The 72,089-nt window shown below is 48.1% G+C and overlaps 1 protein-coding gene across 1 annotated transcript; it reads left to right on the top strand.

Annotated features, from left to right (window-relative positions):
* The first annotated feature begins 16,570 nt into the window (after positions 1 to 16,570).
* LOC139255542 (spondin-2-like) lies at positions 16,571 to 66,049 on the top strand. Its single transcript, XM_070873949.1, has 5 exons — positions 16,571 to 16,754; positions 20,293 to 20,507; positions 50,755 to 51,244; positions 60,892 to 61,308; positions 65,877 to 66,049. Exons 1-5 carry the CDS (start codon positions 16,571 to 16,573, stop codon positions 66,047 to 66,049), a joined length of 1,479 nt encoding a protein of 492 aa, XP_070730050.1.
* Positions 66,050 to 72,089: the final 6,040 nt, after the last annotated feature.

Here is a 72,089-nt window from a genome sequence, read left to right as displayed (position 1 = left end):
GGTCACCTTAACAGGCCAGTAGAATCATAGAATGTTTACAGCATAGAAGGAGGCCATTCGGCCCGTCGAGCCGGTGCCAACTCTCTGCAAGAGCATTTCAGCTAGACCCACTCCCCCACCCTTTCCCTGTAGCCCTGAAAATTGTTTTTCTTCAGGTACTAATCCAATTCCTTTTAAAAACCACGATTGAATCTGCCTCCACCACTCTCTCAGGCAGTGCATTGCAGATCCCAACCATCTGCTGCATAGAAAACTTTTTCCTCATGTCGCCTTTGGTTCTTCTGCCAATCACCTTAAATCTGTGTCCTTTGGTTCTCGACCCAGCTTCTCCAGTCCATCCATGTAACTGAAGTCCCTCATCCTTGGAACCATGCTTGTAAATCTTATCTGTACCTTCTCTAAGGCCTTCAAATCCATCCGAAAGTGCGGTGTGTAATTGTGTGATAAAAGTATATATGATAAATTCATTGGGTCACTTAGTGAACCATTTCATAATCTGTATTGTTCTCGATGTTGTCCCTCTTTCTTTTAACCCTTTCTTGTCCCCGATGTATCTTCTTCATCAAGAGGATATCTTGCCCAGGCCTCTCTCTGTACCACGGCACACACTGAGGTCACAGAAGAACATAAGAAATAGGAACAGGAGTAGGCCATATGGCCCCTCGAGCCTGCTCCGCCATTCAATAAGATCATGGCTGATCTGATCATGGACTCAGCTTCACTTCCCCCCCCCGCACCCCATAACTCCTTATCACCTTATCTTTTAAGAAACTGTCTATTTCTGTCTTAAATTTATTCAATGTGCCAGCTTCTCTGAGGCAGCGAATTCCACAGATTTACAACCCTCTGAGAGAATAAATTTCTCCTCATCACTGTTTTAAATGGGCGGCCCCTTATTCTAAGATCATGGCCTCTAGTTCTAGTCCCCCCCCATCCATGGAAACATCTTCTCTGCATCCACCTTGTCAAGCCCCCTCATAATCATAATTTCGATAAGATCACCTCTCATTCTTAATTTCCCTTGTTAGCCACGGTTGAGCCACCTTCCCCGTTTTACTTTTACTCCAGACAGGGATGTACAATTGTTGAAGTTCATCCATGTGATCTTTGAATGTTTGCCATTGCCTATCCACCGTCAACCCTTTAAGTATCACTCGCCAGTCTATTCTAGCCAATTCACGTCTCATACCATCGAAGTTACCTTTCCTTAAGTTCAGGACCCTAGTCTCTGAATTAACTGTGTCACTCTCCATCTTAATAAAGAATTCTACCATATTATGGTCACTCTTCCACAAGGGGCCTCACACAACAAGATTGCTAATTAGTCCCTTCTCATTACACATCACCCAGTCTAGGATGGCCAGCCCTCTAGTTGGTTCCTCGACATATTGGTCTAGAAAACCATCCTTAATACACTCCAGGAAATCCTCTTCCTCCACATTGCTGCCAGTTTGGTTAGCCCAATCAATATGTAGATTAAAGTCGCCCATGATAACTGCTGTACCTTTATTGCACGCATCGCCAATTTCTTGTTTGATGCTGTCCCCAACCTCACTACTACTGTTTGGTGATCTGTGCACAACTCCCACTAGCGTTTTCTGCCCTTTGGTATTCTGTAGCTCCACCCATACCGATTCCACATCATCCAAGCAAATGTCCTTCCTTACTATTGCATTAATTTCCTCTTTAACCGGCAACGCCACCCCACCACCTTTTCCTTTCTGTCTATCCTTCCTGAATGTTGAATACCCCTGGATGTAGAGTTCCCAGCCTTGGTCACCCTGGAGCCATGTCTCCATGATGCCAATTACATCATATCCGTTTATTGCTATCTGCGCAGTTAATTCTTCCACCTTATTACGAATACTCCTCGCATTGAGGCACAGAGCCTTCAGGCTTGTCTTTTTAACACACTTTGTTTCTTTAGAATTTTGTTGTAATGTGGCCCCATTTGCTTTTTGCCTTGGGTTTCTCTGCCCTCCACTTTTACTTTTCTTCTTTCTATCTTTTGCTTCTGCCCCCATTCTACTTCCCTCTGTCTCCTTGCATAGATTCCCATTCCTCTGCCATATTAGTTTAAATTAAGGATAGCATTAAATCCAAGGAAGAGGCATATAAATTTGCCTGAAAAGCAGTAAACCTGAGGACAGGGAGAATTTTATAATACAGCAGAGGAGGATAAAGGGTTTAATTAGGAGGGGGAAAATAGAGTACAAGAGGAAGCTTGCTGGGAACATAAAAATGGACTGCAAAAGCTTCTATAGCTATGTGAAGAGAAAAAGATTAGTGAAAACAAACGTAGGTCCCTTGCAGTCAGATTCAGGTGAATTTATAATGGTGAGCAAGAAAATGGCGGACCAGTTAAACAAATACTTTGGTTCTGTCTTCACGAAGGAAGACACAAATAACCTTCCGGAAATATTAGGGGACCGAGGGTCTAGTGAGAAGGAGGAACTGAAGGAAATTATTAGGCGGGAAATTGTGTTAGGGAAATTGATGGGATTGAAGGCAAATACATCCCCGGGGCCTGATAGTCTGCATCCCAGAGTACTTAAGGAAGTAGCCCAAGAAATAGTGGATGCATTGGTGATCATTTCCCAACAGTCTATCGACTCTGGATCAGTTCCTATGGACTGGAGGGTAGCTAATGTAACACCACTTTTTAAGAAAGGAGGGAAAGAGAAAATGGGTAATAATAGACCGGTTAGCCTGACATCAATAGTGGGGAAAATGTTGGAATCAATTATTAAAGATGAAATAGAGCGCATTTGGAAAGCAGTGACAGGATCGGTCCAAGTCAGCATGGATTTATGAAAGGGAAATGCTGCTCGACAAATCTTCTAGAATTTTTTGAGGATGTAACTGGTAGAGTGGACAAGGGAGAACCAGTGGATGTGCTGTATTTGAACTTTCAAACGGCTTTTGACAAGGTCCCACATAGAGATTGGTGTGCAAAATTAAAGCACATGGTATTGGAGATAATGTACTGACGTGGATAGAGAACTGGTTGGCAGACAGGAAGCAGAGGGTCGGGATAAACGGGTCCTTTTCAGAATGGCAGGCAGTGACTAGCGGGGTGCCGCAGGGCTCAGTGCTGGGACCCCAGCTATTTACAATATATATTCATGATTTAGATGATGGAATTGAGTGTAATATCTCCAAGTTTGCTGATGACACTAAACTGGGTGGCAGTGTGAGCTGTGAGGAGGACGCTAAGAGGCTGCAGGGTGACTTGGACAGGTTAGGTGAGTGGGCAAATACATGGCAGATGCAGTATAATGTGGATAAATGTGAGCAGCAACAGAAAGCTATATTTTGTTTCTGCACACGGCCACCTCGCCTTTAATTTTGGTCTGATACACGTCCCCTAAAGCTGTCGTTGTTATCGCCCGGAGTAGTAGCTGCAGGGGTCGACATCCAATTTCAGGGCTCGGGTGCTAGCGGGGCGATGCGCGCAACGATGACATCCTGATCTCCGGGCGCAAGAGATCGGGGTGCAACGCTGTAGTGCCGCCGCTAAACCCCCGCCCAATATGGCAGGAGTTGTTGCCAGTGTCGCGCCCGGGTAGTAAGGCAGTTATGTCCCATTAGCACCCCCTGGGAGCGCCAATGGGAGGTACAATTACACCAAATTTCTAGCCCTATACAGTACTGGAGAAATTAATCAGACTAAGTGCTGACAAATCCCCTGGACCTGATGACCTGTATCCTAGGGTCTTAAAAAAGGTAGCTACAGAGATAGTGGATGCACTGGTATTAACCTTCCAGAATTCCCTAGATTCTAGAACAGTCCCCAAGGATTGGAAGTTAGCAAACATAACCCCGCTATTTATGACAGGAGGAAGAGAAAGAACAGAGAACTATAGTCCAGTTAGCCTGACATCAGTAGTCAGCAAAATGCCAGAATCTATTATTAGGGATGTGTTAACAGGGCATAATATAATTAGGCAGAGTCAACATGGTTTTATGAAAGGGAAATAGTGTTTGACAAATCTGTTGGAGTTTTTCGAAGATGCAACTAGTAGGATGGGTTAGGGGGAACCAGTGGATGTAGTGTATTTGGATTTTCAAAAAGCATTTGATAAGGTGCCATACAAGAGGTTATTACACAAAATTAGAACTCATGGTATTGGGGATAATATATTAGCATGGATTGAGGATTGGATAATGGACAGAAAATATGAATAGATGGGACTTTTTCAGATTGGCAGGCTGTAACTAGTGGGGTACTGCAAGGATCAGTGCTTGGGCCTCAGCTATTTACGATCTATATTAATGACTTAGATGAAAGGTCTGAGTGTAACGTATCCAAGTTTGCTGATGAAACAAAGTTAGATGGGACAGTAAGCTGTGAGGAGGAAGCAAAGAGGCTGCAGAGAGTTATAGACAGGTTGACTGAGTGGACAAGAACATGGCAAATTGAGTACAATATGGGGAAGTGTGAAATTATATACTTTGGTAGGAAAAACAAAAATGCAGAATATTTTTTGGATGGTGAGAGACTGGAAAATGTGTGCACTCAGAGGGACCCGGGTGTCCTTGTACATGAATCACAGAATGTTAATATGCAGGTATAGCAAGCAATTCGGAAAGCAAATACTATGTTAGCTTTCGTTACAAAGGGATTAGAGTATAAGAGTAAAGAAGTCTTACTACAATTATACAGGGCATTGGTGAGGCCACAACTGGAGTACTGTGTATAGTTCTGGTCTCCTTACCTAAGGAAAGACATACTTGCCTTAGAGGGAGTGCAGCGAAGGTTCACTAGACTGGTTCATGCATTGAGGGAATTGCCCCATGAGGAGAGATTAAGTAGAACTGGCTCATATTCCTTCGAGTTTAGAAGAATGAGAGGTGATCTAATTGAAACATAATTTTTTAAAGGACTTGCAGGGTTAATGCTGGAAAAATGTTTCTCCTGGCTGGAGAATCTCGAACATGCGGTCACAGTCACAGAATAAGTGGTCGGCCATTTAGGACTGAGATGAGGAGGAATTTCTTCACTCAAAGGGTTGTGAGTCTTTGGAATTCTCTATCCCAGAGAGCTGTAGATGCTCAGTCATTGAGTATATTCAAGACAGAGATCGATAGATTTTTGGGAACAAAGGGAATTAAGGGATATGGGGAAAGTGTGGGAAGGTGGAGTAGAGGTTGAAGATCAGCCATGGCGGAGCAGGCTCAAAGGGCCAAATGGCCTTCTCCAGCTCTTGTGCTCTTATGTGCTTAAATCTCATGGCTCACAGAAAGATCTCAAAGCATTTTTGCATACAATGAGCTACTTTGAAATGCACTGAGTGTTGTTATGTAAATAGGTGCGGCAGCCATTTGCACACAGCAAGATCCCACAAACTAGCTGCCTTTCAGTGCATCGTCCAACTAACTGTTCTTCATATGTAATAAAACTAACTTACACCGCATCCAAAAGTGCTTTAGAGCCAAAGAAGTATTTTTGAAGTGTAGTCACTGTTGTAATGTAGCCCAACACAGCAGCCAATTTGCACACAGCAAGCTCCCACCAACAGTAAATGTGATAAGTGAGCAGACAATCTGCTTTTATTGTTGTTGGTTGAGGGATAAATGTTGGGCAGTGTATGCACCTGTGAGGATGCTCACAGGTTTGTAGAGCTGTTGAGTCTGGAAGAGTCCGTGTTCCATGTCTTTGTTGAATGTGCGAGGTTGCAGCCCTTCTTCCAATATTTAAAGAGACTGCTGCTCAAATTCTGGTTACACTTCAGTCCCACACTCCTGATCTTTGGGCACCCTGTGCGGAGGGTAGAGGGCAGGTCGGAAAGCCTCCTCGTAGGACTGCTCCTGGGCATGGCCAAGGAAGCCATCAGCCGGTTCAGGCAGCAGGCGGTCGAGGGTGTCGTTCAGCCCGACTGCCTGCCTCTCTTCCGTGGTTATATCCGAGCCAGGGTGTCCCTGGAGATGGAGCACGCGGTGTCCACCGGCACGCTTGCGGCCTTCCGTGAGAGGTAGGCGCCGGAGGAACTGGAGTGCATCATCCGGCAACCAAATTTTACTTTGAATCACGTCCAAAGTTTAATTTGTCTATGTTTGTCGGTTTTAGTGCCCCTCCCTTTTAGCCAGGGGGCACTTGTATAATTTGTGTTTTTGTGCCCTCAAAAAAAAAAACAAGGGGGCACTTGAAAAGTTTTTGGAGTGTGCTCACCCCCCCCCCCCTTTAATCAGGGGGCACTTGATTAAAGTGCACAATTTAAAATAGTTGTAGAGCTGTTGAGTTGGGAGTGGCTTAGCCAGTCACGTGATGTTCACAAGACTCAATAAAACCCCAGCCAGTTGGTGCAGTGTTGAGGGAATGCTGCACTGTCGGAGGTGCTGCCTTTCAGATGAGATGTGAAACCTAGGCCCCGTCTGCTCTCTCTGGTGGACGTAAATGATCACACGGCACTATTTCGAAAAAGAGCAGGGGAGTTATCCCTCGTATCCTGGCCAATATTTATCCCTCAACCAACATTAATTAAACAGGTTATCTGGTCATTGCTGTTTGTGGGAGCTTGCTGTGTGCAAATTGGCTGCCGCATTTCCTACATTACAACAGTGACTACACTTAAAAAAAAAGTACTTCATTGGCTGTAAAGCACTTTGGGATAACCTGAGGTCATGCAAGATGCTCTATAAATGCAAGTCTTTCTTTTCTTTCTATACAAGTACTTTCTTTTAAGTACTGAACTGGCGCTTGAACCCATACATTTCTGGCATCAGCAGTGAGATGGTAATTTTCCCATTGAGCAGCAACCTTTTCAATTTTCATTGAGAAAAAAACACAGCAAGTGACTCAGTCTTTTTATTTTCTAACCAGCGACAGACTTGCAATACCAGATATTTCAACATTACCATGGCCCGTCAAAGTCACACAATGCCCCTTTCAAAACAAAACTAGCCATGCAGAATATTCACTGAGGTTCTCATTTTGGGACTGACTGTTTTCCCTCTCTTTTTCCTTTTCATTTTACAGTAGGTGCACATGTAGTCACATCACCCTCAAAGAGTGAAATTGTAAACCTTTTACTGTCTCTGCATCAATTATGACATTCTTGTGCCGACCTGCCCAGTCAGGCTATAATTATAATGTATTCACTTTGGTAAGCACCATTTAAAGAGTTGACATGTTCTCCTGCCCTGCTGCATTAATCCCTGTAATCCACTTTTGAAAAGTTTTTGAAGAGTTCTTTAAATTATATTTCTGTAATCTCTTCACTTGCTTTTTGTTAAAAAAAGTATAACTATATACACACACATACATAATGATGTATTAATTAACAGGAATCAGCTGTTGCTCACTGCTCGATGGTGAGTGCATCAACTGCAGTGTGGTCAGAATAACTTCCTCTGGCCAAATCGAAAATTGAGGTGCTGGTAGAGAGCTTAACTTTATGTTCAATTATCTCCCCATCTCTACTGAAGGTGCTGACTTTTGCATGGGGTTTAAAAGTCCCTTTTGGCCCCTCACGCAAGTTGCTGTCCTTCGTCTGCAAACCTAGCCTAGTGAGTGGCGGCAAGCTATTTGACTGCAGGGAGCATCACAGTCATGTCTAATCCTTCTAATATCAAGAAACGTTGAGCAGGTTGGACATATACTCATTGGAGTTTAGAAGAATGAAAGGTGATCTTATTGAAATGTATAAGATTCTGAGGGGGCTTGACAGGATAGATGCAGAGAGGATGTTTCCCCTCATGAGGGATTCTAGAACTAGGGGGCATAATTTCAGAATAAGGGGTCACCTATTTAAAACGGAAATGAGAAGGAATTTCTTCTCTCAGAGGGTCGTGAATCTTTGGAATTCTCTACCCTAGAGAGCTGTGGACCAATAGAGATACATCATGCCAAATGCTACAATGTATATTCAAGGTTGAGATAGACAGATTCTTGAACTGTAGGAGAGTCTAGGGTTATGGGGAACAGGTAAGGAAAGTAGAGTTGAGGCCAAGATCAGATCAGCTATGATCTTATTGAATGGCGGAGCAGGCTCGAGGGTCCAAATGGCCTACTCTTGCTCCTATTTCTTATGTTCTTATTATGCATTCACCTACTAAGCCCATTGAACTGCTTTGAATCGCTCGTCCTGTTGGAAAGTGCGGATGTGAGTCAAAGACCAGATAAATGGGTTCCATGGTCAAATAACGCTTAGCTTCACACGTGAAGAGTGGACATTGGGATGAGGTACGGATAGAGGAGGCGCCAGGACCTCTGATTCAATACCTCAGTATCTTCAACGGAGGGGAGAGGAGGAGAAAAAGGACTGATCCACAGTGATGGCTTTACACACCCCTTTTATTGGTGGAAATAGATTCCGGATCCAACAGTTAGCTGCGGCACACCCTCCATTTTTATGTCTGTTATCCACGAACTTGGCATGTTTAGCAGCAATTCACAAACAAACATTTAACATAGTGCTCTCCTTTGTTGGAGGATTATCTGGAGGCTCGATATAAAACTAATCTTTTGTTTGGAACTAAACCATGACCGACAGAGATACATCGTGCCAAATGCTACAATGTTGACTTTCAGCGAGATCTAGAATTAAGGGCTCTATGGTGCATTTAATTATCACGTTTAGATTACACCAGCATTTGCACAAATATTGCAACTTGTTAAGAAACAAGATTGTCTGCACAGGCCCTGTTTCAAAACAAGAAGTCATTTAAAAAGGTAAGAAAAAATGTGGAAAAACTTATCAGGTATATCTTGTTGAAACTTGATAGAAAAGAAACAGAAAGGTTGAACAAGAATTACATAAGGTGTTGAGCTGGGAAGAAACCTCGAGTCTGAGGCTCCAGTTGTATCTGACCCCGACGCTATCACAATTTGTTGTTGTACCCTCACCTCTGCTTCACACAATAGGCTCTCGAAATCAACTGCTTCCTTGAAAAGAAGTTTGTTTTGCTCCATCCCTGTATAGGGACACAGATAGAACTTGCATTTACATGGCGCATTTCACCTCCGCAGGACGTCCCAAAGCGCTTTACAGCCAATGAAGTACTTTTTGAAACGTAGTCACTGTTGTAATGTGGGAAACGCGGCAGCCAATTTGCACACAGCAAACTCCCACCAACAGCAATGTGATAATGACCAGATAATCAGTTTTTTTTATTAGTTACATTGGTTTGGGGGATGAATATTGGCCAGGAAACCGGGGAGAACTCTCCTGCCCTTCTAGTGCCATGAGATCTTTTGCATTCACCTGAGAGAGCAGACAAGGCCTCGGTTTAACGTCTCCTCCGAAAGACGGCACTCACTCAGTACTGCACTGGGAGTGTCAGCCTAGATTTTGTGCTCAAGTCTCTGGAGCGGGACTGGAACCTCACAAACCTTCTGACTCAGAGACGAGGGTGCTACCCACTGAGCCACGGCTGACAGAGAGATGCTTCATTTCACCCTGAGCAACACTGGTCACTGGGGACCCAGAGCACTCAGCTGCACTGCTGAAAGTAACACAGCATTTAAAATATTTTTGATTGGCCTCCCAGAGCCCCTGGCGATCCCACTATCGCTGTGGTGAACTGCCATGGCAAAATTCCTCCCTCATGTCACTAGGAAGAGGGTGGGCTGGAGGCCCTGCTTGGGTCAGAATGGCCCAAACCATTTAACCAACCCTGATGCCATTTCCAGCGGTGTCACAGTCGTAGGCAGAGTTACCAACCCGCCAAGATTGACTTGGAGTCTCCTGGAATTAATGATCAACTACACACTGCTACGAGCAACTTACGAACATAAGAAATCGGAGCAGGAGTAGGCCATGCAGCCCCTCGAGCTTGATTCACTATTCAATAAGATCATGGCTGATCATCGACCTTGTAACGTATGCTCCTGTGAGTAGTCTCACAGGTTTGTAGAGCTGTTGCCATCTGAGCCAGGGTGTCCTTGGAGATGGAGCACATGGTGTCCACCGGTACGCTCGCGGCCTTCCGCGAGAGGTGGGCACCGGACGGACTGGAGTGCATCATCATCCCCGGCAACCAAATTGTAATTTGATTTAAGCTTACTGTCAAAAGTTCAATTTGTTTAATGTGTCGGTTTTAGTGCCCTCCCGCCCCCTTTAATCAGAGGGCACTTGATTTATGGTTTCAACTAAAATAGTTGTAGAGCTGTTGAGTTGGGAGTGGCTTACCTGGTCACATGATACTCACAAGACTCAATAAAACCCCAGCCAGTTAGGTTCGGGGGATCCATGATGAGGCAGGTGGTTGTGAGCCTGGTGGATGAACTGGTAATGTATAGTGTGATTGTTGAACCTTTTGCTAATAAACCAACTGTTATGTCTGTAAACTTTATAATAGTATAAGACTTGCCACCAGAGGGTGCACATGTTGGAGACCCAAGGGTCACCTGCACACCTCGTGCAAGCAAGTATAAAAAGTTGTCTGCCATGCTGATTCTTCACTCTGGAGTTTGATTAAAGAGACTAAGGTCACATCAGTTTGAGCTTACAGCATACAGTCTTGTGGAGTTATTCTGAACAGAACAATTGGTGACGAGTAACAGATCACGAACTTTCACGCGGTTATGGCTGCCATTGGTATTCTTGAGAGATTTGTTGAGGGTGATGATTGGGAAGCCTTCGTTGAGCATCTTGACCAGTACTTCGTGGGCAACGAGCTGAATACAGACAATAATGCGGCCAAGCGCAGGGCGATTCTCCTCACCCTTTGTGGGTCCACGATATATGGCCTCATCAAAAATCTGCTAGCACGACGAAACCAACGGACAAGACATATGTAGAGTTGTGCACGCTGGTTCGGGAACACCTCAAGCCGAAGGAGAGCATCTAAGGTACCGCTTTTATACACACCATCGCTCCGAGGGCCAGGACGTGGCGAGCTATGTCGCCGACCTAAGACGCCTTGCAGGACCGTGCGAAATTGCCGGATTTTTGGGGGAAATGTTGCGGGACTTTTTTGTGCTTGGAATCGGCCACGAGGTCATTCTTCGCAAACTGCTGTCTGCCGAATCCCTCGATCTGAGCAAGGCCATCACGATAGCCCAGGTTTTCATGTCCACAAACGATAACACTAAGCAGATATCTTTTCAACATTGAAGCTCACCGGCAAGTACTGTGCATAAAATAATGCCTTCAGCAGGCAGAACTGTACATGGCAGGGCCTACACGCCTGCAGGGGCCAGACCTAGGATGACTCAGAGTCCACCGTGGGGCGTGAATGCGAATCCATTAACACCATGTTAGCGCTGCGAGGGTAATCATAGAGCCCATCAATATCGATTCATGCACTACGTGTGCAAAGGCTGCGGAACAATGGGGAACCTCCAGCGAATGTGCCAATGTGCTACGACTCACCACGTGGCAGTGTTGGCAGAAGATGACCGATCTGGCGCGGATCACGCTGAACGAATAAGAGAGGCAACTCAACCCGAGGAAGTGTATGGGCTACACACCTTCACCACCAAAAGCCCTCCGATAATGTTGAAAGTCAAATTAAACGGCATTCCAGTTTCCATGGAATTGGACACAGGAGCAAGTTAGTCAATTATGAGCCAGAAGGCTTTTGAGAAACTGGTGCAACAAGGCACAGAGGCCAAAACTAAGCCCGATTCATACAAAGCTGCGCACTTACACCAAAGAGCTCATACCAATCATTAGCAGTACAGCAGTGAAGGTATCGTACGATGGAGCTGTGCATGGTTTATCATTATGGATTGTACCAGGCAACGCTGTTCGGCAGAAACTGGCTAGGAAAGATCCGATGGAACTGCGACAACATCAGAACACTGTCTTCGGTGGATGACGCCTCGTGAGCGCAAGTGTTAAATAAATTTCCGTTGCTATTTGAGCCAGGCATCGGCAACTTCACATCCATCTTGTGCAGATCCATCTAGTCCCTGATGCATGGCCCGTTCATCACAAGGTCCGAGCGGTTCCATATATGATGCGGGAGAAAGTCGAGATCAAACTGGACAGACTTCAACGAGCAGAAATTATATCGCCAGTTGAGTTTAACGAGTGGGCCAGTCCAATTGTTCCAGTGTTGAAAAGCGATGGCACGGTCAGAATCTACGGAGACTACAAAGTAATGATCAACCGAATCTCGTTACAGGACCAGTACCCAGTACCCAAAGCGGAGGACCTGTTCGCAACCTTAGGAGGGGGGAAGTCATTCACAATACTGGATCTAACCTCTGCCTACATGACACAGGAGCTGGCTGAACCTTCGAAAAGATTGACATGCATCAACACGCATATACCACAGATGTCCTTTTGGGATTCGCTTGGCTGCTGCCATCTTCCGGAGGAACATGGAGAGTCTGTTGAAATCAGTTCCGCGCATTGTTGTGTTCCAAGATGACATCCTTATCACTGGTCGTGACACTTGCACACGTAAACTTGCACAACCTGGAAGAGGTTCTAAAGCGACTGGACAGAGTGGGACTCAGGCTGAAATGCTCCAAGTGTGTTTTCCTGGCGCCAGAAATTGAATTTTTGGGGAGAAAGATTGCGGCAGACGGCATCAGACCCACGGACTCTAAGACGGAGGCCATCAAGAATGCACCCAGACCACAGAATGTGACGGAGTTGCGTTCGTTCTGGGACTCCTCAACTATTTTGGTAACTTTCTACTGGGGTTGAGCACTTTGCTGGAACCTTTGTATTTATTGCTACGCAAGGGTGACGACTGGGTTTGGGGTAAATCTCAAAAGACAGCCTGTGAGAAGGCCAGAAACCTGCTATGTTCGAACAAGTTACTTGTATTATATGACCCGTTTAAACGTTTAGTATTAGCTTGTGATGCATCTTCGTACGGGGTCGGTTGTGTGTTACAGCAAACCAATGTGTCAGGCAAACTGCAACTGGTTGCATATGCGTCCAGAAGTTTATCTAAGGCTGAAAGAGCCTACAGTATGGTTGAGAAAGAAGCATTAGCATGCCTATACGGGGTTAAGAAAATGCACCAATACCTATTTGGACTCCGGTTCGAGCTTGAAACCGACCACAAACCGCTCACTTCGTTATTTTCAGAAAGCAAAGGTATTAACACCAATGCTTTGTCCTGCATCCAAAGATGGGCACTAACACTATCTGCGTATGACTATGTAATCCGCCACAGACCAGGCACTGAGAACTGTGCTGATGCCCTCAGTCGGCTACCATTGCCCACCACCCCCGGGGGTGGAAGTGGCGCAACCCGCAGACTTGCTTCTTGTAATGGATGCTTTTGAGAGCGCGGGGTCACCCGTCACAGCTCGCCAGATCAGGACCTGCACTAGCCAGGACCCTGTGCTAGCATTAGTAAAAAACTATGTCCTTAATGGGAGCTGGTCGACTGTTCCCGGGGAAATGCAAGATGAAATTAAGCCCTTTTACCGATGCAAGGTTGAAATGTCCATCCAATCAGATTGTCTCCTATGGGGGAATCACGTGGTTTTGCCAAAAAAAGGCCACAAAACATTTATACGCGACCTACGCAGTACCCACCCAGGCATAGTCATGATGAAGGCTATCGCCAGGCCGCACATTTGATGGCCCGGCATTGACTCGGAATTGGAGTCACGCGCACACCAATGTATCACTTGCTCACAATTGAGCAATGCACCAAGGGAGGCCCCACTGAGTCTGTGGTCATGGCCCTCCAAACCGTGGTCCAGGGTTCATGTTGATTTCGTTGGCCCCTTTCTAGGAAAGATGTTCCTAGTAGCAGTGGACGCTTACTCTAAATGGATTGAATGTGTAATAATGTCATCATGTACATCCACTGCCACTATTGAAAGCCTCTGGGCCATGTTCACCACCCATGGTTTGCCCGACGTCCTTGTTAGTGACAATGGACCATGTTTCACCAGCTCGGAATTCAATGAGTTCATGACCCGCAATGGCATCAAACATGTCAGGTCTGCCCCGCTTAAGCCCACATGCAATGGTCAAGCGGAACGGGCAGTCCAAACTATCAAGCAGAGCTTCAAACGCATGACGGACGGTTCCCTGCAGACCTGGCTATCTCGGGTTCTGCTCAGCTACCGGACGTGACCCCACTCGCTTACCGGGGTTTTCCCGGCAGAATTGTTAATGAAGAGAGCACTCAAAACCAGGCTCTCCTTAGTCCACCCAGATCTTAATGATCATGTAGAAACCCAGCGTCACCGGCATAACATGTACCACGATCGCGTGGCTGTATCGTGCGACATTGAGGTTAATGACCCTATATTTGTTCCAAATGGGTTGCTGGCACTGTTTTAGCCAAGGAGGGGAATAGAATGTTTGTTGTCAAACTTCTGAATGGACAAATGTGCAGAAAGCATTTGGATCAGACCAAACTGCGATTTACTGACAACCAAGAACAGTTTGAAGAGGACATTACCATCATTGATTCACCAACACACACCCAACCAGCAATTGAACTCGCTGTCAATCACGAAGATGAACCCACCATGCCCGACAGTCCGATCAGACCAGCCGCGCGCAGTGCAGCAATGATCCGACCAACTCACCCATGCCAGGACTTCAACTCAGGCGATCGACCCGGGAACATAGAGCCTCGGATCGCCTCAACTTGTAAATAACTTGTATCTAAGACTTTGGGGGGAGTGATGTTATGTATGTAAACTTTATAATAGTGTAAGACTTGCCACCAGGGGGAGCACCTGTTGGCGATCCAAGGGTCACCTGCATACCTCGTGCAAACAAGTAGAAAAGGTTGTGTGCCATGCTGATTCTTCACTCTGGAGTTTGATTAAAGAGACTAAGGTCACATCAGTTTGCGCTTACAGCACACAGTCTTGTGGAGTTATTCTGAACATAACACCAAGTAGTGATCCAATGTGTTACTCTGAATTCTTAAGCAAAGAACCCACGAAGCAAATACATTACAGACCTCAACTCCACTTTCCCGCCCGATCTCCATATCGCTTGATTCCCCTAGAGTCCAAAAATCTAGCTATCTCAAGCTGGGAGAAAAATTATAGACACATTTTAAAAAAAAAATTATGTGAGATTTTTTTTCATTTTCTTTGAATGTTTATTGGTTATAAAAATATTGCAGTCGGGACAAAAAGACTGACGGCCATATATTATCCAAGCTTGTAAGGGAGAGTCTGTTTGCTATCCAATCGGCTGTGGGCAAGCGGAGCGCTGCAAGGATGGACATGTCGGGCAACCAATGGCGGGAGTGTGAGGGAGCGGTGCAGTTGGAGGCAGGAGGTCATGTGATGAAACCTCCAGGAATATGTCCAATCAGAGCCAGCCGACCCTCGCCATAGGCGAGGAGTGGACAGAGGTTCCTCTCTGTCCCAGATCCGTTCCACGTCCACCCTCCCAGGGCCTTTCCAGGAACTCTGGAATTCAAGGGAAACAATTGGAAAAGTACAGGCCCTGAATCCCGGTCAGGGTAATGTCTACATCGCCAAGTATATCCCAGCATCAAAGCCTGAATATTGTCTCAAACTAAACACCAAATATTTTGCCCCATTACTCAGTGAAGAACTTTAGGTCAGTCCTACTCAACCATTTAAGAGATTTATATACAACAACAAGTATTTATGTAGTGTCTTTAAAATTGTGAAACGTCCCAAGGTTCTTCACAGGAGTATTATGCAACACAAATTCGACACCAAGCCGCATAAGGAGAAATTAGAGCAGGTGAAAGAGGTAGGTTTTAAGGAGTGTCACGGGAGGAAAGAGAGGTAGAGAGGCGGAGAGGTTTAGGCAGGGAGTTCCAGAGCTTGGGGCCCAGGCAACACAAGGCATGGCTCCCAACAGTTAAGCGACTATAATCAGGGATGCTAAAGAGGGCAGAATAAGACAGGGGTCTTAGAATCGTACAGCACAGAAGGAGGCCTTTTGGCCTATTGTGCCTGTGCCAGCCCTTTGACGGAACTACCCAATTAGTCCCACTCCCCCTGCCCTTTCCCCATATCTATGCAAATGTTTCCTTTTCAGGTATATATTCAATTCCCTTTTGAAAGTTACTATTGAACCTGCTTCCACCACTAGTGCATTCCAGATCATAACAACTCAATGTGTAAAAAAATATTCTTCTCATCCTCCCCTGGATTGTTTGACAATTACCTTAAATCTGTGTCCTCAGGTTGCCGACCCTCCTGCCACAGTTTCTCCCGACCTACTCTATCGAAACTCTTCATGATTTTGAACACCTCTATCAAATCTCCACTTAACCTTTCGGCTCTGAGGAGAAACAATCCCCGTTTCTCCAGTCTCTCCACATTAACTGAATTTCCTCATCCCCGGTAGCATTCCCATAAATCTCCCTTGCGCCTTCTCTAAGGCCTTGACATCGTTCCTAAAGTGAGGAGTCCAGAATTGGATGCAATACTCCAGCTGAGGCCTAACTGAAGCCCCTCAGTCCAGAGATCATTACTGACTTGTACCTTCCAAAGTGCAGACAATTGGAGGCAGGAGAGGATTTATTTTGCAAGAGATCGATTTAAATATTAACCGGAGCAGAGATTTCCATGTCCTTCCCCCAGGAGGTCGAAGTGTTTGTTTACTCAGAGATCTGCATGTTCCGGGGCTCCATCCCGCTATGTGGAATTCACTCTGCAGCGACCTCCTTTAACTTCCATAACTTGAACACTATTATTATGAATCCTCTTCTTCTCGTCTGGCCCTTCCTCATCTCCCAGGTCGTCGCCGGCAACGGGATCCACTGCCAAGCCAGGAAGCCGGCAAGCTATTCCCTCAGCTTCCTGGCAGAGTGGAACAGCCTTTCCTTCCCAAAGCAATATCCGACACACCGACCTCCGGCCCAGTGGTCTATGCTTTTTGGTAAGTCTCCTGGCGCTTGGTTGTTTTCCTGATCTAGACTGGCTCACAATCTGCGCAGATAAACCTTGTTGCAAAAAACAGACAGGTTGAGTCAATCCAGCCGGTAAACTATAAACGAAAAACAATTCAAAGAGGGAGCCAGCTTCGATGGCAATAGCAAGATATTCGATGGCATCATGCCCATTTCTCAGGCCTACAAAACGTATGCTGAAGCCTCCATATAGCGGTCGTGCGTTCTCATTACATGGTGTAAGCATGCTGCCCACCATATTGGTAAAGGCCGAGAGACAGGTGTCCAAGGCCCTGCCCTGAAGCAGGCATTAGGGTCTTTGCCTATCTCTGACGCCCCTATTTGAGGCCCCTTCGCAAAACTGGGCTTCCTAGAGTGATGGCTGCATTCAGGTAAACATGGTCTGCATGCAATCCAACCATCCATCTCGAGAGGCAGCCACCAAAAAAGGTAAGTATTTAAAAAATAATCTTGCCTGAATTCAGAGCGGGGAAGTGCAGGAGTGCTCCTCCCAGGTTCACTTCTGTGCCGAAGTCTGTTGTGGGCCCCTGTGCACCCACTCCCGATCGCTTCCCCCCTGTCCTGATCACCCCCTCTTACTCCTGATCACTTCCCCCAGCTCCGGATCGCTTCTCCCCCCTCTCTGGATCATCTCCTACCTTCCGATTGTTTCCTCAAGCTCCCGATCGCCCACTACCTCCCGATTGCTTCCCCACTTTCCCAATTGTCCCTTAGCTCCCGATCATTACCCCCCTCTCCCCTTCACCTGCCTATCTTCTGATCGCTTGCCCCTTCTCCCGATCGCCCCTCCACCTCCGGATTTCTTCCCCTTCCCCATTACTGGCAACGCAGCGGGCCAAAATAAACCCCACCCCCCCCTTCGCCCCGGGGTAGGCCAGTGGGCGTCTGCATCTGGCCAGCCTCACAGAAACCAGGCCTGATGTCCAATATCGGGTGTGCCTCTGGCCCACCTGTGGTGCTGCTGCATATCAGCAAATATTAAAGGACTGCAGCGATGCTGCCATGTTGACACTGCTTCACCCCGTGACGAGACTGAAAGGACAGTGTAAATACACAGCTCACCCTGCTTTGGTTTGACTCTGCTTGGGGTAGAACTCTTAAAGCACCTTCAAACTGCTCAGGGGGGGCACACAGGAGCATTAGGACATTGTGGAAACTACAGCCAATTTTTTGTTGTTATTGCTGTGTTTAAAGCCAGCAGGCAGTCTAGTTCATACTCTCAAAACAATTAAAATTTACCAGCGGGATTTGGGTATTAGTTCCCACGCACCAAGCTGCCTCCTAGCTCTGAGAGTTCAATTCAGAGCCTAGTGGTATAATTCTGATCCTGACAGGCTGCTATCAATTATCTAACTGCTCGTTTCAGGCTGGTAAATACGGTAGAAAGCCACGGGTATGGTAGTGTTTTTTTAAAAATTGTTCGCCAGCAAGGCCGGCATTTATTGCCCATCTCTAATTGCCCTTGAGAAGGTGGTGGTGAGCTGCCTTCTTGAACCGTTGCAGTCCATGTGGTGAAGGTGCTCCCATAGTGCTGTTAGGGAGGGAGTTCCAGGATTTTGACCCAGCGACGATGAAGGAACAGCGAAATATTTCCAAGTCAGGATGGTGTGTGAGTTGGAGGGGGAACTTGCAGATGATGGTGCTCCCATGTGCCTGCTGCCCTTGTCTTTCTAGGTGGTAGAGGTTGCGGGTTTGGGAGGTGCTGCTGAAGAAGCCTTGGCAAATTGCTGCAGTGCATCTTGTAGATGGTACACACTGCAGCCATGGTGCGCCGGTGGTAGAGGGAGTGAATGTTTAAGGTGGTGCCAATCAAGCGGGCTGTTTTGTCCTGGATGGTGTTGAGCTGCACTCATCCAGGCAAGTGGAGAGTATTCCATCACACTCCTGACTTGTGCCTGGTAGATGGAGGAAAGGCTTTGGGGAGTCGGGAGGTGAGACACTCGCCACACAATATGCAGCCTCTGACCTGCTCTTGCAGCCACTGTATTTATGTAACTGGTCCAGTTAAGTTTCTGGTCAATGGTGAGCCCCCAGGATGTTGATGGTGGGGGTTTCGTTTACGGTAGTTCCGTTGAATGTCAAGGGGCAGCAGTTGGGCTCTCACTTGTTGGAGATAGTCATTGCCTGACACTTGTGTGCTGCGAATGTTACTTGCCACTTGTCAGCCCAAACCTGAATGTCGTCCGGGTCTTGCTGCATGTGAGCACGGGCTGCTTCACTGTAATGGTTATGTAACTAGACTAGTAATCCAGAGACCTGTATTAATAATCCTCAGCAGAATGTACGTTCAAATCCCACCAAACTAGTTTGTAAATTTGAATTCAGTGAAAATTAATCTAGGAAATAAAAAGCTGGTTTCAACAAAAGTGACCATGAAGCTGTCAGATTGTTGTAAAAACCCAACTGGTTCACTAATGCCCTGTGGGGAAGGAAATCTGCTGTCCTTACCCGGTCTGGCCTTTATGTGACTCCAGACCCACAGCAATATGCTTGAATCTTAACTGCTCTGTGAAATGGCCTAATAAGCCGCTCAGATATCAATGGTTGAAGAAGGAGTCCCAACACCACCACCTTCTCATGGGCAACAAGGTGTGGCCAATAAAATACTGGCCTTTCCAGTGACACCCACATTCTGAGAATTAATATATACATATTTTTTAATTCGATTGTGTTTAAAAAGCACAAAATACAATTATGTAAATTCCATTGAAATGTGTCATAGCAAAACATGTTGTGATTCTGCAAGGTAATGTCAACTTTAATTTAGTAACTGCAGATGTAAATTGCTCTTAGTTAGAACCATATTTCATCATTATTCCATCATTGTTTGGAGTGTGTGTGTCCCACGATGCTCCCAACCTACTGCAGTTCAGAAAATTAAATAACTCAATCAATCAGTTTATATTTTTGGAAACTGTACCATGAAAACTTTTTTTTTAATCGGAAATTGTGCTGCAGAAAATATTTTAATTATCCTCTACTCTGAATTGTTGCTAAATGGTCCAGTCAAATAGAGGAATTAGTTGTATAGGCGAGATTCGTAAAGTGACAGCTCCATATGGGTTTGAATCCCATCCTCGTCGCCAATGTGATATATTCTTATGACATCACAAACAAATACACTCCACAACATGGCTCCATCAGAAACTGTCAGCATGTGACTTTTTCATGTGGCCCTTTTATTGTATTTACACCAGTAGTTGCATTGCCGCAGTAGTCCACTAGGTGGAGCAGTAGTCCACTAGGGGGAGCTCTATTACAGTGACACTGATCTCAGGATCGGATTACACCAAGCAATGCTGACAAATTGTTTTGGTTACATATTCGTGGCGGCAATTTTTGGTGCTGATGCCAGCTACCAGTGCATCCGGTGCCAATAGGCCATTTGCACCGAATGACCGCGATGTGATTTTCCTGAAAGTCACTGAGAGGTCATTCGAACGGACGTATCCATAATCCAAAAAAATTGTACCACGTCGCTTCATTCTCGGCCCTTTGCCCTCGCAGGTTGTGTCCACAACTACAACTTCACCCTGTGGGCTGATGGGGCCATGGCCTCTTCGGGCGTTAGGATGTTTGTGGAGGAAGGAAAACACAAAGCCCTATTGGAAGAGATGAATGCTACAATGGGAGCCGTGGAGAGCTGGTTCCACACTCACCCCATCGTGGCAGGGGAAGGGAATTCCAGCACTGTATTCACCGTCACTCCTACATACCCTCTCGTAAGTAAAAAGAACCAAAAAACTTCTTTAACTCAACACGTATTTTATAAGTCTTCAGGGTGCTGATGTACATTTTGTCCCCGGTCCACTTTCAGACTTCTCGCCTCCTGTCCTCAAGGCAGTGACTCATGCTGCTGTATGGCCTATGAGTGCAGTACCATTACCCGTAGCTAGCAGCCGCTCCCCATCCATGAGGCCTCAATATATTGGCAACTTGGGTGGCAATGCAGAACACCACAGCCAAGGTCAAAGGTATGTTCTTAATCGATTTTTGAAGGATAAGGGTGTCAAGGGTTATGGGGTGCAGGTGGGGAAGTGGAGCTGAGCCCAAGATCAGATCAGCCCTGATCTTTTTGAATGGCGGAGCAGGCTCGAGGGACCAGGTGGCCTACTCCTGCTCCTAAATCTTATGTATCATCCTTGCCTGTTCTCACACAGACGCACGTACATGAACACATGCACACACATGCACACACTTTCCAGCAAGAGTTCGCTGGATGCCGATATAATGACCACCTAAAACAGATGATCTGGTCATTACCTCATTGCTGTTTGTGGGAGCTTTCTGTGTGAAAATTGACGGCCGCGTTTCCCTACATTACAACAGTGGCTACAACTTCAAAAGTACTTAATTGGCTGTAAAGCGCTTTGGGATATCCTGAGGTTGTGAAAGGTGCGATATAAATGCAAGGCTTTCTTTTTTTCTTTCTTTCAATCAGAATCAGAAATACTTGCTGATATGCTTCCCCCTTCCTTAGCTCAGGGACACTGAGGCCAATTGTTTTGTTGTGGTCAACCCAGTGCCTGACACACGCAGAAGCCCATCACCATGTTTGAGACCCCAGGCCAAACAACTGAGAATCCTCAATAAATATAGTTTTTGTTTGCTTGATATGAAGGCACACCCCCTATCTGTGGGATACACCTCACTTATCTAAACCCAGAAAACTTGGGTGCAGGTTGGCAAGGGCCAAGGTTTAGGCTCATCCAAAACTCTTCTGCCCGGGTCCTAACTCGCACCAAGTCCCATCCATCCATCACCCCTGTGCCACTGACTCCCGGTCTGGCAATGTCGTGGTAAAAATGTTCATCTTTGCTTTCAAATCCCTCCATGGCTTTGCCCCTCCCTATCTCTGTAACCTACAAATCCCCTGGGAGGACAGACACACCAACATTAGCATCCTCGACCAGGCCAACATCCCCATCATTGAAGCACTGACCACACTTGATCAGCTCCGCTGGGCAGGCCACATTGTTCGCATGCCAGACACGAGACTCCCAAAGCAAGCGCTCTACTCGGAACTCCTTCACGGCAAATGAGCCAAGGTGGGCAGCGGAAATGTTACAAGGACACCTTCAAAGCCTCCCTGAAAAAGTGAAACATCCCCACTGACACCTGGGAGTCTCTGGCCAAAGATCGCCCGAAGTGGAGGAAGTGCATCTGGGAGGGCGCTGAGCACCTCGCGTCTCATCGGCGAGAGCATGCAGAAATCAAGTGCAGGCAGCGGAAAGAGCGTGTGGCAAACCTGTCCCACCCACCTCTTCCCTCAACGACTATCTGTCTCACCTGTGACGGGGACTGTGGTTCTCGTATTGGACTGTTCAGCCACCTAAGCACTTATTTTAAGAGTGGAAGCAAGTCTTCCTCGATTCTGTGGGACTGCCTATGATGATGATGAACCTCCTCCAGTCCCACAACACTCTCAGATATCTGCACACATCCAGTTCTGTCCTCTTGTGCATCCCCAATTTTCATCGTTCCACGATTGGCAGCGGCCATGAGATAGAATAATTATTTCTTGTTTTTTCTGACTTTGATAACCTGGCCTCTCTCCAAGGACAGGAATTGGATATTTACAAGCAGCTGCCAATCTACAGAAACTTCCATCTGCAGTTGGCCTCTGAATGACCTTCGGATATCCCAGTTTAGACCATTTCCCCACAGGAATTACCGTAGCCAGGGCCAGAAGAGGAGAGGCCAGATTAAACCAGATTTGTATCTTAGCCGCTAAACATCACAATTATGCTCCAGACTCCAAACTACTAACAAGTAAAGCCACAGGAGGTCAGTTAGGTCAATGAAGGGTGTTGGTATTAAACCATCCCAGGTTAGTAACAGCTCAGGCTAAATAAGGACTTGACTTTATACCCTCACAATAAAGATGCTTGCGTTTTAATTGATAGACAATCACAGAATCCAATTGTTTTAGACAGCCATCTTAAGTGAGGCAGGAGCTGTAATTTTAATGTCTGTGGCATGTGTGTCAGCCATGTTGAGTGTGGCAGTGGTTGTTTTAGGCTTTCGACAAACAAGGAGATAAAATGAGAGAATGAACTAACAAAGATAATTTTCTTTTTTTGTTGGCATGCTTGAAATGTGAGAAAAATGCGACAATTTATCAAAAGTCTTAAGACAATGAACTCCACAGAAACACTGTGCCTGCATTTTCTCACAGACCTGCTGTGGAGTTAAGAAGGATATTTTATGGGATGAATGACCTGGTTCAAAGGTTACAGTTTTATCATATGATTGAGGTGAGGTCACATAACTCACAAGTACTTACCACAAACATCATCTGATAAGGAGCTTCAAGTCAACTGTGGTTTTGTTTTTTTCCTTGATATTTTTCTGCTCATCAAGGTGAGTCTTGTCAGTGTTTTGAAGGGAGACACTTTGTGCATTTTGCAACTATCAAGCACAGTTTTTTTGCCGCATATACTGTTTTCTGATCAGTGGTGTTCCGGGACAAACACGTGAAGGTAATTTCTGTCAGGCCTCACGCCACTGACGGCCCCACGTGCAGACTGGGAAGTCGAGGGAAGTGTGTGAGGCCCAGCTGGCAGCTTCGGGCCTTGATAAATTTACCCGTTAATGTGGTTATTCTAAGTTTTTCGGTATCCATGGTTACTGCCTGCGATTAAAATAAACAAAACAACTTGTATTTATATAGCACCTTTAACATAGTGAAACATCCCAAGGCGCTTCATAGGTGTATTATGAGCTAAAAAAAATTTGACACCGAGCCAAGTAAGTAGAAATTAGCACAGGTGACCAAAGAGGTAGGTTTTAAGGAGTGTCGCAGGAGGAAAGAGAGGTAGAGAGGCGGAGAGGTTTAGGGAGGGAGTTCCAGAGTTTGGGGCCCAGGCAACGGAAGGCACGGCCACCAATGGTTGAGCAATTATAATCAGGGATGCTCAGGAGGGCAGAATTAGAGGAGTGGAGACATCTTGTGGGTTGTGGGGCTGGAGGAGATTACAGAAATAGGAGGGGCAAGGCCATGGAAAGATTTGAAAATACACAGAAACTCAGCAAGTTCCCCTGCCACATTCACCGCCCTTGCTTATCATGGACAGCCAGCTATATCGGGCAAACTGCACTATCCATGTACCATGATTGTAGATGCCACTCAAACCGGATTCAGTGCGCTGGCTATTTCACGCAGTTCCATACTTACTGACTTTTTAGAAGCTGATTTTTTTTATTACAGCTGCGTCCAATTAACATCTCACTTTACAACATAAACAGGAGGATGTTAGAAGCACAGAAATATGAATAGAAGAAAGACATTGTCGCAGAGGTTGACCTGATCTCACGTTAAATACATCGCCCGATTGAAGCCGCCCAGAGTCTCCTTCAGAGGTTAACAGTCAGAAAGTGGAGACTTCGGATAATGTTAGTCAGCTGACATGACTAACATGCGATCAGGCCAACCTCTGCTACTACAACAACAACTTGCATTTATATATTGTCTTTACATAGGATATATGGCACAGAAACAGGCCATTCGGCCCAGCCAGTTCATGCCGGCGTTTATGCTCCACTTGAGCCTCTCCCTGTCTTTCCTCATCTAAATCTGTCTCTATTCCCTTCTTCCTCATATGCTTGTCTAGCCTCCCCTTAAATGTATCTATACTATTCACTTCAACCACTCCCTGTGGTAGTGAGTTCCTCATTCTCACCTTCTCTGGGTAAAGAAGCTTCTTCTGAATTCCCAATTTGATTTCTTGGTGACTGTCTTATATTGATGGTCTCCAGTCTTGCTCTTCCAAATAAATGTCCCAAGCCACTTCACAGGAACATTATCAAACAAAATTTGATGCCATATATAGAAATATTAGCACAGGTGACAAGGCAGGTTTTAAAGAGCATCTTAAAGGAGGAGAGAGGTGTTTAGGGAGGGAATTCCAGGGCTTAGGGCTGAGGCAGCAATGTCTTGGTTCATTCAGGTGGTTTGACTGTCCTCCCCATACAACGAGCAAATTGTGTTAGCATGAAGACATCTGCTGCATGCGGTGGGGATTGTGCAGACATCTTAAATCCTCACATGGGAACTGCACCACTTAGAAAATGTGTCACCCACAACAATCTTCAATATCCGCGCATACAATTGGTTGAGAGAAAACAACGGTCAAGATTGGATTTTGGCTCATAAAATGTCATTTAAAAAAAAAAAGATCCTGTTTCCATCTCAAAGCAGGTGGTGGGAGCAAGGGGGATGAAGAGATAGGGTAAAAATCAAAGTACATTTTCTCACCGAGAAACGAGATTGGAAAGATAGGATAGATTCAAATGCACAACAAAAAATGTTGAAATAAACACAGGTTTTAAGGAGAGTCCTAAAGGGGGAGAGAGAGGTTAAGAATTGTCTTGTCTCTCGACAATGGGACCCTCGCACGCCACGAAACCCACAGCCGTAAAATCGGCAGGTTGGGGGAAGCGTTCCTCATTTCAAATTTTTAGACAGCGCTCCCCCACCTCCGTTCCCACCCACCCCCCCACCCCGACCCTTTCTGCCCATCGTCGTATGAGGAGAGATTGGGTCGACTAGGCCTATATTCACTAGAGTTTAGAAGAATGAGAGGGGATCTCATTGAAAAGTATAAAATTCTGACTGAGTTGGACAGACTGGATGCGGGGAGGATGTTTCCCCTGGCTGGGAAGTCTTGAACAAGGGGTCACAGTCTCAGGATACAGGGTAGGAAATTTAGGACCGAGATGAGGAGAAATGTTTTCACTCAGAGGGTGGTGAACCTGTGGAATTCTCTACCACAGAAGGCTGTGGAGGCCAAGACACTGAATATATTTAAGAGGGAGATAGATAAATTTCTAGAAACAAAAGACATTAAAGAGTATGGGGAAAAAGCGGGAATATGGTGTTGAGATAGAGGATCAGCCATAATCATATGGAATGGCGGTGCAGACTCGAAGGGCCGAATGGCCTACTACTGCTCCTATTTTCTATGTTTCTATGTTTCTATTGTGGGGAGTTGGAGGTTAATGTCGAGGCTATTGTCTCCAAAGCACAGCTAAAGCATTTTCTTTCAGTTCCCAGTCAGCACACCTTCACATCTGAGCAGCACTCAATGGTTCAAACATCACGCGATATGGACACAGTTCACTGAAAGAATTTCGTAGAAAATTTAAGGATAAAGAAAAACTCAGTCAAGTAATTGAATGCCAGCAAACACTGAAATATTGCTTCTCATCTGCCAAAGTGCTGTAGTCAAGTGCGAGAGTCACGGTACAACTGGATGTTGACAAAAACATACCACTTAATGCTCGTCAAGGAATGTTCTACTTGCAACAAGTATTTATATAGCGCCTTTAACATAGTAAAAATGTCACAAGGCATTTCACAGGAGCGCTATCAAACACAATTTGACACCAAGCCATATAAGGAGAAACTAGGGCAGATAACCAAAAGCTTGGTGAAAGAGGTAGGTTTTAAGGAGTGTCTTAAAGGAGGAGCGAAAGGTCGAAAGACGGAGGTTTAGGGAGATAATTCCAAAGCTTTGGGCCCAGGCAACAGAAGGCACGGCCGCCAATGGTGGAGCGATGAAATTCGGGGATGCGCAAGAGGCCAGAATTGAAGGAGTGCAACGATCTCGGGGGATTGTGGGGCTAGAGGAGATCACAGATATAGGGAGAGGCGAGACCAAGGAGGGATTTGAAAACAAGAATGAGAATTTTGAAATCGAGGTGTTGCTTAACCGGGAGCCAATGTAGGTCAGCGAGCACAGGGGTGATTTTCAGACAGAATTTGTGGTGGTGTGGGAAATGATGGGGAAAAATAAAAAAGGTACATTTCTGTAGCGCCTTTCACAATCTCAGGACATCCCAAAGCGCTTTACAGCCAAAGAACTACTTTAGAAGTGTAATCACTGTTGAAAGGTAGGAAACGCGACAGCCAATTTGCAAGCTCCCACAAACATCATCATCATAGGCAATCCCTCGAAGCAAGGATGACTTGCTTCCATGCCAAAAAGTTCACAGGTGTTTCAATGAGGGACCTAATATTCCAGATCCCGAACTACATATTGAAGGGTGGAAGATGCCTGTGCATGGACTTTTTTAACGTGTGGTGGCTGTTGCACACCAGCCACCACACGAGCATGACAGAGCTAGGTCTTGGTCCAGTGGCAAGAGTTAACCAAGACAACTGGAGACCAGCTCTGCTGCATGAACCTAGCGCACACACATATCGCAGTGTGGGCTGGCCCGTGCTGCCCCTGGGCCCTCGCCTCTTCTGGCCCCAAACTCACGCCTCTCCTGGGCGCTGGTCACTTCCCTCTGCAATCTCTCGCCGCTCCTTCGTCCCGACCTCACCGCTCCTGCTGTACCTGCCCACTCTCCAGTCAGCCATCGCCCTCCTGCAGCAACACAAACAGCCATGGGATGAATGACCAGATAATTTGTTTTAGGTGTCGGTTGAGGGATATATATTGGCCAGGACACCGGGGATAACTCCCCTGCTCTTCTTCGAATATTGCCATGGGATCGTTTACATCCACCTAAGAGGGCAGACAGGGCTTCGGTTTAAAGTCTGATCCAAATACATCATCATCATAGGCGGTCCTTCGAACGAGGATGACTTGCTTCCACATGAGTTCACAGATGTTTCAATGAAGGATCTGATGTTCCAGTCCTGAACTCCAATTAGAAACATAGAAACATAAAAAATACGTGCAGGAGTAGGCCATTCGGCCCTTCAAGCCTGCACCGCCATTCAATGAGTTCATGGCTGAACATGCAACTTCAGTACCCCCTTCCTGCTTTCTCGCCATACCCCTTGATCCCCCTAGTAGTAAGGACTTCATCTAACTCCTTTTTGAATATATTTAGTGAATTGGCCTCAACAACTTTCTGTGGTAGAGAATTCCACAGGTTCACCACTCTCTGGGTGAAGAAGTTTCTCCTCATCTCGGTCCTAAATGGCTTACCCCTTATCCTTAGACTGTGACCCCTGGTTCTGGACTCGCCCAACATTGGGAACATTCTTCCTGCATCTAACCTGTCTAAACCCATCAGAATTTTAAACGTTTCTATGAGGTCCCCTCTCATTCTTCTGAACTCCAGTGAATACAAGCCCAGTTGATCCAGTCTTTCTTGATAGGTCAGTCCCGCCATCCCGGGAATCAGTCTGGTGAACCTTCGCTGCACTCCCTCAATAGCAAGAATGTCCTTTCTCAGGTTAGGAGACCAAAACTGTACACAATACTCCAGGTGTGGCCTCACCAAGGCCCTGTACAACTGTAGCAACACCTCCCTGCCCCTGTACTCAAATCCCCTCGCTATGAAGGCTAACATGCCATTTGCTTTCTTAACCGCCTGCTGTACCTGCATGCCAACCTTTAATGACTGATGTAGCATGACACCCAGGTCTCGTTGCGCCTCCCCTTTTCCTAATCTGTCACCATTCAGATAATAGTCTGTCTCTCTGTTTTTACCACCAAAGTGGATAACCTCACATTTATCCACATTATACTTCATCTGCCATGCATTTGCCCACTCACATAACCTATCCAAGTCGCTCTGCAGCCTCATAGCATCCTCCTCGCAGCTCACACTGCCACCCAACTTAGTGTCATCCGCAAATTTGGAGATACTACATTTAATCCCCTCGTCTAAATCATTAATGTACAGTGTAAACAGCTGGGGCCCCAGCAAGAACCTTGCGGTACCCCACTAGTCACTGCCTGCCATTCTGAAAAGTACCCATTTACTCCTACTCTTTGCTTCCTGTCTGACAACCAGTTCTCAATCCATGTCAGCACACTACCCCCAATCTCATGTGCTTTAACTTTGCACATTAATCTCTTGTGTGGGACCTTGTCGAAAGCCTTCTGAAAGTCCAAATATACCACATCAACTAGTTCTCCCTTGTCCACTCTACTGGAAACATCCTCAAAAAATTCCAGAAGATTTATCAAGCATGATTTCCCTTTCACAAATCCATGCTGACTTGGACCTATCATGTCACCTCTTTCCAAATGCACTGCTATGACATCCTTAATTGAAGGGTGGAAGATGCCAGTGCGTGGATTTTTTTTAACGTGTGGTGACCGTTGCATATCAGCCACCACACGGGCTTGACAGAGCTAGGCCTTTATCCAGTAGCAAGGGTTAACCAGGACGACTGGAGATCTGCTCTGCTGCACGGACCAAGTGCACACACATATCGCAGTGTGGGTAGGCCCGTGCTGCCCCTGGGCCCTCGGCTCTTCTGGGCCCCGCACCCTCATTCGCCGCACCTTCGACTGTGATCTTGACTGCTACAGGCAATGCAGTCCTGGCTGTGCTGCGACATATGAGTCTTCCTTCCACACAGCCACAGATCTTTGTACTGACCTCCTTGGTAAAGCACAGCCTCCTTGTGCACTGGCCTTGAGAATTGCTCTTTGAATACCCTGGGTGAATAAGGCCTCTTGCTGTGAGCTTTCCTCGCCCTCCTGTCCCTCCTGTTCCTCACTCCTACAGCAGCTGGTGCTGCTCTGCCTAGTCTTTTCTCCTCCTCCAAAACACCATGCAGAGCAAAGGGGACCTCTATCAAGATGCCCATGACCAAGCACTCTGTTTCTCCTGGTGACTCCCTGAAAGGTGTCCAATAAGGTAGAGTAGCACAGCACTCACACTTTTCAGATGAGATCCTGAGGGAATATCCGAGAAAAACATTGAGAGAGTGCTGGTGAAGTCTTGACAAAGTGTCCCAGAAAGTCTCTCAATGTGTCCAAATAAACTCATTACTGTATAGCCTTTTCGAGCAGGCATCTTGGTTGAGCAGTGATGAGGTAAGCGTTGCAGTGAATATTTCCAGCACACAGAATAGGGAATAAAATCCAATAAAACAGTAGGTGATTATGCTGCTATTCACTTATGAATCTGGTATTGCTAGAACATAGGACCAAGGAATAGGCAATGGCTGATCTGTATCTTAACTCCATTTACGTGTCATGGTTCCGTAACCCTTGCCTAAGAAAAATCTATCTGGTTGGGACTCTCACCGCAATACTTTGTGCCTTAGTCTATATGGTCTTTCAGTATCGCTGTTTTTATTTTAATTTTTATTTGTTCACGGGATGCGGGCATCACTGGCAAGGCCAGCATTTATTGCCCATTCCTAATTGCCCTTGAGAAGGTGGTGGTGAGCCGCCTTCTTGAACCACTGCAGTCCATGTGGTGAAGGTACTCCCACAGTGCTGTTAGGGAGGGAGTTCCAGGATATTGACCCAGCGACGATGAAGGAACTGCCGATATACTTCCAAGTCAGGATGGTGTGCAACTCGGAGGGAAACTTGCAGGCGGTGGTGCTCCCATACGCATGGTGCCCTTGTCCGTCTAGGTGCAAGAGGTCATGGGTTAGGCATTGACATGATCTTCCCTCAGGTGTTTGACTTATGAACTTGTACTTAAGCGCGTTATTGTTGCAATTTTGCTATCATCGCATGTTGTAGATATTGCTATGTAATTCAAAAATTCTAAAAAAAAACATTTAAAAGGCAGAATATTGATCAATCTCACGACATATTTTCTATCACTTTTCTTGCACTGAAACTTGACTGGGAAGACTTCCAAACTAACTTTATGCAACCAGTAAAAGCTAACGGAGTAACTCCTGCCAATGGACCGGAGGCTACCAGAAGCTGTGCAGAAGCATTCTACGCATAACTGTCAGGTCTCAAATTTAATAAAATAACGTTCACCACAAGAGATGGAAGATTTGAGCAGTGCTCCAGCTTCCTGGCTTTCTAACCAGCCCGCTCCCTTCCTAACTTTTTTACATTTTCCTGGCTACTTCAACAACCCATCTCTCTTGCCAGCTTTAAAACAAAATTTTTTTTAACGAACCAGCTCCATCAGATGCTGGGGAGTGGAATTGTTGCCTCTCTGTGGGCATGTATTTCCAGATCTCCATTTTCCCTCACCACAGAGTGATGCAGAGCCAGCAGTATAACTCAAGTTTGCTTGCTTCAGAACAGGTACTGATCGCAAATGTGTAGTATCGCAGCAACTTGATCTAGGTTGGCTCTTCAGTACGATACTAAGGGAGGTCTGCACTGCATGGGATGTCAAACCAAAGCCCTGTCTGCCTGATCCAGTGGTTCAGGTGGATGCTGAAGATCCCACGGCACTGTTTGAAGAGTATGAGTATGTCCAGGTGCCCTGGCAGCCTTGCTCAACCAACCAGCACCATCAAAACACATTGAGTCATTATTCATCTCACCGTTGTTTGTGGTACCTTGATGTTGGCAAAATGGCTGCCACATTTGGCTACATAACAACAATCACCTCACTTCATTGTATGTGAACATTTTTGAGAGATGTGATAAGACTGTAAATGCAAGTTGTTTCTTAAAAATGCAGTGATGGGATTAAAAAGAACTTGCACTTCTAATGACCTCAGGACGTCCCAAAGCTCTTTACAGCCAATGAAGTACTTTTTGAAGTGTAGTGGCTGTTGTAATCTAGGAAAGGCAGCAGCCAATTTGCGCACATCAAGCTCCCACAAAAAGCAATGTGATAATGACCAGATAATCTGTTCTTAGTGATGCTGATTGAGGGATAAATATTGGCCAGGACACCAGGGACACCCTGCTCGTCTTCAAAATAGTGCCATGGGATCTTTTACATCGACCTGAGAGAGCAGAGGGGGCCTCGGTTTAACGTCTCATCCAAAAGATGGCACCTCCGACAGTGCAGCACTCCCTCAATACCGCACTGGATTTTGCCCTCAAGTCCCTGGAATAGGACTTAAACCCACAACCTTCTAACTCAGAGGCAAGAGTGCTGCCCACTGAGCCACATGTAGTTTAATGCTGTTCAGCTTATGGAATGTTCTGTTTGTTTATCAGACCTGTCGTGGGCTCAATCTGTACAGATGTGTAACATTCCTACTAATTGAAAACCTTCAACATCAATCAAATATCAGAATATGTATGGATCAGAATTACTGAGATCCGGCATGGGTTTATCCAATTGCCACGTGCCAGTCCCTTTTGATTGTCCCGCTTGCTGGGTTATCCAGTCCTGGTTTTTCAATTGACTGTCCTCACTTGTCTCGAGATGTCTTCAATAGTGTTTTAATTTAATGAAAAGAGAAAAGTTAGCCGGTTAATCTCCCTATCTCCTTTGAAATTCAGACATAAATACTGATGTCAGGACCAGTCAATCAGAACCACACATTCCAAGTATCAGACATGAATCTTATTTTTACATTAAGATTACATATTTTGACAGTAGTCATGCGTGCCCAACAGTGACATTCCATTTGGGGAAAAAAGGGCATGATGGAACTATTGTGTTCCTAACACAGATGAGGCTGCACACAGGGAGGTTAAAGTAACAGTGACCTCAGTCTTTAATAAGACACTCCAGAGTGAGGAATAGGCCTTAGGGGCCGGCTTAGATACAGTGCTCCCAAGGGATGCTAGGATTCCTTGGGACATAGAAACATAGAAAATAGGTGCAGGAGTAGGCCATTCAGCCCTTCGAGCCTGCACCGCCATTCAATGAGTTCATGGCTGAACGGGTATGATGTAATTGGCATCACGGAGACATGGCTCCTGGGTGACCAAGGCTGGGAACTCAACATCCAGGGGTATTCAACATTTAGGAAGGATAGACAGAAAGGAAAAGGAGGCGGGGTGGCATTGCTGGTTAAAGAGGAAATGAATGCAATAGTAAAAACGGACATTAGCTTGGATGATGTGGAATCGGTATGGGTGGAGCTACGGAATACCAAAGGGCAGAAAACGCAAGTGGGAGTTGTGCACAGACCACCAAACAGTAGTAGTTAGGTTGGGGACAGCATCAAACAAGAAATTAGGGATGCATGCAATAAAGGTACAGCAGTTATCATGGGTGACTTTAATCTACATATTGATTGGGCAAACCAAACTGGTAGCAATGCGGTGGAGGAGGATTTCTTGGAGTGTATTAGGGATGGTTTTCTAGACCAATATGTCGAAGATCCAACTAGGGAGCTGGCCATCCTAGACTGGGTGATGTGTAATGAGAAATGACTAATTAGCAATCTTGTTGTGTGAGGCCCCTTGGGGAAGAGCGACCAAAACATGGTAGAATTCTTTATTAAGATGGAGAGTGACAAAGTTAATTCAGAAACTAGGGTTCTGAATTTAAGGAAAGGTAACTTCGATGGTTTGAGGTGTGAATTGGCTAGGATAGACTGGCAAATGCTACTTAAAGGGTTGACGGTGGATAGGCAATGGCAAACATTTAAAGATCACATGGATGAACTTCAACAATTGTACATTCCTGTCTGAAGTAAAAATAAAATGGGGAAGGTGGCTCAACCGTGGTTAACAAAGGAAATTAAGGACAGTGTTAAATCCAAGGAAGAGGCTTATAAATTGGGCAGAAAAAGCAGCAAACCTGAGGACTGGGAGAAATTTAGAATTCAGCAGAGGAGGACAATGGTTTAAATTAAGAGGGGGAAAATAGAGTACGAGAAGAAGCTTGCCAGGAACATAAAAACTGACTGCAAAAGCTTCTATAGATGTGCGAAGAGAAAAAGATTAGTGAAGACAAACGTAGGTTCCTTGCAGTCAGATTCAGGTGAATTTATAATGGGGAACAAAGAAATGGCAGACCAATTGAACAAATACTTTGGTTCTGTCTTCACGAAGGAAGACACAAATAACCTTCCAGAAGTACTAGGGGACCAAGGGTCTAGTGAGAAGGAGGAACTGAAGGATATCCTTATTAGGCGGAACATTGTGTTAGGGAAATTGATGGGATTGAAGGCCGATAAAACCCCGGGGCCAGATAGTCTGCATCCCAGAGTACTTAAGGAAGTGGCCCTCAAAATAGTGGATGCACTGGTGATCATTTTCCAACAGTCTATTGACGCTGGATCAGTTCCTATGGACTGGAGGGTAGCTAATGTAACACCACTTTATAAAAAGGGAGGGAGAGAGAATGCAGGTAATTATAGACCGGTTAGCCTGACATCAATAGTGGGGAAAATGCTGGAATCAATTATTAAGAATGAAACAGCAGCGCATTTGGAAAGCAGGGACTTCAGGGGATGAGCTCCCTGGTGGCAGAACATGGGAGTGCATGCTTTACAGATACACAACATCACTCCCGCCCCCGCCCCAAAGTCAAAGTGAAAACTATTTACAAGGTGAGGCGGTCGGGAGTCTTTCTTTCCCTGGTGGACCACCTCGGTACAAATGTCTGTTCTGGTGTGTTGGCTGTGCCCTCGCTGGGCTGGTGTGTTGTTGGCCCTGTAGGGCTGCTAGGCGAGCCTGACCTTGCTGGGCTGTTGGGCGTGATGGGTCCGAGTTCCTGGTCCGGCGTGGTGTCATTGATCCTTTGGGTGTGTGTTGTGGGCTCGAAAAAGGTGGTGTCTGCTGTGGGTTGTTCAGGGCAGTCTGTGAACCGCAGCCTCGTTTGGTCCAGGTGCTTTCTGCAAATTTGTCCATTGTCTAGTTTGACAACAAACACCTTACTCCCTTCTTTAGCTATCACCGTGCCCGCGATCCACTTGGGACCATGTCCATAGTTTAGCACATACACAGGGTCATTCAGATCAATTTCCCGTGACACAATGGCGCAACCATCGTTTACATTTTGTTGCTGCCGCTTGCTCTCTACCTGATCATGCAGGTTGGGGTGAACCAGTGAGAGTCTGGTTTAAGTGTCCTTTTCATGAGTAGCTCAGCCGGGGGCAACCCTGTGAGCGAGTGGGGTCTCGTGCGGTAGCTGAGCAGTATTCGGAACAGGCGGGTTTGGAGTGAGCCTTCTGTGACTCGTTTAAGGCTCAGTTTGATGGTTTGTACTGCCCGCTCTGCCTGCCCATTGGAGGCTGGTTTAAACGGGGCTGAGGTGACATGTTTGATCCCATTGCGGGTCATGAATTCTTTAAATTCGGCACTGGTGAAACATGGCCAGTTGTCACTGACCAGTATGTCAGGCAGGCCGTGGGTGGCAAACATGGCCCTCAGGCTTTCAATGGTGGCGGTGGCGGTGCTTCCTGACATTATTTCACATTCAATCCATTTTGAAAAAGCATCCACCATCACCAGGAATATTTTACCGAGAAACGGGCCCGCATAGTCGACATGGATCCTCAACCATGGTCTGGAGAGCCAGGACCACAAAATTAGTGGTGCCTCTCTGGGCGTGTTGCTCAACTGAGCACATACGCTGCATTGCCGTACACAGGACTCTAAGTCAGAGTCGATACCGGGCCACCACACGTGGGATCGGACTATCGCTTTCATCATTACTATATCCGGGTGTGTGCTGTGGAGATCCGAGATGAACATCTCCCTGTCCTTTTTTGGTAGCACTACACGGTTACCCCACAACAGGCAGTCTGCCTGAATGGACAGCTCGTCCTTTCAACACTGGAACGGCTTGATTAGCTCTTGCATTTCAACGGGGATGCTGGCCCAGCTCCCAAGCAGTACACAGTTTTTTTACTAGGGACAGCAGAGGATCTTGGCTGCTCCAAGTCCTAATCTGGCAGGCCATGACAGGTGATTAATCATTTTCAAACGCTTCCATGACCATCAACAAGTCTGCGGGTTACGCCACCATTAACAAGTTTGCAGGCTGTGCCATTTCCACCCCCGTGGTGGGCAATGATAGCCGACTGAGAGCATCCGCACAGTTCTCGGTGCCTGGCCTGTGGCGGATGGTATAGTTATATGCTGATAGCGCGAGTGCCCACCTTTGTATGCAGGCTGAGACATCAGTATTCATCCCCTTGTTTTCAGCGAACAGGGATGTGAGGGGCTTGTGATCGGTTTCAAGCTCAAATTTGAGGTCAAACAGGTACTGATGCATTTTCTTTACCCCGAACACACATGCTAATGCCGCTTTCTCAATCATGCGGTCGGCCCTCGCGGCCTTAGACAAGCTCCTGGAAGCATAGGCGACAGGTTACAACTTCCCCGCAATGTTAGCTTGTTGTAATACACACCCGACTCCGTACGACGACGCGTCACATGCGAGCACAAGTCTTTTACACGGGTCATATAATACAAGCAGCTTGTTGGAGCATAAAATGTTTCTGGCTTTCTCAAAAGCAATTACTTGTTTTTTTTCCCCAGACCCAGTTCTCACCTTTACGCAATAACACAAGTAGGGGCTCTAAAAGGGTGCTTAACCCCGGTAGGAAGTTACCAAAATAGTTGAGGAGTCCCAGGAACGACCGCAGCTCCGTGACGTTCTGTGGCCTGGGTGCGTTCCTGATAGCCTCTGTCTTGGCGTCTATGGGCCGAATGCTGTCCACCGCGATCTTTCTCCCCAAAAACTCCACTTCTGTTGCCATGAAGATGCATTTCGACCTCTTCAGCCGCAGCCCTATGTGATCCAGTCGCTGGAGTACCTCCTCCAGGTTTTGTAGGTGCTCGGCAGTGTCCTGACCCGTGACCAATATGTCATCCTGAAAGACCACCATGTGTGGTACCGACTTGAGTAGGCCCTCCATGTTTCTCTGGAAGATTGCCGCAGCTGACCGAATTCCAAACGGGCATCTGTTGTAGATGAACTGTCCCTTGTGTGTGTTGATGCAGGTGAGGCCCTTCGAAGACTCCTCCAGCTCCTACGTCATGTAGGCCGAAGTCAGGTCGAGCTTGGTGAATGTCTTGCCTCCTGCCAGCATCGCAAATAGGTTGTCTGCCTGAGGTAGCGGATACTGGTCCTGTAGCGAGGAACGATTAATAGTTACTCTATAACCGCCGCAAATCCTGACCGTGCCATCACTTTTGAGTACTGGAACAATCGGGCTGGCCAACTCACTGTATTCCACTGGGGAGATGATGCCCTCACGTTGCAGCCTGTCCAGCTCAATTTCCACTCTCTCCCTCATCATGTGAGGTACCGCTCGCGCCTTGTGGTGAATGGGTCGTGCCTCTGGGACCAAGTGGATCCGCACCTTCGCCCCGGAAAAGTTTCCAATGCCTGGCTCAAAAAGGGAAGGAGATTTGTTCAGAACCTGGGTACATGAGGCCTCATCGACATGTGATAGCGCTCGGATGTCATCCTAGTTCCAGCGGATTTTGCCCAGCCAGCTACTTCCAAGCAGTGTGGGGCCATCGCCCGGGACAATCCAGAGTGGCAGTTCGTGCACCGTGTCCGCGTAGGTGACCATGACCATGGCGCTGCCCAGGACAGTGATAAGCTCTTTGGTGTACGTTCTCAGTTTCGTGTGGATGGGGCTCAGGGCTGGTCTGAATGCCTTGTTGCACCACAATCTCTCAAACATCTTTTTCCTCATGATGGATTGGCTAGCGCCAGTGCCCAGTTCCATGGCTACGGGTAAGCCATTCAAGTTTACGTTTAGCATTACAGGTGGAAATTTCGTCGAAAATGTGTGCACCCCGTGTACTTCAGCATCTGCCTCCTCTCTCTGAGGCTCGAAATTGCTTTGATCCACCATGGACCGATCTTCCTCTCCACGTGGTGGTTAGCAGGTTTTGCAGAGCTTGCAGCTCATTTGCAAGCTCGTTGAAGGTGCCCCATTGTTCCACAGCTCTTGCAAACATACCCTTTGAAGCGGCATGAATAGGCTGAATGGAAGCCTCCACAACGCCAACAAGGTGTGAATTGCCTTGCATTCATCCTTTGTTGGCGACTCTGAGTCATCTTTGTCACCTGAGGCCTGCTGGCAGTTGCAGACTCGTGGGCTCTGCCCTGTACATTTCTGCTCGCAAACACAGTTCCAGTTCATTTATGAACATTGCTAGCACTTGTGTGCTGAGAGATTTGTTTGGTGTTATCACTGGTGGACATAAACGCCTGTGCTTGCAATGGCCTTACTGAGGATCGGTGTCTCTACAGTCAAAAGTTTTCATCGTGTCGTCTCGTGGCCAATGCCCAGTACAAAAAAGTCTCTGAGCATTTGCTCCAGGTAGCCATCAAACTCACATTGTCCTGCAAGTCGCCTTAGCTCGGCGACGTAGCTCGCCAGTTCCTGACCTTCAGATCGCTGGCACGTGTAGAATCGATACCTCGCCATCAGCACGCTCTCCCTCGGGTTAAGATGCTCCCGAAGCAGTGTACACAGCTCTTCATATAACTTATCTGTGGGTTTCACCGGAGCCAGAAGATTCTTCATGAGGCTGTAGGTCGGTGCCCCGCAGACTGTGAGGAGGACCGCTCTCCTTTTTGCAGCACTTCCTTCTCTGTCCAGCTCGTTGGCTACAAAGTACTGGTCTAGCCATTTGACATAGGTTTCCCAGTCCTCACCCTCCAAGAACTTCTCCAGGATGCCCACAGTTTGCTGCATCTTTGCGTTGGATTCGTATTCTCGTCGCCAGTTATTGTGTTCCTAACACAGATGAGGCTGAACACAGGGAGGTTAAAGTAACAGTCCAGAGTGAGGAATAGGCCATAGGGGCCAGCTTATATACAGTACTCCAAAGGGATGCTAGGATCCCTTGGGACTTCAGGGGATGAGCTCCCTGGTGGCGGAACATGGGAGTGCATGCTTTACAGATACACAACAGGAACCTCTACTGACATCATGGCACTTAAGAGCAAAAGAAAATAAGTAACCTTAAAAATGCATGATGCTTGGATTCATATAACATCAAAATTTCACACAGTGATTCTTTATGGAGTGCGAACATGTCAATTCTGTGCCAGTACCAACCCATCATCATCATAGGCAGTCCCTCGAAATTGAGGAAGACCTGCTTCCACTCTAAAAGTGAGTTCTTAGGTGACCGAGCAGTCCAAATACAGGAATTACAATCTCTGTCACAGGTGAGACAGACAGTGGTTGAAGGAAAGGATGGGTGGGACAGGTTTGCCGCACGCTCCTTCCGCTGCCTGTGCTTGTTTTCTGCATGCTCTCGGCTACGAGACTCGAGGTGCTCAGTGCCCTTCCGGATGCACTTCCTCCACTTAGGGCGGTCTTTGGCCAGGGACTCCCAGGTGTTGGTGGGCTTGTTGTATTTTGTCAAGGGGGCTTTGAGGGTGTCCTTGAAATGTTTCCTCTGCCCACCTCGGGCTCGCTTGCCGTGTAGGAGTTCCGAGTAGAGTGCTGTTCTGAATGGACAGCATGAAGACCAATGGCCAATTAAGCTGTTTTTAGTGGTGTTGTTTAAGGGAGAAATGTTGGCCAAGACACCAGGAGATCTCCTAATACTGCCATGGAGTCTCGAATCTCACCCGAATCACCTAAATAATCAGACGAAGCCTTGGTTCAATGTCTCATCTGAACAATGGCACTTCTCACCATGCAGCAATCCTTCAATATTGCACTGGAGTACCCACCTTGATCATGTGCTCAAACCCGGACATGGGACTCAAACCCATAGCCAGAGGTTAGAATGCTATTAATTGGGCCAGGCTACCACCATCATTTTTAATTATTATATGAATTTTATTAGTAAATTATATATTTTGAAATTTTAACTATAAAATCTGACTGAAAGAAAACTATTCTAAATATATTAGAAGCTGTTGCGGTTCCTCTAAGGGAGAGACTTTCGGTGCAATATATTTGCTTCATGGGTTCTTTGCTTAAGAATTCATCGCAACACATTGTTATTAAGAACCAGTTGGTTTATTCGCAAAAGGTTTAACAATCACATTACATATTACCGGTTCATCCACCAGGCTCATAACTGCCTGCCTCATCGTGGATCCCCCGAATCCAACTGGCTGGGGTTTGATTGCGTCTTGTGAATATCACGTGACTGGTTACTGACTACTCACAGTGCAACAGCTCTACAACTATTTCAGTTGAATCTATAAATCAAAGGTCCCCTTATTAAAGGGACACCAAAATAGACAAATGAACAAATTAAACTTTAGATATTAAACAGATCAAATTAAAATTTGATTGCCAGGGGTGATGATGCACTCCAGCCTCTCCGGCACCCACCTCTCGCAGAAGGCCGCAAGCGTACCGATGGACACCGCGTGCTCCATCCCCAGGGACACCCTGGCTCGGATGTAACCGCGGAAGAGAGGCAGGCAGTTGGGCTGAACGACCCCCTCGACCGCCCGCTGCCTGGACTGGTTAATGGCCACCTTGGCCATGCCCAGGAGCAGTCCTACAAGGAGGCCTTCCGACCTGCCGGCTCCCCTCCGCACAGGATGCCCAAAGATCAGGAGTGTGGGACTGAAGTGCAACCAGAATTTGAGGAGCAGCCCATTCAACTATTGGAAGAGGGACTGCAACCTCACACATTGAACATATATGTGAAACACGGACTCCTCCAGACCGCAGAAATTGCAGGCGGCCTGGGAGCCTGTGAACCGACTGAAAAACCAATTGCACGGGACTGCTCCGTGCAACACCCTCCAGGCCAAGTCCCCAGTAAATAAAGGGAGGACTCCCGCATAGAGAGCACTCCACTGGGGACCCCCGCCTCCTCCGGACGGCAAGATGGTCCGCCATGCGTGTCCGGATGGCAGACGAGGATGACAAGGTGGAGAGCGTGGAAGAGCAGCAACCGTTGTACAACTATTTTAGTTGTATCAATAATCAAGTGCCCCCTGATTCAAGGCGGGGGCACACTCCAAAAACTTTTCAAGTGCCCCCTTGTTTTTTTTTTATGGCACTAGAAACACAAATTATACAAGTGCCCCCTGGCTAAAAGCGGGGGGTGGCTGCGGGGGCGAGGGGCACTAAAACTGACAACTTAAACAAATTAAACTTTAGACATTAAAATCAAATTAAAATTTGGTTGCCGGAGGTGATGATGCACTCCAGTCCCTCCGGCGCCCACCTCTCGCGGAAGGCCGCGAGCGTACCGGTGGACACCACGTGCTCCATCTCCAGGGACACCCTGGCTCAGATGTAACCGCGGAAGAGAGGCGGGCAGTCGGGCAGAACGACCCCCTCGACCGCCCGCTGCCTGGACCGGCTGATAGCCCCCTTGAGCATGCCCAGGTGCAGTCTTACGAGGAGCCTTCCGACCTGCCCACCCCCCTCCGCACAGGGTACCCAAAGATCAGGAGCGTGGGACTGAAGTGCAACCAGAATTTGAGGAGCAGCCCCTTCAAGTAATGGAAGAGGGGCTGCAACCTCATACATTCAATAAAAATGTAGAACATGGACTCCTCTAGACTGCAGAAATTACAAGCAGCCTGGGAGCCCGTGAACTGACTTAAAAACTTATTGCACGGGACTGCTCCATGCAACACCCTCCACGCCAAGTCCCCAATAAATAAGGGGAGGACTCCTGTGTAAAGAGCACTCCATCGGGGACCCCCGCTTCCTCCGGACTGCAAGTTGGTGCGCCATGGTGTGTCCGGACGGCAGACGAGGATGGCAAAATGGAGAATGTGGAAGAGCAGCAACAGCTCTACAAAGCTGTGAGCATACTCACAGGTGCATACATCACATTCGGTTTGGGTGCCAAACAGGCACGATATTGATGATGTGCTAATATGGCAATTGGGAGAACCCAGCCGAATCACTTTCAGGATTAGGCCACATTTAACATTTTCTGGGTGGGGTGGGGGGGTGAAAACAGATGTGTGTGGGGGGGGTGGGGGGGGTGCCGAGGGAGTGGGGGGAGGGGGAAGGGGAAAATTGGTCGGCAACAGCCCGGAAGACTTTTGTGGGGTCCCGAGGAGAACTTCCGCTCCTCCTGGCCCCGCAAAAAAATCTTAATAGAAACCCTTAAATTCCCTTTAAGTTCACCACTTAGGCCTCCCAATACCTGGAGCAATGAGACTGAAACCATTTGTGCTTGCAAGTTATAATCAGCGGTGCAGTTCCTATCTACACAGCCTCCCGCCCGTTTTGGACAGGGAGTTTTGGAGGTTCAACACTGCTTGTGGTTGTTGGAAGTCAATCAACTCTGTCCCAGGACATCACTGCAGAAGCTCTTCAAGTCAGTGTCCTAAGCCCAACCATCTTCAGCTGCTTCATCAATGACTTTCCTTCCATCATAAGGTCAGAAGTGGGGATGTTCGCTGATGACTGCACAGTATTCAGTGCCATTTGCAACTCCTCAGAAAATGAAGCAGTCCATACCCGCATGCAGCAAGACCTGGTCGACATTCAGGCTTGGGCTGATAAGTGGCAAGGAACATTCGCACCACACAAGTGCCAGGCAATGACTATCTCCAACAAGCGAGAGTCTAACCACCGCCCCTTGACATTCAACAGCATTACCATCACTGAATCCCCCACCATCAACATCCTGGGGTTCACCATTGACCAGACCAGCCTTAACTGAACCAGCCACACAAATACTGTGGCCAAAAGAGCAGGTCAGAGGCTGGGTATTCTGTGGCAAGTGTCTCATCTCCTGACTGCCCAAAGTCTTTCCACCATCTACAAGACACAAGTCAGGAATGTGATGGAATACTCTCCCACTTGCCTGGATGTGCAGCTCCAACAACACTCAAGAAGCTCGACACCATCCAGAACAATGCAGTTCACTTGATTGGCACCCCATCCACCACCTTCAACATTCACTCCCTCCACCACCTGCACACCGTGGCTGTAGTGTGTACCATCTACAAGATGTACTGCAGCAACTCGCCAAGGCTTCTTCAGCAGCACCTCCTAAACCCACGACCTCTACCACCTAAAAGGACAAGGGCAGCAGGCATATGGGAACACCACCATTTCCACCTTCCCCTCCATGTTACATACCATCCTGACTTGGAAATATATTGGCCGTTCCTTCATCATCGCTGGATCAAAATCCTGGAACTCCCTCCCTAACAGCACTGTGGGAGCGCCTTCACTACTTGGACTGCAGCGGTTCAAGAAGGTGGCTCACCACCACCTTCTCGGGGGGCAATTAGGGATGGGCAATAAATGCCGGCCTTACCAGCGATGCCCACATCCCAGAACGAATAACAATAAAAGCCTGCCCGAACATTGATTCAGATGGGCAAATGGGCACACAAGGTCCCCACCCAGACTTTGCCAGCTTCCCGTTGCTCAGGTGCTCTTCCAGAGGTGCCATCCTTCAGATGATCTGGGCCAGCGTGGCAGTATTACATTACGATTGTGTGCGGCATTGCTGGGTTATTGAGGAGTAAATATTACCCAGGGTTGTCATTAATGATCACTGGACAATTAGCCTGACTGGAAGGTGTGGATGCTGGGTGAGAGGGGGACTGAGCTTGCTGGTTGCCCCCACCCCGCCCCCCCACCCTCCCTGTGTTGGAAAGCCTGCCAACACTCACTAACTTTCACCATCGACACGGGCGTGAAACTGGCAGTGGCGGGTAGACTGCCCGCTATACACACTGCTTGGTTTTCCCTTTCCGTTGACTCCTCACCCTAAGGAGAGCCTGATGGAGCTGTTCAAAATGATGGGTTTTAACAGAGCGAGCAGGGAGAAACTGTTTCCTCTGGCAAGTGGATCCGTAACCAGAGGCCATAGATTTGAAATAATTGGCAAAAGAACCAGAGGGGAAATGAGGAGAAATTTTTCTACACAGAAGGTTGTTGTGATCTGGAATGCAATACCTGAAAGGGTGGTGGAATCAGATTCCATAGGAACGTTCAAAAGGCAATTGGACATGTCCTTGAAGAGGACTCATTTGCAGGGTTATGGGGAAATAGCTGAGGTGCAGGTCTAAATTGGAGAACTCTTTCAAAGTGCTGGCAGAGGCACGATGGGCCAAATTACCTCCTTCTGTGCTGTAAGATTCTATGAACACTAACCAACCCAAACCACTAAACCCAACCACTAAATCATGCGGTTTTCAATAGCGCCCCCGACAGGGCTGGTGTCAATAGTCGTTCCGCCACCATCGATGGACAGGTCGACGGTGTTGCTAATAGCCACCCCGTCTTTTTATTTATTCGTTCATGGGATATGGGCATCGCTGGCAAGGCCAGCATTTATTGCCCATCCCTAATTGCCCTTGAGAAGGTGGTGGTAAGCCGCCTTCCTGAACCGTGTGGTGAAGGTGCTCCCACAGTGCTGTTAGGAAGGGAATTCCAGGATTTTGACCCAGCGACGATGAAGGAACAGCCGATATATTTCCAAATCAGGGCGGTGTGTGACTTGGAGGGGAACTTGCAGGTGGTGGTGCTTCCATGCGCCTGCTGCCCTTGTCCTTTGAGGTAGTAGAGGTTGTGGATTTTGGGAGATGCTGCCGAAGAAGCTTTGGCAACATTGGAATAGGAACGATGGACCAAGTGGCCTCCTATGCCATAGGTTCTATGGGGGTAATTTTAACCGAACCCAGCTGGCGGGAAACCGGAAGGTTCAAGTCGGCCACCTGTTTTATTCCCCCGCGATCGTTCAAACTCTCCTTGGACTGTAAAACCGGGTGTAGTGTATGTACCTGTGAGTATGCTCACAGGTTTGTGGAGCTGTTGAGGAGTCCGTGTTCCATGTGTATGTTGAGTGTGCGAGGTTGCAGCCCCTATTCCATTATGTGAAGGGGCTGCTCCTCAAATTCAGTCCCACTCTCCTGATCATTGGGCACCCTGTGCGGAGGGGAGCGGGCAGGTCCAAGGGCCTCCTCATAGGACTGCTCCTGGGCACGGCCAAGGGGGCCATCAACCAGTCCAGGCAGCGGGCGGTCGAGGGGCTCGTTCAGCCCGACTGCCTGCCTCTCTTCCGCGGATACATTCGAGCCAGGGTGTCCCTGGAGATGGAGCACGTGGTGTCCACCGGTACGCTCGCAGCCTTCCGCGAGAGGTGGGCGCCGGAGGGACTGGAGTGCATCATCACCCCCGGCAACCAAATTTTAATTTGATTTATTTATTGCCAAAAGTTTAATTTGTTTATTTGTCCATTTAATGCCCTTGTAATCAGGGGGCAATTGTATTAATGTTTTACAAAATTATTTATGGAGCTGTTGCATTGTGAGTGGCTTAGCCAGTCAGGTGATGTTCACAAGACTCAATAAAACCCCAGCCAGTTGGGTTCGGGGGATCCACAATGAGTCAGGGGGTTGTGAGCCTGGTGCATGAACTGGTAATGTGTAGTGTGATTGTTAAACCGTTGCTAATAAACCAACTCTTAATAGCAATGTGTTGCAATGAATTCTTAAGCAAATAATTTATGAAGCAAATACATTACACTGGGCGCGGAGTAAAATGGGTGGCCAATGCAATCTAATCCCGCCAACTATGTTGGATTAAAATGATCTCCGATAGCTCAGTGCCTTCAGGACAGGAGGGAAGAAAATAGAGAAGTGAGGAAGGCAGGTGAAAAATCATCTCGGGTAGTGATGCAAAATAGGATACAGCAACTGGGCAGCATCTTTTAGGCTCCGCCCAATTTTGTTCTCCACATTGCCGATTCGCTACCACCCTCTTTGTGCTGCCGCCCATGACAGAATTTCACCCCAGGAATCTTTTCACCCGAGGTTGGGATTCTCCAGCTCCTTGCGAGCCTGGCTTTTTCTTTCTAGTTTTGAATACCTTCTTCTTAGGCAGTCCCCCGGAGTCGAGGGTGACTTGCTTCCACACTAACATGAGTTCTCAGGTGACTGATGAGACTAAAGCGGGATCTACAGACTCTGTCACGGGTGGGGCAGGCGGTGGTTGGAGGGACGGGTGGGTGGGGTGCTTGAGTTGCCGTGCGCTCCTTCCGCTATTTGCGCTTGGCTTCCGCGTGGGCTCCCGACGGAGAAACTCAATGTTCGGCACCTTCCCAGATGATTCTCCTCCACTTTGAGCGGTCTTGGACCAGGGATGTCTAAGAGTCGGTGGGGATGTCGCATTTTTTCAAGGAAGGTTTGAGGGCGTCCTTGAAGCATTTTCTCTACCCCTGGTACTCGATTGCTGTGACGGAGTTCGGAGTAGAGTGCTTGTTTTGGAAGTCTTGTAGCTCTTGCTCTCCTCCTTCCTCTCAAGGTGTCAATCCAGCACGCCTCTTCCTCCTCTCCTGCAGACTCAGGTTGCAGTAGCAGCAGCAATTGCAGCACCTCCTTCCTCCAGGCTCACAGCTCTCAAGTGACTAAGCCACTCCTGTTGTGTATCTGTAAAGCATGCACTCCCATGTTCTGCCACCAGGGAGCTCATTCCCTGAAGTCCCAAGGGATCCCAGCATCCCTTGGGAGCACTGTATTCAAGCTGGCCCCTAAGGCCTGTTCCTCATTCTGGAGTGTCTTATTAAAGACTGAGGTCACTGTTACTTTAACCTCCCTGTGTTCAGCCTCACCTGTGTTAGGAACACAACAACTGGCGACAAGAATACGAATCCAAAGCAAAGACGCAGCAAACTGTGGGCATCCTGGAGAAGTTCTCGGAGGGTGAGGACTGGGAAGCTTATGTCGAACGGCTAGACCAGTACTTTGTAGCCAACGAGCTGGACGGAGAAGGAAACGCTGCAAAAAGGAGAGCAGTCCTCCTCACAGTCTGCAGGGCACCGACCTACAGCCTCATGAAGAATCTTCTGGCTCCGGTGAAACCCACAGGTAAGTCGTATGAGGAGCTGAGTACACTGGTTCGGGAGCATCTTAACACGAGGGAGAGCATGCTGATGGCGAGGTATCGGTTCTACACGTGCCAGCGATCTGAAGGTCAGGAAGTGGCGAGGTATGTCACCGAGCTAAGGCGATTTGCAGGACAATGTGAGTTTGATGGCTACCTGGAGCAAATGCTCAGAGACTTTTTTGTACTGGGCATTGTCCACGAGACCACACTACGAAAACTTTTGACTAGAGACACGGACTCTCAGTAAGGCCATTGCGATAGCACAGGCATTTATGTCCATCAGTGATAACACCAAACAAATCTCTCAGCACACAAGTGCTAGCAATGTTCATAAATTAACTGGAACTGTGTTTGCGAGCAGGAATGTACAGGGCAAAACCCATGAGTCTGCAACTGCTAGCAGGCCTCAGGTGACCCAGACGACTCAGAGTCCCCAACAAAGGATGAATGCAAGGCAATTCACACCTTGTTGGCGTTGTGGAGGCTTCCAAACAGCCTATTCAAGCCGCTTCAAAGGGTATGTTTGCAAGAGCTGTGGAACAATGGGGTACCTCCAACGAGCTTGCAAATGAGCTGCAAGCTCTTCAAAACCTGCTAACCACCACATGGCAGAGGAAGATCGGTCCATGGTGGATCAAAGCAATTTCGAGCCTCAGAGAGAGGAGGCAGATGCTGAAGTACACGAGGTGCACACATTTTCGACGAAATGTCCATCTACAATGCTAAACGTAAAATTGAATGGCTTACCCGTAGCCATGGAACTGGGCACTGGCGCTAGCCAATCCATCATGAGGAAAAAGATGTTTGAGAGACTGTGGTGCAACAAGGCACTCAGACCAGCCCTGAGCCCCATCCACACGAAACTGAGAACGTACACCAAAGAGCTTATCACTGTCCTGGGCAGCGCCATGGTCAAGGTCACCTACGAGGGCACGGTGCACGAACTGCCACTCTGGATTGTCCTGGGTGATGGCCCCACACTGCTTGGAAGGAGCTGGCTGGGCAAAATCCGCTGGAACTGGGATGACATCTGAGCGCTATCACATGTCGATGAGGCCTCATGTACCCAGGTTTTGAACAAATTTCTTTCCCTTTTTGAGCCAGGCATTGGAAACTTTTCCGGGGCGAAGATGCGGATCCACTTGGTCCCAGAGGCACGACCCATTCACCACAAGGCGCAAGCAGTACCTCACATGATGAGGGAGAGAGTGGAAATCGAGCTGGACAGGCTGCAAAGCGAGGGCATCATCTCCCCAGTGGAATTCAGCGAGTGAGCCAGCCCGATTGTTCCAGTACGCAAAAGTGATGGCATGGTCAGGATTTGCGCCGATTATAAAGTAACTATTAATCGTTTCTCGCTACAGGACCAATACCTGCAACCTAAGGCAGACAACCTATTTGCGATGCTGGCAGGAGGCAAGACGTTCACCAAGCTTGACTTGACTTCGGCCTACATGACGCAGGAGCTGGAGAAGTCTTCAAAGGCCCTCACCTGCATCAACGCGCACAAGGGACTATTCATCTACAACAGATGCCCGTTTGGAATTCGGTCGGCTGCAGCGATCTTCCAGAGAAACATGGAGAGCCTACTCAAGTTGATACCACACACGCTGATCTTTCAGGACGACATATTGATCACGGACCGGGACACCACCAAGCACCTACAAAACCTGGAGGAGGTCCTCCAGCGACTGGATCGCGTAGGGCTGCGGCTGAAGAGGTTGAAATGCGTCTTCATGGCAACAGAAGTGGAGTTTTTGGGGAGAAAGATCACGGCGGACGGCATTCGGCCCACAGACGCCAAGACAATGGCTATCAGGAACGCATCCAGGCCACAGAATGTCACGGAGCTGCGGTCGTTCCTGGGACTCCTCAACTATTTTGGTAACTTCCTACTGGGGTTAATCACCCTCTTAGAGCCCCTACATGTGTTATTGCGCAAAGGTGAGAACTGGGTATGAGGAAAAAACCAAGTAATTGCTTTTGAGAAAGCCAGAAACATTTTATGCTCCAACAAGCTACTTGTATTGTATAACCCGTGTAAAAGACTTGTGCTAGCATGTTATGCGTCGTCGTACGGAGTCGGGTGTGTATTACAACAAGCTAACGTTGCGGGGAAGTTGCAACCTGTCGCCTATGCCTCCAGGAGCTTGTCTAAGGCCGAGAGGGCCTACAGCATGTTTGAGAAAGAGGCATTAGCGTGTGTGTTCGGGGTAAAGAAAATGCATCAGTACCTGTTTGGCCTCAAATTTGAGCTGGAAACCGATCACAAGCCTCTCACATCCCTGTTCGCTGAAAATAAGGGGATAAATACTAATGCCTCAGCCCGCATACAAAGGTGGGCACTCACGCTATCAGCATATAACTATACCATCCGCCACAGGCCAGGCACCGAGAACTGTGCAGATGCTCTCAGTCGGCAATCATTGCCCACCACAGGGGTGGAAATGGCGCAGCCTGCAAACTTGTTGATGGTCATGGAAACGTTTGAAAATGATAAATCACCTGTCACGGCCCGCCAGATTAGGACTTGGACCAGCCAAGATCCTCTGCTGTCCCTAAAAAAATTGTGTACTGCATGGGAGCTGGGCCAGCATCCCTATTGAAATGCAAGAGCCAATCAAGCCGTTCCAGCGGTGAAAGGACGAGCTGTCCATTCAGGCAGACTGCCTGTTGTGGTGTAACCACGTAGTGCTACCAAAAAAGGGCAGGGAGATGTTCATCTCGGATCTCCACAGCACACATCCGGGTATAGTAATTATGAAAGCGATAGCCAGATCCCACGTGTGGTGGCCCGGTATCGACTCTGACTTAGAGTCCTGTGTACGGCAATGCAGCGTATGTGTTCAGTTGAGCAACGCGCCCAGAGAGGCACCACTAAGTTTGTGGTCCTGGCCCTCCAGACCATGGTCGAGGATCCATGTTGACTATGCGGGCCCGTTTCTCGGTAATATGTTCCTGGTGGTGGTGGATGCTTTTTCAAAATGGATTGAATGTGAAATAATGTCAGGAAGCACCGCCACCGCCACCATTGAAAGCCTGAGGGCCATGTTTGCCACCCACTGCCTGCCTGACATACTGGTCAGTGACAACTGGCCATGTTTCACCAGTGCCGAATTTAAAGAATTCATGACCCGCAATGGGATCAAACATGTCACCTCGGCCCCGTTTAAATCAGCCTCCAATGGGCAGGCAGAGCGGGCAGTACAAACCATCAAACAGAGCCTTAAACGGGTCACAGAAGGCTCACTCCAAACCCGCCTGTCCCGAGTACTGCTCAGCTACCGCACGAGACCCCACTCGCTCACAGGGGTGCCCCCGGCTGAGCTACTCATGAAAAGGACACTTAAAACTAGACTCTCGCTGGTTCACTCCAACCTGCATGATCAGGTAGAGAGCAGGCGGCAGCAACAAAATGTAAACGATGGTCGCGCCACTGTGTCATGGGAAATTGATCTGAATGACCCTGTGTATGTGCTAAACTATGGACATGGTCCCAAGTGGATCGCGTGCACGGTGATAGCTAAAGAAGGGAATAGGGTATTTGTAGTCAAACTAGACAATGGACAAATTTGCAGAAAGCACCTGGACCAAACGAGGTTGTGGTTCACAGACTGCCCTGAACAACCCACAGCAGACACCACCTTTTTTGAGCCCACAACACACACGCAAAGGATCAACGACACCACGCCGGACCAGGAAATTGAACCCATCATGCCCAACAGCCCAGCAAGGCCAGGCTCACCTAGCAGCCCTGCAGGGCCAACAACACACCAGCCCAGCGAGGGCACAGCCAACACACCAGAACAGACATTTGTACCGAGGCGGTCCATCAGGGAAAGAAAGGCTCCCGACCCCCTCACCTTGTAAATAATTTTCACTTTGACTTTGGGGGGCGGGGAGTGATGTTGTGTATCTGTAAAGCATGCACTCCCATGTTCCGCCTCCAGGGAGCTCATCCCCTGAAGTCCCAAGGGATCCCAGCATCCCTTGGGAGCACTATATATAAGCCGAACCCCAAGGCCTGTTCCTCACTCTGGAGTGTCTTATTAAAGACTGAGGTCACTGTTACTTTAACCTCCCTGTGTGCAGTCTCATCTGTGTTGGGAACACAATAACTCCCACAATAGCTTGACAACTATTTTGTTGTACCTGTAAATCAATTTTAAATTTAAATCAAGTGCCCCCTGATTAAAGGGGGGCGGCGTCACACTCCAGAAACTTTCATTCAATTGCCCCCTTGATTTTTTTTTTGAGGGCACCAAAAACACAAATTAACAATTCAACATAAAGGGAACCTTTTTCAAATCAAATCAAATTAAATCAAATTAAAATTCTGTTCCCGGTTGAAATGATGCACTCCAGTTCCTCCGGCGCCCATCTCTCGCGGAAGGTCGCGAGCGTACTGGTGGACACCGTGTGCTCCATCTCCAGGGGCACCCTGGCTCAGATGTAAACGCGGGAGAGAGGCAGGCAGTCGGGCTGAACGACCCCCTCGAAGCCCGCTGCCTGGACCGGTTGATGTCGGGTGTCTCGTATCAGGAAATGCGGACAGTTTTGAATATACACAACGACTGAGGAACTAACTGGGTTTTCACTTTGCTGTTCAGGTGTCTTTCCTGGTGCGTATAATTCCCAGTCCCGATTGGTTTCTTGGCGCTAGCGGTGTAAACCTGTGTGAGGACAACAGGTGGAAGGAATCCTACACATTGGATCTGTTCCCTTGGGACGCCGGGACAGATAGCGGATTTACATTTTCGTCTCCAAACTTTGCCACCGACCCTCAGGAGGCAGTGTCCCAAATCACCGCCAAGTGTCCGTCCCACCCGGCGAATTCCTTCTTCTACCCGCGCCTGCAGGTGCTGCCCAGAATGGGCCGCTCAGAGCTGGATCTGCTCTCCGCCATGGCGCCCAGTGAGGCACCAGGCGAGAGTCCCGAGCCAACACAGCCAAGCCAAGGGGGGAGGCAGAACCTGACGGAACTTCCATACGTGAGCCCGGCGCTCGCCGAGAACGAGACGAAAGCGGAAGCCGAACTGTTCAAAGCCGACGATGCTTCCAACGACGTGCTCGAAAAGCCGATGGAAAAGGAGCCCGGAAGTAGGTACAGCCCGAATGGGAAGAGTAAGTCATAATCTGAGCTGGACCAGCCGTTCACCGGGATAGGAGCAGGAGGAGGCCATTCAGCCCCTTAGGCCTGCTCCGCCATACTGTCAGATCACGGCTGATCTGTTCATCAACTCCATTTAAGAACATAAGAAATAGGAGCAGGAGTAGGCCATTTGGCCCCTTGAGCCTGCTCCGCCATTCAATAAGATCATGGCTGATCTGATCCTGGCCTCAGCTCCACTTCCCTGCACACTCCTCATAACTCTTGACTCCTTTACTCAGAGTGGTGAGAATGTGGAACTCGCGACCACAGAGAGTGGTTGAGGCAAATAGTATAGATGCATTTAAGGGGAAAGCTGAACAAACAAGAGGTTCGATAAAGAGGGGTGGGTTTGCTCCATATCCTTTACCCAACTTAAATCTATCGATCTCGATCTTGAAAGCTCCAATTGTCCCAGAATCCCAGCCTTTTGGGGAGAGAGAATTCCAGATTTCTACAACCCTTTGTGTGTGAAAAAGTGCTTCCCGATTTCGCTCCTGAACAACCTGGCTGTAATCTTAAGATTGTGTCACCCTCGTTCTTGATTTCCCCCCCCTCCCCACCAGGGGAAATAGTTTCTCCCTATCTACCCTATCGAGTCCATTTAACATTTGAATCATCATAGGCGGTCCCTCGAACGAGGATGACTTGGCTTCCACAAGAGTTCACAGATGTTTCAATGGAGGACCCGATATTCCAGTCCTGAACTCCAATTGAGGGGGGTGGAAGATGCCTGTGCGTGGATTTATTTAACGTGTGGTGACCGTTGCACATCAGCCACCACACGGGCTTGACAGAGCTAAGCCTTTATCCAGTGGCTAGAGTTGAACCAGGACGACCTGCTCTGCTGCACGGACCTAGTGCGCACACATATCACAGTGTGGGCTGGCCCGCACTGCCGCTGGGCCCTCGCCTCTTCTGGGCCCCGTACCCTCATTTGCCGCACCTTCTCCCACGATGTTCCAGGGTCTGGCGCTCCAGCTCTATTTATAGCCCATTTGAATCACCTCAATAAGATCACCCTTTAATCATATATACTCGAGGAGCGTACAAGTCACTTCCTCATAATTTAACCCTCGAAGCCCCGGGTGACCCCCAATTTCCACGATTCGAGAGTGTCGGACAGGAAATTCCTCGGAGCTTTGCCGGCCATTACTTTGCCGGGTTTCTGCCGCACTTCTGGCAAAGTAATGCCGGCGGAGCAGGAGCAGCTCCGTGGAATTTCCCAGCCAATGGCGACAGGAATGTGGGAAAAAACCATAAGAAGGTTTGGTCCCACTCAGAACATTGCATTTATTTACCTTTGAGAGGTAAGTTTAGGTATTCACACTCCTGGTGCAGGGCTTCATCAGCTGGGATCATATATTGGGAATCCGGGCAAAGGATCCTGACGATTTTCCATCCAGTAAGATTTGCACTGGGGGTGTCATTTCATAAGATTACCCAATTGTGCGTTGGAGGCCACAGGACCTAAGTTGGTGACCCCCACCATGCACCTAACAAGGGGCCACGACAATGTTACAGCCCCATCTCCGACTCGCACTCCCTTCGAACATGGCTTCCGCGCTGGGAGCGTGAGATCGTGGATCTAACCCTTGTTTTTTTTTTGCACATTATCTCCCACTCCAGAGACTTGGGCACAAAGTCGAGGTTGACACTCCCAGTGCAGTACCGAGGGTGTGCTGCACTGTAGGAGGTGCCGTCTTTCAGATGAGTTGTTAAAACTGAGGCCCCCGTCTGCTCTCTCAGGTGGACGTAAAAGATCCCATGGCACTATTTCGAAGACGAGCAGGGGAGTTATCCCCGATGTCCTGGCCAATATTTAACCCTTAACAAACGTCAATAAAAACAGATTATCTGGTCATTATCACATTGCTGTTTGCTGCGCGCAAATTGGCAGCCGCATTTCCTACATTACACAGAGACTACACTTCAAAAGTACTTCATTGGTTTTAAAAAAGGAGGGAAAGAGAAAACAGGGAATTGTAGACCAGTTAGCCTGACATGAGTAGTGGGGAAAATGTTGGAATCAATTATTAATGATATAATAGCAGCGCATTTGGAAAGCAAGAGATAGGATCGGTCCAAGTCAGCATGGAATTATGAAAGGCAAATCATGCTTGACAAATCTTCTGGAATTTTTTGAGGATGTAACTAATAGAGTGGACAAGGGAGAACCAGTGGATGTGGTGTATTTGAACTTTCAAAAGGCTTTTGACAAGGTCCCACACAAGCAATTAGTGTGCAAAATTAAAGCACATGATATTGGGGGTAATGTATTGACGTGGATAGAAAACTGGTTGGCAGACAGGAAGCAAAGAGTAGGAATAAACGGGTCCTTTTCAGAATGGCAGGCAGTGACTAGTGGGGTACCAGAAAGTTCAGTGCTGGAACCCCAGCTATTTACAAATTACATTAATGATTTAGACGAAGGAACTGAAGGTAATATCTCCAAGTTTGCAGTTGACATTAAGCTGGGTGGCAATGTGAGCTGTGAGGAGGATTCTAAGAGGCTACAGGGTGACTTGGACAGGTTAGGTGAGTGGGAAAATGCATGGCAGATGCAGTATAATGTAGATAAATGTGAGGTTATCCACTTTGGTGGCAAAAACAGGAAGGCAGAATATTATCTGAATGGTGACAGATTAGGAAAAGTGCAACGAGACCTGGGTGTCATGACACATCAGTCATTGAAAGTTGGCATGCAGAAACAGCAGGCGGTGAAGGAGGCAAATGGCACGTTGGTCTTCATAGCGAGGGGATTTGAGTATAGGAGCAGGGAGGTCTTACTGCAGTTGTACAGGGCCTTGGTGAGACCACACCTTGAATATTGTGCACAGTTTTGGTCTCCTAATCTGAGGAAGGACATTCTTGCTATTGAGGGAGTGCAGTGAAGGTTCACCAGACTGATTCCCAGGATGGCTGGATTGACATATGAAGAAAGACTGGATCGACTAGGCTTATATTCACTGGAATTTAGAAGAATAAGAGGGGATCTCATGGAAACATATAAATGGGATTGGACAGGTTAGATGCTGGAAGAATGTTCCCAATATTGGGGAAGTCCAGAACCAGGGGTCACAGTCTAAGGATAAGGGGTAAGCCATTTAGGACTGAGATGAGAAAAAACTTCTTCACTCAGAGAATTGTGAACCTGTGGAATTCTCTACCACAGAAAGTTGTTGAGGCCAGTTAGTTAGATATATTCAAAAGGGAGTTAGATGTGGCCCTTATGGCTAAAGGGATCAAGGGGTATGGAGAGAAAGCAGGAATTGGGTACTGAAGTTGCATGGTCAGCCATGATCATATTGAATGGCGGTGCAGGCTCGAAGGGCCGAATGGCCTACTCCTGCACTTACTTTCTATTTTTCTATGTAAAGTGCTTTGGGACGTCCGGTGGTCGTGAAAGGTGATACAGAAATATAAGTTCTCTCTTTTCTTGTCTTTTTACTGCTGATACTCAGTGCAACCAGGACCTTCCCCTATTGTTCCTCTTAAGATGTAAATGCACTATCACGTTGCCGCCTCGCTGAATCCTCTCTCATAGCAACATCATCATCATCATCATAGGCAGTCCCTCGAAACGAGGATGACTTGCTTCCATGCCAAAAAGGGATGAGTTCACAGGTGTTTCAATGAAGGACCTAATATTCCAGATCCCAAACTACATTGTGAAGGGTGGAAGATGCTTGTGCGTGGATTTTGCTAACGTTTGGTGGCCGTTGCACACCAGCCACCACACGGGCTTGACAGAGCTAGGTCTTGGTCCAATGGCAAGGATTACCCAAGGCTAACTACAGACCAGCTATGCTGCACCGACCGAGCGCGCACACATATTTCAGTGTGGGCTGGCCTGTGCTGCCCCTGGGCCCTCGCCTCTTCTGGTCCCCAGATTCATGCCTCACCTGGGCCCTGGTCACTTCTCTCTATGGACTCTTACCGTTCCTTCGCCCCTCCTGCTGTGCCTGCCCGCACTGCAATCAGTGATGTGGCTTCGTAGCCGTCGCCCTCCTGCAGCAGCACGCGCTGCTCCCTGCAGTGGTAGGCCGCCGCACGCTGCTCCCTCCAATGGCCCCGCCCTGCTGATGGTCTTGAGGGCCATGACCGCGCCGATTTCCGGGCCGGGCCGACTCCCGCTGCTCATGCCAACATAGCAACATAGGAACAGGAGGAGGAGGTCATGCAGCTCCTCGAGGCTGTTCCACCATTCAGTGAGATCATGGCTGACCTGTGACTTAACTCCATACACCCTCCTTTGGCCTTTATCCCTTAATACCTTTGGTTAACAGAAAACTATCAATCTCAGATTTAAAATTAACAATTGAACCAGTATCAATTGCTGTTTGCGGAAGAGCATTCCAAACTTTGTGTGTAGAAGTGTTTCCTAACTTCACTCCTGAAAGCCCTGGTTCGAATTTTTAGATTATGCCCTCTCGACCTAGAATCACCAATTTTCGTCAGTTTTTCCCTGCGGCGAAAGCATGCATGTAATCTATACACGGTTATTATGCTCTGGTGGAAAATGTAGAATAAGGGAAATCTTCCACATCTCCCCCTTTCTTATCGGGCGACCAAAGTGAAGGGCAGAGGTCCGTAGTGCAGGACACCACTGGGGCTATAAAGAGTAAGAGGGAAGACAAGGTATATTGGCGAGTTGGTGATACTCAGTTTGGATTTTAAAAGCCTGTAGAATGAAGAAAAGTCACTGTGGATCCAGACAGATAGACTGCACTGGGTTTTATTTTCCAGTCCTGTACATTCCAATGTACATAGCGCTGACGTTGTACTGAATTCTAAACCTGCAGCCCTGAACACAGAAGATCTGCTGGTGCCAAAAAAAATTCCTCAGCAACTCCCACTGTTGCTTTCTAGAGCTAAAAGAAACCAGAGATTTATTGACTTCCAGTGACGGGAGGGGAACGTGTGTTTTTTTTTCTCTTCCTTCAACCTAGATTGGCATCTCCAACATTCCAGGCGCAGAGCTCCACGGGCCAAGGAGTACGCACGGGAATCCGGGCCTGTGTCTTCCGCTGAAGATCGAGGAAGGCACCACCCGGGCTCCTGGTGTGGATTCCCACCAAGTGAAGCTCTGCGGCAGGAAGACCACGGATCAAAAATTTACCCCTTCGTTCCTATCGGGAAACAAGGCAGGGTGGGCGGGGGTGGGGTGGTGGGGGTTGCTGATAGAAGGAGTCATCTGCCTTGCACTTTGTCAAGAGACTCTGGGGTTGAATTTGTCTGCCTTGGCCTGGGGTTAATGGGCTTAATTTGTGGTCGGTACTCTTACCGCCCCGTTAACACCGGTAATGCAGCCGTCTCCATCTTAGCAAAGGGCAAAGCGCCAACCAGATTGAGGCGATAGGCCCTTTTGAATATGGAAACCGGGGTCCCATGATGTAAATAGGACCCCGCTTACCATTTTAGCTATGAACTGGTGGGAGCCTGTGCAGTCCAGGCTGTGACCGTTTCCACCGGCGATGGAGGAGAAGAGGCAAGTGTTGAATTATTCTTTGGGCCCCGGTGGACCAGGAGTGGTACTTCGAGGGCCCCGCAAAAATAATCTGGGCTGCCCTGGGACCCCTACCCTCCGCAATCGCGATCCGTCACAACGTATCTTGCTGGTACGTTACATCACATGACCTCCCACCTCCAACCGTCCCGCCTCCCCCACATCTATTGGTCCTCCGGCACGTCCATCCTCGGAGAGCTCCGCCTCCCTATGCCGATTGGATAGCGATCAGACTCTTCCTTACATGAATAGATGATTCTCGACTGTCAATCAAATAGTCCTTTTTCATCCCCCTCAACCCCATCATCTTCAATATTTTTATAATTAATAGACAAATGTGTGTCAAACAAAATGAAAATAGTTTCCCTCCATTTGGTTGCCGACAGCACTGAACCGGAGATTGGTCTTCACAGAAGATTAATCTTCAATTCCTGGAGACTCCAGGGCAAATGTTTATTTTATTCGTTCCTGGGATGTGGACGTCACTGGCAAGGCCGGATTTATCGCCCATCCCTAATTGCCCTTGAGAAGGTGGTGGTGAGCCACCTTCTTGAATCGCTGAAGTCCGTCGGTGAAGGCACTCCCACAGTGACTTTGTCGTAGCAGTTTGGTACAACTGAGTGTCTCACTGGGCCATTTCAGAGGGCAGTTAAGAGTCAACCACTCTGGTTCCGGAGTCACATATAGGCCAGACCGGGTAAAGACAGCAGATTTCCTTCCCTGAAAGACTTTAGTGAACCAGTTGGGTTTTTACGACAATCCGACAGTTTCACGCTCACCATTACTGACATTAGCTTTTTATTCCAGATTTATTTAATGAACTGTATTTAAATTCCCCAGCTGCCGTGGTGGGATTTGAACTCAAGTCTCCGTATCATTAGTCCAGGCCTCTGGATTTCTAGTCTGGTAACATAACCACTATGCTACCATTCCCGGGTTGGCCACCCTAATACTCGACCTGGGCCATTTCACGCCGAGTGCAAAAACCACGTTTCCAGTATCAGCATTTGAAAACTGTTGAGTCCAAAACTTCACCCAAAAAACAAGCATTTTTTTTCCTCTGACAACTGTTATCTCTTCATTGACATTGGGCAGCTTTACATGCTTTCTGCTGTACGAGTATTTGTACTGCACCACTAATGGTGGGCTGTCTAAAGCCAGGGATTATCGGACAACCTGCCTAAACCAATACATTAACACAAGGTTATCAGCAAACAACCTCAGCAGGCAATTAATCCACCAGTAACAACCTCCAGGAGAACCAAATGATTTCTTTTCTCAGTCCCTATTGTTTGATTTATATCAGGTCCCCGTTCACACCTCCCCCGCCCTCCCCAACGAATCTAAAAGGCATGTAGAAGCAGAGCAGAATGCACTGCCCAGCCACGCTCTCTAAGTAGACCACACTTAGAGCACTGCATGCAGTTCTGGTCGCCATATTATAAAAAGGAAATAGAGGCATTGGAGAGGATGCAGAGAAGATTTACAAGGATGATACCAGAAATGTGAGGGTACACATATCAGGAAAGGATGAACAGGCTGGGTCTCTTTTCTCTTGAAAAAGTAAGGCTGAGGGGTGACGTATTGGAAGTCTTTAAAATTATGAAAGGTTTTGATAGAGTGGATACAGAGAGAATGTTTCCACTTGTGGGGAAGAGCATAACTAGAGGCCATCAATATAAGATAGTCACCAAGAAATCAAATATGGAATTCAAAAGAAACTTCTTTACCCAAAAAGTGGTGACAATGTGGAACTCGCGACCACAGGGAATAGTTGAAGTAACTAGTATAGACGCTTCTAAGGGGGGGCTAGACAAGCAAGTGAGGGAGAAGGGTGGTATACTCATAATAAAGGATGAAACTGAGTACTGTAAACAATGAGCAAGTGTGACCTTAGCTTCTTTAATAATGCGGGACAGCACACTGTGGGCCCTGGGCAGCCCCAGTGGGACAGCACACAGAGAGTCCTGGGCAGCCCCAGTGGGACAGCACACAGAGAGTCCTGGGCAGCCCCAGCGGGACAACACACAGAGAGTCCTGGGCAGCCCCAGCGGGACAACACACAGCGAGCCCTGAGCAGCCCCAGAGGGACAACACACAGCGAGCCCTGGGCAGCCCCAGCGGGACAACACACAGCGAGCCCTGAGCAGCCCCAGAGGGACAGCACACAGAGAGTCCTGGGCAGCCCCAGCGGGACAACACACAGCGAGCCCTGAGCAGCCCCAGCGGGACAACACACAGCGAGCCCTGAGCAGCCCCAGGGGGACAACACACAGCGGGTCCTTAGCAGCCCCAGTGGGACAACACACAGAGAGTCCTGGGCAGCCCCAGTGGTACAATACACAGAGAGTCCTGGGCAGCCCCAGTGGGACAACACACAGCGGGCCCTGGGCATCCCCAGTGGGACAACACACAGCGAGCCCTGGGCAGCCCCAGTGGGACAACACACAGAGAGTTCTGGGCAGCCCCAGTGGGACAACGCACAGCGGGCCATGGGCAGCCCCAGTGGGACAACACACAGCGAGCCCTGGGCATCCCCAGTGGGACAACACACAGCGGGCCATGGACAGCCCCAGTGGGACAACACACAGAGAGTTCTGGGCAGCCCCAGTGGGACAACACACAGCGGGCCATGGGCAGCTCCAGTGGGACAACACACAGCGAGCCCTGGGCATCCCCAGTGGGACAACACACAGCGAGCCCTGGGCAGCCCCAGTGGGACAACACACAGCGGGCCATGGGCAGCTCCAGTGGGACAACACACAGCGAGCCCTGGGCAGCCCCAGTGGGACAACACACAGCGAGCCCTGGGCAGCCCCAGTGGGACAACACACAGCGGGCCCTGGGCAGCCCCAGTGGGACAACACACAGCGGGCCCTGGGCAGCCCCAGTGGGACAACACACAGCGAGCCCTGGGCAGCCCCAGTGGGACAACACACAGCGAGCCCTGGGCAGCCCCAGTGGGACAACACACAGCGAGCCCTGGGCAGCCCCAGTGGGACAACACACAGCGGGCCCTGGGCAGCCCCAGCGGGACAACAAATAAATGTTACCTTGCAGTTACTAAAGGGTCCCGGCGCCGGCCGCTTCTGTCCTGGGCCGAAGGGATCCCGCACCAGCCGAAAGGACTCCACACCTGCCACGCCTGTCCCTGTGGTCGCACACCAGGTGTTCATTGTGCTGACAGATTGGGGAAACGTGGAACTGGCCGAAGGGACTCCAGGCCGGTGCTGAACCGGCTGAAGGGACCGTGGCGGCAGCGTTCAATCCATCTTAAACTTCTGACCAACTTCTAATTAATTTTTAAACTTTTAATCAACCTTTAAACTTTTTAAACAAGTTGGGATAACTTTTAAAACTTACATTTTCGACTTTTAATCAAAATACTTTTAAACATCTATTACTGATCTACATCCTTGACTTTTTAACAATCTTTAGAAACTTTTTAAACTGGGGAAACTTTTATAACCTATTATTGATTTGCAACTTAGACTTTTTAACAACTCTGAGAAACTTTTGAAATAAATTGGGAATTTTTATCAACTTTTAACTTTTAAAATAACTTTGGAAGTGACCTTCCTAATGCCTGCTCCCCAGCCAAGCCTCGGGCCATCTACCATCAATGGCGTTACTCGGCGCCGAGCTTGCGGCCAACACTTCACCGTGGGCAATTAGGCTTATAGAGCTGTGCCTGGTCTCCAGTTGTCTTGGATCCCCTTGCCACTGGACCAAGACCTTGCTCAGCTAAGCCCGTGTGGTTACCGGTGTGCAGCGGCCACCCCATGTTAAAAGAACTCGCGCACAGGCATCTTACACTTCGTCAGTATGAAGTTCGGGACCTGGAATGTCAGGACCCTCATGGACAATCCCAACAGCAACAGGCCAGAACGCCGCACCGCCATAATTTTCCGGGAACTCAGACGTTTTGACATTGACATTGCCGCCCTAAGCGAGACCCATTGGCAACAAATTGTCACCTCATTGTGAAGTGAAGTTGAAATGCACAGCCAATGCACTGAGCAGTAATGATTGGATGCAATGACATTGTAATGTCACAGTAACATGGTGCTTTTCTTTGTGATCCTTCAGAGGCGCAGGGAAAGGATTTCATCGGCACACCCCTGGACTGCGAGGTCTCCGACTGGTCTTCCTGGGGTCTCTGCAGCCACGGCTGTGGGACTGGCGCCCGAGAGAGGACGCGGTTCGTCGTGCTGCACCCCGCCAACCACGGGGAGACCTGCCCAACCCTGCTGATCCAGGAAGAGTGCGAGGAATCGCCTTGCCCGACTCCAGTGGCCGATGGCAACGTCACTGCTTCAGCTCCTGCGGAAGGAACTGCAGTGGCGCATCCTGAGGCAAACCTGAATGACAGCATAGACTCCGGTTCATGGGAAGAGCCCCAGTCACTTCACAATGAAACAGAAAATGAACCTGAGAATATCACGGCGCTCGGACATCATGACGCAATAAACATTCAAGAAAGCAACGAGCAGCTGATATTAACAAGTAGGTTACTTCTGCCTTTCCTACCTGAATCTTCCTGTTCCTGTCATCATCATCATAGGCGGTCCCTCGTATCGAGGATGACTCGCTTCCACACCAAAAAGAGATGAATTCATAGATGTTTCAATGAAGGACCTAATATTCCAGATTCCGAACTACATGTTGAAGGGGGGAAGATGCCTGTGCGTGGATTTTTTTAATGTGTGGTGGCCATTGCACACGGGCTTGACAGAACTAGGTCTTGGTCCAGTGGCAAGGATTACCCAAGACAACTGGTGACCAGTTCTGCTGTATGGACCTAGTGCGCACACATATCGCAGTTTGGGCTGGCCCGTGCTGCCCCTGCGCCCTCGCCTCCTCTGAGCCCCGAACTCTCGCCTCTCCTGAGCCCGGTCACTTCCCTCTACAAACTCTTGCTGCTCCTTCGCCCCTCCTGCTGTGCCTGCCCGCACTGCAATCAGTGACCTGGCTTCGCAACCCTCGCCCTCCTGCAGCAGCACGCGCTGCTCCCTGCAGTGGTATGCCACCGCACGCTGCTCCCTCCAATGACCCCGACCTGCTGATGGTCTTGCAGGCCGGGACCGCGCCAATTTCCGAGCCGGGCCGCCGCACATTGCTGTTCCTATTCTTGTTCCCGTGCCTGTTCCACAGAGAATATGGAAATCGTGCAGGCCACAAACTCCCTGAATCAATCCCTAGCCTGTGACGAGTTAGCCAACCCCACTGTTGTAATGTGGAACCGTGGCAGCCAATTTGCGCACAGCAAGGTCTCAGAAACATCAATGTGATAATGACCAGATCAGCTGTGTTATTGATGTCGTTTGAGGCATCAATATTGGCCAGGACTCCAGAGGAAATTCCTCCTGCCATTTACATCCATCTGAGAGTACAGGCGGAGCCTCAGTTTAATGTCTCCTCTGAAAGACGGCACCTCTGACAGTGCAGCACTCCCTCAGCAGCGTGCTGTAGTGTCAGCCTAGGTTTTGTGCTCAATTCTCTGGAGCAGGACTTGAACCCACAACCTTCTGACTCAGGGGCGAGGGTGCACTGAGCTGCAGCTGACAAAATAGAGACTTACCACTTTCCCGTCACAGTACCTAACTGCCTCTTACATGATTCCAGAATCTTGCTTCCAGTTTCCCACCCAATTGCAGGTGTCGTCAACCTTACCCAAGTAGCCATTCTTCATGCACGAACCTAGCCTGTGAGTGAAATCAAGCTTTTTGAACCTTGAGGCGCTCAGCCAAGCCTGATTTGTCATCATGGTCCTCATCCGACATATACAATTTCACTTCCAGCAGGGATTACTTAATAACAATGGGGACTGCGAACCATGGAAGTCTGAAGCCAATTGGTACCGCACCCTAGCTGGGATTGGCTCACTCATCGCGGACTGAACTTGAAGCAAGAGTGTAGGGGGTGGTGTGGGGTCAGGTTCACTTCTGACCTTGAGCGGTTCGAATCGCTCGCACTCCCTGGGTTCTAGACTTTGGATTTATTTTGGGGATGTGACAAAGTGCAGCAGACAGCTGGTTTTGGTGCAAGAAACTTTGATTTTATTTAGGAAAGGAAGTACAATGTCAAAACTTACAATCTCTAGAATAAAAAACACTTTATTACACATACAAAAGGGGTTACAGAAGATAATACACCTCCCACCTCCCAATACCTAACTCTGACTAGGTTAAACTCTAGGGCAACAGGGATAATGCTCACCAATCCTCTTATTCACAGTTAGCGGTGGTTCGCGATTTCGGGGTTCGCTGGACTTTGTAGGTTCTGCTTGCCGTGCCCCAAACGTCATGGAAGACTTCTTACTGCGTAGTCTTCAGTTGGGTGGTGTCTACTGATGCGATAGGGCGCATATTGGATTTATGGCGCAAGTACCCACTTTCTTCTTGTAGGAGTAGGGCTTTGGGTTACTTTAGGTTTCATCCATTGTAAGCCAGGAATAGATTGTAGAGTGGAAAACTTTTGAATCTTTGGTTTCTTCTTGAGTAGTTTCTTTCTTAGGATTTGTCGATCGCGGTGGTTCGATGTTACCACGTTGGCTGTGGTCAGTTTGTTGCCGCGATGAGTTGGTGATGTCCGAAGTTACTGGGAACTGCTTTTCTCTGCCTTTTGATAACGCTCTTCCTTCTTCTTCGGTAGCAGAGCAGTGTAACCCAGGAGTGCTGTCAAGGCCGAAGGTGCCGAGGCTCAGAAGGCTCTAGAAGATTGCGTCTTGAGCTCCTTAGAAGGCTGATTAACCCGTAAAACAGGGCCTCAATTATACTTTGAGAGCCTTTCTAATCTGCGCGCCAAATCAAACCCGATTCTTTGTCTTAGTTTTGGTGGACTTGGTAATTCTTTGTTGGATTTTGGCGGGCTCGTTAACGGTAACTTGTTTAGGATGTGTCGATCGGTTGAATTCGAGTTGCAATTGTACAAATTATTTTTGGTGTTTACGTTGTCTGCCTAGGCCTGGGTTTTCCATGCAGGCCGGATAGGCGATTAACATTATGCATGTGCTGGATGGGTTTCATGCTTAGAGCTATGGCTGGCTATCTCTGGGTCAATTGTTGCTATGTTAATGTCTCCTGGGGAGCAGAGTTTTGGAGTTTACACAATTCTCAGACAATTTGTTTAGCTCGAATATCCCAGACAGCTCCAATACCCAAAACTGGTTAATGTTCCCCTGGTTTTGCAGTCCTTTTCCCTTGCAGACCCATGCATCATTTAACAATCCCAAAGTTCATTTTAAGCGAGTCCAAAATGGTCCTTTCTTCACACAGAGGGGGAATCTTTGAATTTTGAGAAAACTCGAGTTTTACAGGAGGACTCTGGTCTTCAGGGTTGGGTTCCACACTGGACAATGTATTCCTCTATTGAGTTATCAGGGCAAACAAAGTCGAGTTTACTATAAATATTTCCCTTTTACTACAGTAACTGCTGATGTAGACAATTGTTGACTTTAGGAACTGAATAGTAATATTTTAGCAAAGACAATCAATAAAACTGTAAGTCTGAAATTAAGACACTAAAATTTGTGGAAATACTCAGTGGATCTATCAGCATCTGAAAAGAGCTGAAACCTTTTTTGTGCACAGATGGTTCCGAACTCGATCAAATCTCGTCACAATGGCCGGCGCCAATTTTTGTCAACAGTTCTAAGTCCTTTTTAAGTGGTTACGAAATGGTGCAAATCCTGCATGACAGGCCAACTGCCAGCAGTATTCGATTCGCTGTCTTTCGGATGAGGTGTTAAACTGAGACCCCGTCTGCCCTCTCAGGTGGACGTAAAAGATCCCGTGGCACTATTTTTGAAGAAGAGCTGGGGAGTTCTCCCCATTGTCTTGGGCCAATATTTATCCCTCAATCAACATAACAATAACAGATTATCTGGTCATTATCACATTGCTGTTTGTGGGAGCTTGCTGTGCGCAAATTGGCTGCCGCATTTCCCACATTACAACAGTGACTACACTCCAAAGAATACTTCATTGGCTGTAAGTGCTTTGGGACATCTGGTGGTCGTGAAAGGCGCTATATAAGTCTTTTTTTCTTTCGATTCTCTGGTATAAGGACAATTCTAGAATTATTCACAATGCCTGGTGCAGACTGAGGTGACCTTCAAGGGCACACTAGGGGGTTACTTTTGAATGTGGGCGATATCGATTCAGCAGCCCATTATACATCAAAGTTGTTGAGCGGGCAGGGAAGTGGACCTGAGACAATGATCGGATCAGCCATGATCGTACTAAATGGCGGAGCAGGCTTGAAGGGCTGTATGGCCTACTCCTGCTCCTATTTCTCATGTTTTATATTCAAGACAGAGATCGATAGATTTTTGGATATTAAGGGAATCAAGGGATATGGGGATAGTGCAGGAAAGTGGAGTTGAGGTCGAAGATCACCCATGATCTTATTGAATGGCGGAGCAGGCTCGAGGGGCCAAATGGCCTACTCCTACTCCTATTTCCTATGTTCTTACGAAAGCAGCCACCTGAAAGTGATATTTTCCCTCATTATAGCTGTATGGGCCACTTCCACATTCGACAGTACTTTTGCCATTAGAGGAATAGGCAACATTTCAGTGAAGGCTGAGGGGTGACCTAATCGAGGGTCTTCAAAATTATGAAAGGTTTTGATAGAGTAGACACAGAGAGAGTGTTTCCACTTGTGGGGAAGAGCAAAACTAGAGGCCATCAATATAAGATAAAGAAGAAATCAGATAGGGAATTCAGAAGAAACTTCTTTACCCAAAGAGTGGTGAGAATGTGGAAGTTGCTACTACAGTGAGCGGTTGAAGCGAATAGTATAGATGCATTCAAGGGGAGGCTAGACAAGCATATGAGGGAAAAGGGAATAGAGGGTTTTGCTGATAGATTTAGATGAGGAAAGATGGGAGGAGGCTCGAGTGGAACATAAATGGCAGCAGGGACTGGTTGGGCCGAATGGCCTGTTTTTGTGACGTATATCCTATGTAATCCTTATGTACCAGCACTTCAGTGCTGTTTATTTCTTTCAGGTTATCCCAGCTCACATGATAATCGATTCTGTTTATATTGCTCTCTCTCTCTCACCTGCAGATAAAAGCCAGGGGGACTCAGAGGCTGGAAACCAACCCAGTGAGAGTCCACCATCACTTCGAAATGCTTCAACTGGCCACTTCTTCACTAACCTGACCTCAAACACAGCATCTGATGGGCAAGAAGCATCCCAAACTGCAGAAGTCACCAGAACCCCGACTGGTTACGATTAACTATACAGTTAAAAAGAATAAAATGGTTTCTGAAGCACTTGTGTGTAGTGTGATGTCAGTTAACTGGGAAGTGTGGAGCTGGGGCACATGGAAAGGATAATATCAGTGAGACAGACAGTGGACACAGTGGAGAGACACTTATGAGTTTGTACATTCGTGGCATAGCATTGCTCAGCGAGAGCGCGATTGAGTGCTGCGCTCAGTTCGAGTCACCGATACAGAGCAGACAAGAGCTACTAGGCTTGTTCCCCCATCTTAGAGGTCTCAGTTATGAGGAGAGACTGGGGAAACCTGGTCTCTTTGGTTTTGAAAGGAGACTCCTGAGCAGTATACGGAGGAGTGTAAACGGAATGGAAAGGATAAATCCAGAACACTGCTTTAAATTAAATTGCAAGCACAGGACAAGGGGCCACCACACGGTTAAACTGCTAAACGGAAAATGTACAATTGATATCAGGAGATACTTCACACAAAGAATGGTCAGCTCCCAGAGGGAACCGTTAAGTGATTCCAGGGTTTTTGCCTTAACAGTTGGGTCTCCAAGAAGAATGGGTCGTTTCTCGTCTGTAATTCGCTTTGGGCAACAGTGGGCCTGCTCTAGAGTTAGTTTTTAAAAATTCATTCACAGGATGCGAGCATTTCCGGCAAGGCCAGCATTTATGGCCCATCCGTAATTGCCCTGGAGAAGGTGGCGGTGAGCCAGCTTCTTGAATCGCTGCAGTCCCGTGCGGTGAAGTTGCTCCACAGTGACTTTGTCGTAGTGGTTTGGTACAACTGAGCATCTTCCTAGGCCATTTCAGAGAACAGTTAAGAGTCAAGCACATTGCTGTGGGTCTGGAGTCACATATTGCTGTGGGTCTGGAGACCAGGTAAGGATGGCAGATTTCCTTCCCTAAAAGGACATTAGTGAACAAGATGGGTTTTTATGACAATCCAGTAGTTTCATGGTCACCATTACTGATACTAGCTTTTTATTCCAGCTTCTTATTTAATGAACTGAATTGAAATTCCCCAGCTGCCGTGGTGGGATTGGAACCCATGTCTCCAGATCATTAGTCCAGGCCTCAGGATTACTGGTCCAGTAACAGAATCGCTGTGCTGCCATTGGTCATGTACGAGTTCCACTGATAACTAATTATTACAATTTGATAGCAAAAACAGCCAGTTTAAAGTTTTAAAAAAAACAAAAAAAAGAGTTACTCAAGCAATGGGAAGCTTATTATGTAAACATCAGTTTTGTCTGTACAACTAAAGGTGGCATTTGAACTAAAATACTGATGGAACTTCACTGAAAGACTTTGGGCCCGAGTTTGGCCGCCTTGCCGCCAGCTGCCGCCGAATTTTCTCAAGCGAGTTTGGTGAGGCCCTCACGCCGGCGGGGAGGGAAGACTGCTGGGGAGTATCCACTGGGGCGCGTTGGCGTGCAACACCGACAAAAGTCCCCCCGCCAGCACCCTCCTCAGATTGGTCCGAGCGGTCCTCCGCTCCAGCAGCAGAAGAGACTGCCGCGTGGAGCTAGGTCTCACCTCAACGGTAAGTGTGAAGACCGGCAAGAAACGGTTAGTGCACTTGTTTTCTTCATTTCTTTTGCAGGGATTTTGGTTGATGGGGTTCTCCGAACGATTTGTAGTCATTTTCTTCTATGTTTTGAAATTTTTTTATTTTCCCCGTTCCCCCCTCCCTGGGCCCAACTCTATCCTCGGCGTTACTTTGCCGAGGATTGCATTTGCCGCCCAGAATCTGACCTACCGCCCGCTGCCGCCCAAAATCGGCGGGTTTTTCCAAATTTTTTCACCAAACTTCTGCCGAAAGTACAGTCAGGACCTTTCGATAGAACTTAGGTTTGACCAAACTTGGACCATGTGAATATATGTCACTGTTAGCCTATCCCTCTGTCCTCCTGCAATAAAGCAACTGTTTCAGACATACAGGGCTCAAAATTCAGTCCTGCCGGAAAGCTGGTGCTCTCCCCACCTTTTTGTGGCCATTAGCGCCAACATTTTTTCGTAGTTGGGCCAACCCATATTCAGCTCCAAAAGTGAACAAATGGGTTCCAGCGCTAATGAAGCCTTCCAAAGTGGATTTTTCAGCGGTGTGGTTGTCTTAATTTGAGTGTTATCACCACTGAGAAACTCAGCATGCAGGTCAGGGTTTCTAACAAGCCAGCTGCTCCCTGGGATTTGGGGAGGGTGGGGGGGGGGTGGCGGCGGAGGAAGGAGGTTGGAAGGATGGCTGGTGTAAGAGGTGCAAGGAGAGCCAACAGGTTCACTGACATGGAGCTGGAGACACTGATGGACAGTGTGGAGGACAGAAGAAGAATGCTGTTTCCTGATGTGGGGAGACCTGGCAGACTGCCAGTACATAATGCATGGAGGGAGATTGCAGGGGAGGTGTCAGGCACCTCCATATATGTGAGGACGCACCCTCCTAGGAGGGTGCTGGCCAGTCTGTAGCCGGCCCTTCTGGGGTGGTGATGGGTTGACGCCTCCTAGCTCTGGGGCGACGGGGATCCTCCTTCTGAGCCTCCTCCTCCTCAGGTGGTGCTGCTGGCTCGACCTCCAGTGGCTGTCCCCTCATGATGGCCAGGTTGTGCAGCATACAGCAGACCACAACGATGATGGAGACCTGTTGAGGAGAGTACAGTGAGGTACCACCAGAGTGGTCCAGGCACCGGAACCTCTATTTAAGGATGCCTATTCACTGCTCGATGATGCACCTGGCGGCACAACGAGCGTCATTGTAGGCATGCTCTGGCGCTGTCCTGGGGTTCCGCAGTGGAGTGAGCAGCCAAGTGAACAGGGGATATCCCTTGTCCCCAAGCAGCCAACCACAATCCTGATTTGGGCCGGTGAAGACAGCGGGCACACTGGTCTGGCGCAGAATGAAAGGATCATGGCTGCTGCCTCCCTTGCCCGCTGCCTGTCTGCACGGTGCTGACGGCGACACCTTCTCCTGCGTGCTGCCCTGCTCCTGACCCGGTGTACCAGGTGTCACCCTCCCAACACTTCTCCCATCCTCAGGGTGAACCCTGCCAAGCAGGGTCAGACCTGTGGGCTGCAGAGACCTGGAAAATGACATTAAAAACACTAATAAGTAATAAGACTTTTTACCTACCAAAGGGCCCCAGCGGTGTCGCGTTCGAGCACCGCATCAAAATTCTCGCGGGGGCACTGCCGGGAAAAGTCCTACCTTTTCCTCGGTGAATTTTCCAGCAGCCCACACGCTGCTTCCCTCTCTGCTGGAAACTTACCTTTACAGCAGCTTCACTGCGCCGTTTCCAGCGGAAGTGAACACCACTCAAAGCCTCCCTGAGCTGGAAAATCATCGGACCACGGCGGCCGATCGATTCGATTGGCTGCACAAACCCCGCCGTAGCTGTCTCTTCAGGGCGGCGAATTTCAGGCACACAGCCTCTCCTGCAAGTCCAGCACCAGGATACCAGGCTCTGGAAATTCCCCTTTCAACAAACAATAGAAGAGTACCTGCAGGATTATCGATCAGCGAATGAAATCACAGTCACAGAAGGCCCTTGTTTCCAAGCCGTGGTTCTCCATGAATTTGTAAGCGGGCTATCAGTTATGGGGAAAATAGAACGTTCTCCCCTGTCAACGGAGGAATTTCACTCCAGGGGAGAAGATGGATATTAAGAGAAAACCCCAGGAATCCTCGAGTGCTCCTTTGAATCATATCTGTGGCTACTTTAGAAAGATTGAACAAACTCTAGGGCTAGGGAATCTTACAGAGGTTGAGTGTGGTGAGTCCATTGTAGACGTAGGGTGGGGTGAGACCATTGTAGGCGTAGGGTGGGGTGAGACCATTGTAGAGGTAGGGTCGGGTGAGACCATTGTAGAGGTAGGGTGGGGTGAGACCATTGTAGAGGTACAGATGGTATGAGACCATTTATGCTCAAGAGCAAGGATGTTGCACCAGCAGATCTGGCAACGAGTAGTACGACTGCACTATCAGGAATCCTCTGCTGTAGACCTAGTTGTCAAGTGTGCATTGTATTAGCGGGAGCGACATTGCCACAGTTTCATTTTGGTGCCTTTTTACAACATGAGGGCTGTGTAAAAATAATTAGACTATTTAATTGTAGCAACTGCGACTGAGAATAAAAACCTCCTTTGTTCTTTGCAGTGGGAGGAAATCTGAACTTCTCCTGTGTTCGGGGAGCAGAATGATGAGAGGAGTTAATTTGCCTCTGATATTCCGACGTGTAATTGCTGCTAATCAGGTTACAGATTCCAGGGTGCGGACCCACGACCCACTGCTTCTGAGCACAGCCACCAGCTGGGAGCAGTGCACTGTTTTGATATCGGAGCTGAGCCTCCATAAATCATGTCACCAAATTAATATTAATCATTAAGATTCTGCACATACCAAGCAAACCTGCTCCGAATGCAATAGCTGGTTCACATGAGGGATTGAGTGACCCTGTGGGCTGTCCTTTCACCTTCGGGACCTGGGCCAAAATCCATCTTCAAGCTCACGGAAAGATTCAACTTACCTGTCAGGCATAATCGTTCCAGTTTGGGTAGTCGTGGCCCAGTTTCTAGTGGGCACGGGGTCTGCAGTGGTAGGGATATATATATATAGAGAGAGAGAGGCCTTTTTTAAATTTTTCATTTAATCTTTTCCTTATCTGTATCTGGCTTGTGATCGGTTAATGAGCCAGGTAATGGAGGCAAAATAATTTGTTCATAAGCTCGGCTGGGCAGGCCACATTGTCTGCATGCCAGACACGAGACTCCCAAAGCAAGCGCTCTACTCCGAACTCCTTCACGGCAAACGAGCCAAAGGTGGTCAGAGGAAATGTTACAAGGACACCCTCAAAGCCCCCCTGATAAAGTGCAACATCCCCACTGACACCTGGGAGTCCCTGGCCAAAGACCGCCCGAAGTGGAGGAAGTGCATCCGGGAGGGCGCTGAGCACCTCGAGTCTCGTTGCCGAGAGCATGCAGAAATCAAGCGCAGGCAGCGGAAAGAGCGTGCGGCAAACCTTTCCCACCCTCCCTTAACCTCAACGACTATCTGTCCCACCTGTGACAGGGACTGTGGTTCTCGTATTGGTCTGTTCAGCCACCTAAGGACTCATTCTAAGAGTGGAAGCAAGTCTTCCTCAATTCCGCGGGACTGCCTATGATGATGATGATTGGCTGCCGTGATCAAAGGTCAAATGTCAGCTTGGCTCGGTCGCTGACGCTCTGGCCTCTCGCCAGAAGGTTATAGGTTCAAGTCCTAATCCAGGACTTGAGCACATGAATAAGACTGAACTGAAGTGTCAGCATCAGGGGGGCTGCTCTTTGGTTGAGATATTGGTGGGGGGGCGGGGGGCGGTGGGAAGTTGCAGTCGGAGGCTTCCTTGGGGCGAATGCCTCCAACCTGAAAAAAAATTACGAAAATACCTGGTGGTCCCGGAGGAACGCAGGATTGCGGTCGGAGACCTAGTTTCGCAGTCCAGCGTACTGGAACATGTCTTCCAGCTTCGTATTCGTATCCTGGGATCATGCGGGCCTGGACCACTAATGGACATCTAGTATTCTCATTGATAATAATGGGAACTCCGTTTGTACAAGCTCCCATTACTATCAATGAGAATACCCCCAAAAAGCAAGAAACACAACACAATAAATAAAATAAAAAACTCACATATTGAAAATTAATTGAAATTGATTGAAATGTTTTAGAAAAAAAAATAATTTTTTGATTTCTTTTTAAATGTGTTTTAATTGGGTTAAAAAAACTTACCTTAATGGACAGGGTTTTTAATATAAAAATGAGTGATTACATTTAATTTTTCTATACGCCTGCTTGTACCAGACGTAAGAGTTTGAAGGACATTTGCTGGGCATGAGTTGGGCAAATAGCTCCAAATCTCTGCCCTACGGATGTTCCTCTCCCTGCGTGCCTTTTGCGCAAAAGCTGGTTCTTGGCGCTTGCGCATCATACGCCAAGAACCGGCATTTGCGAGGCCTCTTCGGGTGCGTGTGCACATCGTACACATCCGGAGAGGCTGCAATATTAGGCCCATTAAGCCCCG

The sequence above is a fragment of the Pristiophorus japonicus genome, chromosome 3, assembly GCF_044704955.1.
Source record: "Pristiophorus japonicus isolate sPriJap1 chromosome 3, sPriJap1.hap1, whole genome shotgun sequence".
Lineage (NCBI taxonomy): Eukaryota > Metazoa > Chordata > Chondrichthyes > Pristiophoridae > Pristiophorus > Pristiophorus japonicus.
The sequence above is the reverse complement of the archived record's forward strand: the minus strand, read 5'-3'. Positions and strand labels throughout refer to the sequence as shown.

Bases quoted from the DNA above. Each gene is read 5' to 3' on its own strand.
- LOC139255542 (XM_070873949.1), top strand. From the start codon at position 16,571: ATGAATCCTCTTCTTCTCGTCTGGCCCTTCCTCATCTCCCAGGTCGTC. The intron at 20,508-50,754 runs GTAAGTAAAAAG...TTTGCTGTTCAG, and splicing joins TCACTCCTACATACCCTCTC to GTGTCTTTCCTGGTGCGTAT. The intron at 51,245-60,891 runs GTAGGTACAGCC...GTGATCCTTCAG, and splicing joins GATGGAAAAGGAGCCCGGAA to AGGCGCAGGGAAAGGATTTC.